The sequence below is a fragment of the Amblyomma mixtum genome, chromosome 6 (genome assembly GCF_055824585.1).
Source record: "Amblyomma mixtum isolate Tamu chromosome 6, ASM5582458v1, whole genome shotgun sequence".
Taxonomy (NCBI): Eukaryota; Metazoa; Arthropoda; class Arachnida; order Ixodida; family Ixodidae; genus Amblyomma; species Amblyomma mixtum.
In genome coordinates this window covers 86,439,721-86,511,809 of record NC_143017.1, presented here as the reverse complement: position 1 = coordinate 86,511,809, position 72,089 = coordinate 86,439,721, and the positions used below count along the sequence as shown (strand labels likewise).

Genomic DNA, 72,089 nt, shown 5'->3' with positions numbered 1-72,089 from the left:
TGCGTAGATGCTGCAACTGTGCCTGCTGTAAGCGGAGGTTCTGGCAGTGCTTCGAACATCAGAACGTCTCCTGGTGGAAATGGTTCGTCAACAGTTGCGTCTAGTGGCAGACGGCTTAGCGCATCGGCGTTTTGATGTTTACTCCCATTGCGGTAGACCAGAGCGTAGTCGTACGCTGAGAGTTTGATGCACCAACGTGTCATTCGCGGAGACAAAGTTGGTGGCATAGGCCTTTGTGGTCCCAGAATGCCCAATAGCGGTCGGTGATCGGTTATAAAGGTCACCTTTCGGCCGGCAATGTACTGGTGAAAATGTGTCGCCGCGTAGACGATGGCTAGCCCTTCCTTGTCAAGTTGCGCGTAGTTGCGTTCTGCTTGCGACAACGTACGTGAGGCGAAGGCGATGGGAGCTTCCCTTCCTTGCTCGTCAGTTTGCGATAGAACCGCGGCGACTCCGTACGGTGATGCGTCGCAAGCCAAAAGCAGAGGCTTCCTTTCATCGTAGTGGCGGAGGACTGTACATCTTCGAATCAGGTCTTTCAGGGCATCGAATGACTGCTGATGGCGTAGCGACCATGTCCATGTCACATCTTTCCGATGGAGTTGGTTTAAGTCGTTGGCCACGGTAGCTCTTTGTTCCAAGAACCGGTCGTAGAACGTCAAGAGTCCGAGAAAAGCCTGTAGCTCCTGCTTGTTTGTTGGAGCTCGTGCTTCTGTGATCGCTCGCACTTTGTCCTCGGTAGGGTGAATGCCTTCTGCATCAATTCTGTGTCCCAGAAATTGCACCTCTGGCACCGCAAAACAGCATTTCGCTTTGCTTATGCGCAAATTTGCGTTTGCTAGCCTTTCGAGAACGAGCTCTAGGCGCACTGCATGCTCTTCAGTGGAAGTGCCACTGATGATGACATCATCAAGGTAGACACAAACTCCTGGGAGGCCCTGAAGCACTGTCTCCATGAATTTTTGAAATATGGCCGAGGCTGCAGCTACGCCAAAAGGCAGTCGCTTGACTTTGTACAAGCCTTTCAGTGTATTAATTGCCAATAATTCAGCAGTTGACTCGCTCACCTTCAGCTGCTGATACGCCTGGGTGAGGTCCAATGTGCTGAAGACTCTTGCGCCACGCAGTACACTGAATACTTCTTCAGCTGTCGGTAGCGGGTAAGAGGACGCTTTAGTCGCAAGATTGACGGTGCTCCGGTAGTCTCCGCAGAGGCGTATGGTTCCGTTCTTCTTGCGAACTACGACAAGTGGTGTGGCCCATTCTGAATGCTGCGTCGGCTCGATGACACCTTGCTGCTCCAGTTTGTCCAACTCTTTTTCAACTGAATCTCGGAGAGCAAACGGCACCGGCCTGGCCTTCAGAAATTTGGGTTGCGCGTTGTCCAACAACTCCAGTGTGACCGGGGGCCCTTCGTTTCCTGGAATCTCTTCCGAGAATACTCTTTCGTATTTCTCCTGCAGTTGCTCAACCATGTTCTGGCTCGGCGTCTGGTGTATGCCGCATATCATCACGCCTAGTGGAGAAAACCAATTTCTCCCTAGAAGGCTTGATCCTGTGCCCTCCACAACAAGCAGAGGTAGCGTATGGGTCTGGCCGTTGTAGTTAACCTGCACGTTGGCAGAGCCCAATAGTGCCAGATTCTGTCCTGACCACGTTCGCAGGTGCGTGTCGTCTTGTTGCAGGGCTGGTGCGTCAGATGGCCATGGAGTTCGGAACGTGTCCTCACTGATCAGAGTACAGGCTGCGCCGGAGTCCACCTCGAACTTAATCAGCTGGTGATGTACGCTTACTTCTGTAAAAATCTTCGGTCGCGTGCCGAGATTCATGGTGTTCAGGTCGTACAACACAGATGGTGTTGCTGATGTTGTTCCATGGAGATCAGATAGCGGCGTATTCTCTGAGGCGTTGACGCTGTGATTAGGCTGGGAAGGTGACTTTATCTTGGCAAGTCTCCGTTTCGTAATGCATGCTTTCTCGATATGCCCTCGCTTGTGGTAAAAATTACACGTGGCTGACTGGAATCGACATCCCTGGGGGTTGTGTTGGTCGTCACACCGCCAGCAGCGTTGTGCCTTTTTGACCGATTTTACAACAACAGAAGGCTTGCGCACCTGGTTGCTTGTCTGGTGTACCGGCTCGGTGTTCCGGCGAATCCCTCTCTGCTGGCGACCGGCGCTCTCCGCTCGAACGGCGATGTCGTAAGCTTTGCTGAATGTGAGGTCCTTCTCAGCGAACAGGCGCTGCTGCAGTGACTCGTCACTCAGTCCGCACACAAATCTGTCGCGTAACATCACGTCCAAGGGAAGCATGGTGGTGTTAGCAGAAGAAGCTGCGTCTCCCTCCTGCCCGGTAGCTGTTGTCGACAGCGTTCCAAAATTGCAGTCGGCAGCGAGCTTCTTGAGCGCGGCTACGTAGGCGCTCGTTTCTCCTCCCAGTTGATCTCGTCGTTGGAAGCGAGCCCGGCTGTAGACCTCGGATGGCCTTGGGTCGTAGTGCTTTTGCAGTGCTGATACGATGTCGTCGTAAGACACTGCCGCTGGTGTGCTTGGCTGAATAAGGGCGCAGACAGTATCGTAGGTCTGCTCCCCGCACAGCGTCAGCAGGTTGGCCCTCTTCAAGGCTGGGTCTGTGATGTTGTTAGCTTCAAAGTAGAACTGAAGGCGTCCAACCCACGATGACCACGATGAGCCGTTGAATTCTGGTATCTGATTGGGAAACCCTCGCGTAGCCATGGCTTGTCAATAGCGTTGCGTAGCGCGGGTCGAATCCACTTTCTCGTCGCCACTGTCGTGTCCGGTCGCTGTGTTCAATGCAGCGAAAGACGCACACGGTACTTTAAGACTTTGTTTATTTAAAGCTGATGAGGGTGCGACCAGCGTCGACCGAGGCAGGAGCCGAACTGGCCGCCCGAAGAAAGGAGGGAGCGGAGAAGCGTCCACGGGAGGGAGTGGCTTCCCAAAACAGGAGGATGCGGGGGCGCACCATGGGGGGCATCTGGCGACAGCGTGCGACGAGGGGCAAGTGGTCGTTAGGACGGAGCACTGCACTGGTAACACACAAAAGGGGGGTGCGACGAGGGGCAAGTGGTCGTTAGGACGGAACACTGCAGGGGTAACACACACACAAAAGCAACAAGGGGACACAACACTTAACAAAGCCATGCACCAGCTGGCCCACCAAATTCTAAAGTACTACAGACTACTAAATATTTTTAGTGTGAAAGCACTACTGGCCCCATAACCCGAAAAATGCAGCGTTTGGTGCAGCCTCTGAAGTTCAGTGATGCGGTAAATGGCCAGAAATAAGCAAGACTTTGAATGAGGCTGATCTTGGCCAACCTGGAGAAATAAAATATTACTGCGACTGGGTTTCGAACCCGCGGCGGCGGGAACACATCCGCTTCACTGGCCACTCCACGACAGCACTATGCTATCACAGCAGCCGATCACCTTGTGTTAACTGCAACTACCGCGGCGAAACTGGTCTCCACCACTCGTTTTAACTTTCTATCTCCTACATTCCACGACTCCTTTCTCAACTTATGCCTCATGGTTAAGCTGCAACTCCCTTTGCGCATTGCACATCGTCGCCGTCTTCATCAACTACCATCTGTGCGCAAGTCACGAAAGGAGAGGAAACGCGCTTTCAGGTGCCTGGAATTGGTGCGCACATGCTTTCGCAAAATATTTCGTGGTATCAATTCTAAACCACCATCAATTTTTTGGTTGACTCTCCAAGATGCGGAAATGAGGGAAGTCGCCCCTAAGGTGCGACGACGCCGTGACCGCAGCAGAAGGTCGTCTAGCTGCGCGGTGGCCGTTATGAAGGACACTCCAGATGTTTCTGCACCTTGTACTCCCGCTCCACATGTCCCCGAAAAGAACTGGATCCTGAATAGTGCTGCAGCCGGAATCGCTACAGGAGACATGACATGACCATCCTATATTGAAGGCATGCACACCCGCAGCGAGCAAGCAGGAACCACGCTCCCAAGGGTCCGGGCTTATCGCTTGAGGGCAACGCTAATATCCGGTCCAAGGCGAGCAGCGTGACAATCACTACCGAGTGTTGTGGACTTACTTTCAACACGTGCCTCGGCGCATAGGCGCTAATTAACCGCCGTAGCCTGGCAAAGAGCGGGTAGACCGGTCTGGAAGTAACCCCCATTCCCTCCCCTTCTGTGGCCTGCGTCTCTCCGAGCCTGCGCGTCATCGCAGACGCTGGAGACCCAAGAGCAAGAAATGGAGAGAGAGAGAGAGCAGAGTTTTTTCCAGCTACAAGTTTGGGCCAATCAGCTACCGGGACGTTCCCAAAGATAGCGTTCGAAAAGACAGTCCTTCCTGATTGGACGAAAAGGGCGGAAATTTGTGCTCACGACTGTTCAGAGCTCCCGCCTCCTTTGTTCGCGGCATTCCCCATTTTGATGTCTCTTGGAATGTAGTGTGCATTTCGCTGCTGCACGATGTAAATGTGTGAATATATTGTTAAGAAGAAGACGAAGCTGGCAGTGGAGCGGGACGCAGCGCTCGCGCTAGGCCAGCGGCCATTAAATCATCTCTCATCCATCGTTCATCACGCCTCATTCTTCGGCTGGCCACCACGTTACATTTGGTGTGAGGTGCTGGGGTCCCTTCATCACCATCCTGGTCCCGGAGCTTCGGCGTCCTGCGCCTGCCGTTGACGTCGGCCTTGAGTGCCTGGTCCGCGCTGCCCGGCCGTGCGCCAGACCTCCCTACCTGAACCGACCTCGCCGCGCACTCCAGCCCCATCCCCCGCCCGGACCACAGGATACGATGCACTGACGACGTTGCAGCGACCTTAATAACCCAAGACCGACCCAAGATCCAAGACCCACATGTGAAGACACCGCCCCCATGCCCCTGCCGTCCGGTGCGTCCAAGGACCTCGGCCGTCAGCTCCTGGCACCCTCCGGCCCGGATGCTTCGTGGACCGGGACTCATCCTTCGATCATCTCATCCACTGTGGCAGCCAGCACTTCACCACTTTGCCACCTCTTTCTAACCTGGAAGCCCATCACCGTTTCGCCCATCCCTTTATTGACGTCTTCTATTTACGATCGGGACGATCGCTCGGCGGCCCCGGGTAATGCTAAGAAGAAGACGAAGCTGGCAGTGGCGCGGGACGCAGCGCTCGCTTTAGGCCAGCGGCCATTAAATCATCTCTTATCCATCGTTCATCACGCCTCATTCTTCGGCTGGCCGCCACGTTACAATATTTTCCTTGCTGTCTTTCCTTTAAACTCCCCGTCTCCTCGTTATTGCTCCTGCCAGTCGGCGACTGCGGACCCGCGTTCCAACAACCACAGCGGACCCGCGTCCCAACACGAGGCTGGTACCGCACTCCCAATTTCCTAAGCTTATTGCTGATCGAGCACAAGGCTGATCTGTGGTCCAATTGAGGCCAAGACTTGCAAGTTACTGAAGCACTTAGGACCCTTGTGAACACCATGCGAGCGCTACTCTCTAGCTCCCACGCTCCAAAATAACGAAATACACTGGATACTGGATTTGTTCAACCCAGTACTCCCTGTGCCACCTCTTCAATAGGAGCTACAGAGGCTCCCTCAGCCTCATAGTTCCAATAAGTCCGAGATGTGTCCAATTTTTGTAAGCCTTATACAGGATATTTCACCTTAAAATTTACACAATTTTTAAAAATACGCTTTTTGAGCTAGAAGACAGTTTTAGGCACCGCACCGCCACCGGTGTAGTAAATCAAAATACAGCTAAGGCATGCTAACTAGCAGGCAGGCTAACTAACATTAAATAGTTCACTTTTTAGCTATTACCGTTAGGCTCCGCGTAATTTTTGAGAGGCGAGTAGCTTATCGTAAATAATAGCCATATGAGACTTTAGAATTTCGAAAACGCGGTTACCCTCGGCGCTGTGGCCTAAAACATTTCGGCCATTTCGAAGAGTTACACCCACTGGAGAGGTTGCTTTCCTTGCAAGCTTCTTGAAAGCTCATGCATTTCCATGTAGCCAAAATTTGGCCACAGCGCGGAAGGTGACCTTGTTTTCTGAATTCTATAAAAATGATATGTGGACACCCGTGCGCCGCAAGGGATTGTGCGAAAAGCTTATAAATAGGTTGGTTGGTTTATGGGGTTTAACGTCCCAAAGCGACTAAGGCTATGAGAGACGCCGTAGCGGAGGGCTCCGGAAATTTCGACCACCTGGGGTTCTTTAACGTGCACTGACATCGCACAGTACACGGGCCTCTAGAATTTCTCCTCCAAAGAAATTCCAGCCGCCGCGGCCGGGATCGAACCCGCGTCCTTTGGGTCAGCAGCCGAGCACCATAGCCACTGAGCCACCGCGGCGGCAAAGCTTATAAATAGGTATTTTGGCCCGTCCTGCGCCGCCTGAACAGCGTCAACTACGAAGTTGTCCCCCACGGAACTGTGATCGTCGGCAATCAGAGTCAAAGGCCTGAAATCGTGTATGTAGTGCGCTTAAAGCCGCACTTTTCGCGTGACTGAGCGCTGTGTTCACGCTGTGTTTCGTACCTTTTCCCCCTTACCTCACGTGTGAACTTGACTCTCCCCGCATCTCATCTAGCGCGTACTGTATAGTTCACCTCACCCCTATTCTTGTTTTTACTCCTCCTCCTCTCCCTGTGCATATCTCATTCCACATCGAGACGATGTTTGCTTTCGCGGGGGGGAATTGCCACGCGCCTAACGCGCCGCGCGGCCTCCGCGCCGAGTCGAAAACGACGACGAAGCGGCGGTGGGCTCTCGAGGCGCGCTTGTTCTGTTCTGTGTCCTGGAACCTGGCTCTACGATTATAAGTAGGCTCCCAGTCTTGGGCTCTTCCCGACGCCTATCTACACGGCTCCTCTGGTCGTGACCATATTACGGTGGGCCACACGCCTCTCAATAGTTAGCGAGCATTCAATATTAGTTAACCAGCCTGCTAGTTAGCACGCCTTAGTTATATTCTGACCTACAACACCGCTGAGAATGCTGCGCTAAAAAATCGACCTTACAACTCAAAAAGCCCATCTTTAATAATTGCGCAAAGTCTAAGGTGAAACACCCTGTATACCGCGATGTGAAACTGCTTTGCAGTGCAGTCTGTTGGTCGGTGCCACGATGTGAATAGCAGACCAGTGCGAACGAGCAATCGAAAGAGTGGAGACTGAGGAGAAGAAGCAATCCGCTGAGGTACCGCGATCGGCTAAGTATTGGGTGGTTGGTCCTGTTTTTGTTTTCCCCCTGCGCCTTTGCGCCTTTTGTGTTGTGTGGATAAAGAACGCGGTGAGTTCGTAAATCCGAGGCAATGTCTACGCAGACCCCCAGCCAGGGGAGCTCCCCTTGGTCGGCTTCCCTAGTGTAGAGGGCGCTGGTTCAGCCCTATAAATGGAGACGCTGGCGACAATAAAGGGTATTTGGCTTCCGGTCTTGAGAGCGTTCATTGATGCGGCTCCGTCCGCTAGCATGGGTCCAGGCTAGGCCTAGTAGCCAGCCCAACTCTGCAACCCTGCGATCTCGGCAATCTCTACACCTACCTCCTCGTGACATGCCTCTGGAAGGTTTTGAACGCTCAGGCGTCCGCATTCCTGTGGCGCTGGTGACAAAGGACGGTGGTGCCATCAAAATGAACTCCAGACTGTTCGAGCTGCTCTCCAGGCAGCCACTTCCCTGTATGAGGAAATTTCTGAGATAAGGCAGTTTGGACGCGGCGGGATACTGTGCCGTTCACCAGACCTCTCCTGCGTAAAGGAACTCCTAAACTGCCCTCCTTTTGGGTCTCTTCCGGTAAGCAGCTTCATTCCTTCTCATATGGCCCACACAAAGGGACTAGTCTATGGTGTAGACTCTTGCTTGCCTCCAGTTGAGACCCTCGACCTTCTATCTGCGGCAGGGGCTGTTGCTGTATATCGATGTAGGCGGGAAGTGAACGATGTGCGGGTGCCAACGGAATCGGTTATTGCCCCTTTTGCGGATACTGCCTGCCCATCAGAAATAGAAGCATAGCCTTTATTCTTCCGTGTAGATCGCCTTCCGTCTAAACCACTGCAGTGCAACAATTTCTGGCACTATGGTCATAGTGCTGGTGGTTGCAAGTCCACCTTGAGGTGTTGAAAATGCGGCAATGACCATGCATCGACTTCATGCGCAGAACAGAACTACAAGTGCTGCCTTTGTGGAGGTGCTCATGCAGAAAATCCTTGGACTGCCCTTCTCGGGCACATGAATCTCAATTATTGAAGTAACCGACCGCAAACGCTGTTCACGGTGTGAGGCAATAACTGAAATTAAAGAAAGAGCAGATGGCTATGCAGGTGTCTCAGCCCGTTCAGTAGTTTCACTAGATGCATCTATTTCTCAGGCCATAGTGACTGCTGTGGAAGCCTCTAGGACTAAAACGGTTGAAAGGATTCAATACACTGTCAGAGCGCATCTCTAACGCTCTGGCCAACTCTAACACAGGCCATGCAAACTGTAATGACCTCTCACATGAGACGAATGCCTTCGTTACTGACTCAACCTTCCTTGTATGTACTGTCTCAGCCCCAGTAACAAATTACTGCTGCTTCTCCTATTCATAGGTGCGATAATTCAGATGACGTTCAAATCACTCATGACGCAGAGAGGGTGGATTCAGATATGCGAATCCTCAAACGCAAATGATCCCCCATGTCTAACTCGTCTTCCTCACATCCTCAGACGAAATAGAAGAAGCAACAGCTTGGCTCTAAGCAAAATCAAAATATTTTTGGGTAGGCAGTAGCTGTTGCCCGGATTACACACCATACGGGCGTTAACGGTGGAACTGTCCACCGAACAGTTCCACGGTGGAACTGTCGGTAACTTCTTTCAGTGTCAACAGATTTATTTTACCTTTCATCCCAACACAATCCAGGCAATTATTTCGCCGGAAACGTCTTACCGATTGCCACCCTTCACATATCCCCCGCTGCCACTTCCGAGGAGGCCGAAGAGGCCGCCATTGCCTTGGCCATCACACGCACGGAGGCTCGACATATACTGTCAGATTCCAAAACTGCCATACTAAATTTTGCTCGCGAGAGAGTTCACGTCCCTGCATTTCGCATACTGGACTCCCTCACCACGCACCCGCCCCGCCATGTGGAGCTGATATGGGTGCCTGCCCACTCCGGGAATCCCGGAAACGAGGGCGCCAACGCTTTAGCCCGAGCTTCTCTCAACCTGGCGCCGGCGGCCTCCGACCTGGGGTTCTCGCGGGAGCGCATGCATTCATTAAGTGAAATGACGCAGGCCTACAAAGCCGAGCGTCGGCTCTACCCCCCACCTCATCCTTCCCTCGACAATTACCATCAGACACTTTGGAGGCGGCTCCAAACACGCACTTTGCCCTCCCCTTATATACGCTCGCGATATCACCCAGTCCACACGAACCCTTCCTGTACCCTCTGCCACCACCCCAAAGCCACCCTCGACCATATTCTTTTCCTCTGCCCGGCGGATCCTCCCCCGCGGGGCCTGGAGCACCTTACCACTTGGGAGGCTTGGGAAATCCTACTGCGCTCCGAGGACCCGGCCAAGCAAGCCATCGCCACCGGCCGGGGTGCCAGCGTCATGAGTCTCCGGGACATGAACGTTTGAGTGCAGTGGGACCGTGCGGGGGCTCAAGGACCGACGTGTCCAAAGCTCCCTTGTTACAAATAAAGTTTTCATCATCATCATCATCTTACAGCTGAAAAACATTTCCATTTACAAATGAATTCTTTATTTCGACAGTCAAGAGGAGGACAGTTGCTCATAATAGTAGTTTCTTCAAAATTTTGTCACAGGGCTAAGGTAGCTTTTCAGTCCTCTACTCTAGACGGCAAGTTGTTGGCTTTAGAATGAAATTCCAGGGTATTATCCCTTTTCATTGGTGAATGTTTATTTCCCTTGCGGTGTGCAGGATACCACACTCTAAAAAAAAAGGTAGTTGAGGTTACTACATTTTGGGGTAGTAACGACTGTCACATATATGACTACCTAGGTAGTAACTGTACGTAGTAACTGCAAGGTAGTAACATTTACTACCTCTCAGTAACTGTACGTAGTAACTGCGAGGTAGTAACATTTACTACCTCTCGAGAGAAAATACCTTAAGAAATAATCTAATGACTTTTGACATTAGAATCTTATGCATATAAGATAGCAATAGTGCAAAATAAGAGCCAAAATAAAAAAAAACTAGAGCAAAAACAAAAAGAAAAATTTAAAAAAATGCCTGCTCTCAGGAGGATTCGAACCGCCGACCTTTGACTTTCTATCCTCAAGTTGTTTGTAACCTGTTTCTATACTTTCTATCCTACCACGCTAACCACTACGCCACGCCACCAGACGTTCACTTGTCAACTTATGTGCCGTGATATGTGAAGCCACAGTTGTTTCTTGTTCTTTTCATTGCGTGTAAATATAGCAGCAGCATCTACATTCTCGCACGGGACAACAATGTTGTTGAGAAGGACCTTTCAGTGGCTGATGACCAATGACATAAGGAAATCTTCTGTGTTAACGAAAAAGAGTCTCTGCTGAGTTTTTATTGTCGAAAGACATGAATACCTGACTTCGTGGTGACTTTCTAATGTGTCACAAGGAGTGCATGAACATGACATCAGAAACTCAACGCCCATTTTTGTGCATCTTGTAGTAAACCAGAAGGAAAAATGAGCACAAGTCAGGCATAATAGCTTGGGGTTGGTGAAAAAGTGCAATTAAGAAATCAAACTAAAGAATGGAACACATACGCGGTGCGTATATTGTATTGAAAACAAAAAAAACAGCACTGGCAATTTTGTTACATTTGCTGCCAATTAGGAAACCCTTTTCATTATATAAAAACATGGGGCATTGATTAGCAATGTCACCGGGAATGTTAGTATACGTACATGTGCATATTCCGATCATCCATTTCCAGATCAAGGTAGTAATGGATACTACCAGGGTTATAATGAGGTAGTACAAGTGTAGTAACTGCCAAAAAACGTAGTAACAGCAGAACTTACTACCTTGTTACTACTTAATTTTCTTTCGAGGTAGTAACAAGGTCGTAGCAACGTAGTAACGGTTAAAAAAAGGTTGTAACAGCAGCCGTTACTACGTTTTCACTACCTTTTTTTCTAAGAGTGCAGTCCGCAAGACCTCCTGCATACAAGTTAATGGTCAGAAGTCTAGTTCTCTTGGGCGGCGACTTCACTTCTCGTCCCGTGTCGTGGGGCTATGAGACAGATCCCTGCGGCAAACGCCTTTGGGATTGCGTTACAGATAACCTTTCGTGCATGAATTCGGGTACGAACATGATTTGCTAGATGAAACTGCTTTGGCTCTTTATTGTGTATACATTCTTAACGTGTGTTCTCTTTTACATTTAGCACTAAAGAGAAAGTGATGTCTACCTTACTGTCCCGTCGTCATGTATACTGTGCACATCTCGAATTGCATCACTCTTTGGTGACTGCTATAAGCTTTGTTCATTCTATTCTTACGCGAGTGTTTTCTCTATTTGGATTTGTGTCAGTTGTGGGAGTGTCACGTCATTCCAGTTTTACTTGCGGTGCGTATTTTCCGCCACATCTTCACTGAGCTTCCCCCTGCGCTCATATATTTTGCTTGGGGCTCGATCAAATTTTTGTGCATTTCTCTAAAATTTTGATCATATCATACAACTTGATGTGTATATTCTGCTTTAATGTATGTATATATGTTCAAAATATGTATTAGTGAACATTAAGTACACCTTTGTGATTCTATTACATGTGTATCTCTTGATTACGTATCATTTTGCACTAGACGAGCCTATAAAATATTGTTTTAACCACACAATTGTATTTATTAAGTGTATTTCATTGTTTGTATTTTATAGTGTGTACTTTTGTTCTCCTGTTGTGGTATCTTTCTTATGTTTATTTCCATCACCTTATATGTCGAAGCCACTGCTATCTAACGGTTTTCCGGGCCCAGTCAAGTTGCGAAAGCAGCTTTTTGCCTGGAAATCCTTCCAGTTGTTCTGGAGAAATAAATTCAATTCAATTCAATCACATGAGTCAGTCCCGAGAACCAGCTGCCAGGACCCGCATCGCAACGGGCCTTCTTCACCAGTGCTGCGACGCTGCAGCTAACGTCTCCGCAGCTCTACCGGCTCCGGCGACAGCAAGCACAGGCGAGTGTCGCTGGGCCTCGCCTGACGTTCCCAGCACGCCATGGTCTTGGGCCCACTCACACCACAACAGTCGGTATTGCTTTTGTAAAGTGAACTTGCGCCGCAGTCACAAAGTCGACGGACCTGCCTGTTACATATGGAACGATTGCTGTGTGTGTGTGAATTCCCCGTATTTAGCGATAATAATAATAATAATAAATACTTTATTCACACCAAAGAAACAATACAAGACGCGGACGCGCCAAAGCCTCAATTGGGCTTGTAGGGCGCCGTCCGGCAGCAGCAACAACCTGTGTTACCAAATCAATTCATTGTTTTGTGTACTACATTAAAACATATGCACTAGAGCTGTTCAAGCTCGGCAATAGCATCACGTAACTGTCTGCGAGTGTTCAAGTTGAAAACATTATCAGGCATCTCATTGAATATACATGGGATATAATATGACCTCATAGACATACCAAAATGAGTTCGCACTGCAGGGACAATATATCGAGAAACTTTTCTTAATGGGATTGGTTTAACGTTGTGGAACCGAAATTCAGAGTTCCAGAAATATCTGAGTACAGTGACTTGTTTGAACACAATGTCAAAGGAAGGCAGACCTGAAGAAAGGAATACACTTTGCTGTTTATGGGGTATTGAATAGATGACACTCTTAGCCATATTCTTGAGAATACGGTTTATCCTATTTTTCCATGTTGCAGAACAGTTGAAGAAACAGCACATGCCATATCTCAGCAGAGAATACCCCAAAGACTGTGCAATTAAACGTCTTATGGCAAATGGCAGGTAGGCCCTTAGAGCATAGAGCAAGCATGCGACGCCTCTAAGCTTCTTACTGAGGTGTGCCATGTGCGTGTTCCAGGATAAATCACTGTCAAAGTAAATGCCAAGGTATTTCACGGACGGAACACATGTAATGGGGTAGCAAGAACATGCAGTGCAACTGGAGCTGTGCAAAAAAACCGCAGCGTTTTTCGGGATTGGCTTGTGTGCATTTTTAAAGCACACTAGATGAGTTTTTTGGGGGTTTATATCAATCAGGTTACATTGAAACCAATCATATAGATTAGTAGCGTCCTGTTGAAGTTGACGGAGTGCGCAAGAAAAATCTGTATTAGATGAGATGAGGAGGGTGTCATCTGCATATTGATAAATCTGTGATGAAGTTATAATGCTGGGGAGGTCATTAACATAGAGATTAAATAAGAGGGGTGATAAGATGGATCCCTGGGGAACACCACTATATAAGTCTATAGTTCTGCTTTGCACAGGTCCAAGTTCCACCATTTGAGATCGCTGAGACACATAATTTCTTAGTAACATTTGAAAAAGGACCACGAAAACCATAGCAAAACAACTTTTCACAGAGAATATCATGGTGAACAGTATTAAATGCCTTCCTGACATCAAGAAAGAGACCAAATGCCACTTCATTTTGATCAAAACTAGAATGAACGGAATCCGACATCTTTTCTAATAACGTTTGGGTACCAGAACCAGCAACAAATCCGTATTGATGTGGGCTAAGCACGTTATGCCTCAGCAAAAATGCTGACATTGTACATAAGACGTGTTTTTCTAAAATTTGTGATATACACGACACGATAGATATTGGGCGATAATTCGTGATATCATTTCTTTTGCCACCCTTGTAAAGTGGTATAACACGCGCTTGTTTAAGAGAGCATGGTAAGAAGCCACTTTCAATCATATCATTTAGCATAAAAAGAAGGACACACTTCAAGCTTTGGAAGTTTCTGGAAAGGTCGCTGATAAATATTCCATCAATTCCAGCCGATTTGTTATGCCGTAGACTGGAGATTATGCTGAAAAGATCTGGCTCTGTTATGTGTGGAAGAAATGCTGAGTCAATCACAGAAGAAGGAAGTAACGGCGAACGTGATGTGGCACGGGCAATGCGCTGTTCTTTAGAAAAAAAGTTATTAAAATCATTTGCCAAAGAGGATGTCAAGTGACCAAAACTATGCTCTATTGCGTCCTTGACCGGTCTACGCTGACGCCCGCGCAGTTCGTTCACGATAGCCCAAGTTTTGGCCACGTCATGGTGGCAATGAAGACAAGATGAAGACAAGCACTCCCAGAAACCTGCCCGAAAATTCATCGCCTGTCGGCGCGCATCCCCCAGTCAATTATTAACAATTGGATCCAACGTGACGTCATAAGCTCCGACGTCAACCCCGTCATTGCATCGGTTCCTAAATCTGGATGACGCTTTGCTCCTTTTGACGAGACAGAAGCACATTCGGCACCGCACACATGCTCTCACCATCCGTGTGCGGTAACCCTCCCCGTGGACTCACCCATTCCGAGGAGGTTGCGTTTCGGAGGATCCGGGCGACGTTGCCATCCCTCCTGCAATAACTCGAAAGTGGCCTCAATTTCGAGACTTTTTTCCTCACCCCGGGTGTCCGGTCTGCAAACCCAGGAATACTGAGTCCGATATCCACCGTCTGCTTTGTGTTTGCCTTGTGCTGAAGCCGATGAAAACGCAGTAACCGGAGGTAACGGGTCTCTCGCCGAACAATCGAATAATCCTGATTCATATACCGCTTGGACGCAGGGACCACATCATCGTTCACTCTTCGACTTCATTAGATCAGCGAACCTTTCTTCAATTATTTAAGCATCCTTTTCTGGCAACCATCAATACATTCCCCTTTTATGACATGAGGCAATAAATATCACTCGCCAAAAAAAAAAAAAATTGATGCGCGCTCAGCTGTGCTCTGGACCACTTCGATCTTCACCCTCTGAATGTGCCCTTGGTCCTCACCCCATCTCTCCCTCTCCTCTTTCCCTTTTACGCCCCCTCTTACATTTGCCCCCGTACGAGGCACATCCCTTTGGTTAAACTCCCTGTGCTGTAACGAGTCGTTTTTCTCGCACTCCACCTCGATGTGGCAACACCAGACTCCACCCCATGCGCTTTCTCTCTCGCCCACGAGCTCCTCCTTTCTCTCTGTGACAGCTCCCTTGCCATATTTTACGCAGCACCGCGTTTGTATAGTCGTAAACTGCACATATAATGTCTGCATTTGCTCGTGCTTTGAGATCTGTATTCTGTCTTAAGAGTGGCCGCAGCCGAAGCATACAGAATAATTGCTACCTGCCACCTCTTTTTCTGTCTCTCTAATTTTTCTGAACGCAGTGACCTCCCAGACCAGTTTCCAGCAACACGGTCAATACGTCTGGATCAGCACATGGTGGTTTTGGACGAGGAGTTGCTGTTTATGGCTGATGCGAAGGTGATATGAAGTGCTATGCGAAGTGATATGAAATGACGAAGCAAATTTCTCCATGAACGCGCGGGTAAACCTTCACGACGCGCACTAGTGGCGTGCTAAAAACCATTACTGACACAGTGAAACTCGCAACCAGTATCAATGGTCTTTCAGCGTGTAGTGTGGGATTTATGATGGAAGCCTGATGGCACTGTGTTTTCTTACGGTGCGCTGTTATGGCAGCCATAATGTTACGGTGCACAGTCGCGAGGCGAAGAAGACGTTGTTTTGAAGCTGTGTAGTTGACGAGGACGCTGCAGGTAGTGCTTGAGGTGACTTGGTTTTGGAGTGCCTTCTGACTGCGGCCTGTCGCGCCTGCTCCCGAGTTTGGTGGAGGTCGTGCTGGGTATCACACCAGGACCCCGCCCTAAACCTCCGCAGCGGTCGTCAGCTTGGAGCCACCATTATGCCGCCCGACACACCTCCGGTCGCAGCGTCACCCCTAGAGCCGACCGCTGTCATGGCGCAGCCTCGTGACCCGGGCAGCTTTTGTGTCACCGATGACATCGAAGACTGGCTCACCATGTATGAGCGTGTCAGTAAGCACAACTGCTGGCACGCTACCCTCATGCTTGCTAACGTGATCTACTCGGCGGGCATGGCGCGTGTCTGCTTTGAGATGCATGAAGAAGACCTCACCTCTTGGTACGCCTGCAAACAGACGCTTCGGGATTTATATTGCAAGCCAATTGGACGCAATTGGGTGCTTGCGTCTCGTGCTCGGTCGTCTACAGAGTCCTACCTCTCCTACACCCAGGACGTCCTCGCTCTTTGCTGTAAAGCAGGCAGCTCCATGTCAGAGACCAAAAAGGTGGGCCACATCCTAAAGGGAATTGCTGATGACGCTTTCAACCTTCTCCTGTGCAAAGATTGTGCAACGGTTGACTCCGCCCTCCTGGTATGCCGGCAGTTTGAGCAAGTAAATCACCACCGTATTGCTCCTCGTTTCGACCACCTTCCGAACACGGCGGCGACATCCTCCTGCGAAGACCTGTCAACACTGCAACAGCCGTCCCATCCTGCCAATTTCACCCGAATTGTACGCAGACAACTTGAGGGTATGACTCCCGTCGCCTTCGCCCCTCAGCCCGCCGACGCTACTATTGCGCTGATCCAGGCCGTCGTTTCGCCAGGAGTTCGCGAACGTGGGCCTCAATTCTGGCCTGCCCTCTGCGTCGCCCTGTTCGCCCGGAGGTTAGAATTTCACTGAAACTCCTGATTATTTCACGCCTGTTATCTACATGGACACAACTACTGAGTCCACTGAAGAACATCGAAATTTTCTTCAGATGCTTACGAGGCGGCGTGCCAGCTTTTAAGTGTGGAAAGATCCAGCGGAGCCAAGGCCCCAAGGCAAAACCTTACGGCTGTTATTAAACCAATGAACCCCGTGGGAAGAATTATTCGTTTCAATCTGCTGGCGGTGATGTTCAGATTGGGTCTGTGGCTCCGAACGGCGTCCACCAGGTTCCAACTCGAGCGGCTGAACATTCCGGCAGCCGACTCTCGAACCGCGGACTGCTGAGCGCCTGTTGCAAAGAAGTATTGCTGGAATACCAAACCAGGTATGCGAACCTTGCTCCAGCAATTGAGGCATGAAAGTAATCAAGGGAATCTCCCCTAGGAGCTTGCCAAAGCTGATATACTCTCAGCTCCACTACACAGAGCTCCGGTAAAATACGTATGTCAACTTCACCTGAGTACGATATTATGGCAATGCTCTGTTCTCGTTGTGGTGGCGGCTGCGATCCAGGTGCTGTCCAATTGATGAACTTCATCGTCTAAGACGTGGAAAGCAGCACAAGAATTATTTACATAAAAACTTAAACAATACAGGCCATCAATTTACAAAAGTTGCTTTTGCCTCCTCTTCCTTTTTTAAGTCCTGAATGCTCCCGACGAGTTGTTATCGACGACGATGCATAAAACGCTCGATATGGCGCAGGCGTCTTCTCCTTTGAATGCCCACCGGCTCAGCAGCCGGCGTATACAGCAAGACACACCACCACATTCACACGCACTTCAAGCAAAAGCCTCGGTTCTTGAAACACAACAGACTCAACGCGCCTTACGCGCCAGAAATCCAGCCATGGGCGTGAAGTAGGCCTCAGAAGGTGCATCACAAAAAAGTAAGCAGCTGGAAGTGCACGATGACCTAGAAACGCACAAGTACGACATCACAAAGCAGTCTTGGGAGCATCATGACGTGCAGTCTCTGGTGGAATACACTCATTGTACAGGCTAATATGAGTCTGCAGGCGATCTTCCAGCGCGCTAATGAATATAAATTGAGCTCTGATGAGAAAGACCTCGCCCGCACCACTATAGGGTATCGCGGTTTCCTGCACCGTAGAGTGCATACAAAATGGATTAATTACTTTATTCTTTGGATATATACTGTGTTGGACTCCGAAATGAACGTGCTATTTTCTGCCGTCGTCGAATCGCTGGCTGTAGCCGCCACCATACGCCCTCTGCGGTTGCTGAGGACTGCTGCCGCGTCTCCCAAAGGCGCCCCATCCTTCATTCCCCCGCTTACTTCGGTGAGTCCCACTATGGTCCCTGGTGTGCTCTGTGTGGCAGCATCTTTGGTGCATGCGCCGACTGCGGCGACGGCCTCCTTCGAATTGATGCACTTATTCTCGAAACTTCGAGCCTCCTTCAACCGGACTTGACTTTTTGTCCACTCTGACCACTATTTTGTGCCGTTCTGGATCACCTCAGTAAAGTAATCGTGGTCCTTCTTTGACCCTAGGGTGTCCCGCCAGTGACTGACTGTGACCGGTTCCTCCCAGCACTATCGGAACCTTTCCAGTTTCGCCGGAGCAGCAGGCGAGGACGTCGATGAGTGGTTGACCCAATATCAAAGAGCTAGACGCTATAACCGGTGGGACGCCGCCGCTCAGCTTGCAAACGTGGCTTGTTTTTCTTTGACCCATACAGCTTTCGTCTGGTTTGAGAACCACGAGGACTCCCTGACCACCTGGGGCGGTTTCATTACCGAATTGCGACAGTGTTTTGGCGACTGCTTCGCGCACCACAAGCGGGCCGAACAAACGCTTGCACACAGGGCCCAGTTGCCTGGAGAAACTTGTACAACCTACATAGAGGAAGTCCTCAAGTTATGCAGAACAAAGAATGCTCATATGAGCAAGGACGATAAAGTAGGATTTCTTCTAAATGGCATTTCAGACGACATTTACAATTTTCTGATCGCGAACGATGACCTGAGAGCCGTCTAAGAAGTAATTCGGCCCATCCGCACATCCGAGACATCAAAGACTTGTCGTATTACATCCACATTTGGCCGGCTGGCCAACGTTCCAGCTGTGTCTAGCGTACAAGAGCGCTTTATGGGCCTCTCATCGATGATCCGACAGATCGTTCGCGAGGAATGTCTGCGATTCGAGCCTAATGCCCGATGTACACCATCCGTACCGTCTGAAGTTCCCGTTTGTCAAGGGTCTCCAACCGCAGTCCCCTCGATGCCCGGGTTAAGTTCAGTAAATACTGCACATATTGGCGCCTGCCCCAATGGCCTAACGTACAGGTTCGGTGGCCCTAGTCATCCCTCTCACTACTACACACGCTCGGCTAACTTCGAATTGCACTGCGATCCGGATTACAAACATCATTCACAACCACCTGCACGCTCAGTACGGCGCCCAGCCAGAAGGCTTGAAGACGTGCGTGGGTACTCAGTGCTTCCTGCCTCGTCGGAGACTTCTAGGGAACACGGTCTTCGTCGCACCACTCCCGAGTGCCACCACTGCGGCATCGAGAGACACATCGCTCGCTCCTCGATACGAGCGGCCAGTCCATCCTCCTCCGCCAGGTAACAGTTCTTACGACTCTCCTTGGCAATGGCCTTCGACCTCGAGCGACTATCCCCTGCGCGACGGACAATGCAGCCGCTCTCCCGCTTCCGACCTAAGTTTGTTGCGCCTTCCGCGCGCCGTTCTTCGTTACCCCGGCGACGTTCCCCGTCGTGTTCGAGCGGAAACTAAGCGCGGCCGCTGGAAGTGAGGCTGCTGGATACTGTGCGCTGCGTATAGAAATTACTCCCTTGGTTGTTATGTTGAAAAACACGATTCATGTGCTTGTGGATGGTGTGCCCACAATAGCCTTAGTGGATGCGGCTGCAACTAGCTCTTTCATGAGTATGTCGTTCAAGAACCTACTAGGCCGCAAAGTTATGTTTCTTTGGGACCGCAATGTGAACTTTCATGGCGCTGGCAGTGAGTTGTGCCCTCTGGGGATGTGAAGTGCTGTGATGTACGTCGGTAGAACGGTTTCACAGCGGAGTTTGCAGTGCTTCCGAGATGTACGTCGACTGTTTGTCTGGGGAACTCCGCGTTGATGGTTCCCTTCTACTCTTCTACCTTGCGTACGAAAGCACGGGATTAGAACGGGGATAAGGCGAACAGTCGATTTTGTGATCATTTGTATTGTGTGCAAGTGGGTGTGCGCCGACACCGACGAAGTGTGCCTGCGTGCGAGCCCGAGCGCGTGAGCGGTGGAATGTCCGCGCTGTGTTAACGCGACCGTGGTAGAGAGTTGCTTCACGCGGACACCTCTGTTTGAGACTAGGCGTTTTAAGGTCAGCTAGCCTGCACCAGCAGGGAAGCTAGGTCCGGCGTCTGGCTGATCGCTGCTGCGCCACGCCACCCTGATGGCTGCTGACATCCGCCTCCCGCTAACCAGGCCAGACCTCGCCACTCTGCCGCCAGCTCACACCCGCTGCCAGCAGACTAGGCCAGCTTGCCGCCAACGGACGCTTCGGCACCCGCAATCTATGTGATTCAAATGCGACGGACGCAAAAGCTCACTGCCACGTGGAGTAGGACGTTTGCTCGGTCACTGTATATATAGGTTGTAATTTCGTTTCCATTAGCGCGCATTTGTGTTCTCACGTCGTGTCCTTGTCGTGAAAAAAAAACGTGATGGATATGCGTGAGTGCTGCCGATATCTGCCCGGGCCGCGTGAACGGAATCGGGCCCCATAATACCATCTTATATGTCCTCTCGCTCGCGTCCGCCAGCGCACCACCGCATACGGACGGATGAGAGCTATGTGCGTTCGTGTGTGTTTTTGAGTAGGCGCGCGCGTGTAGTAAGCAAAGACTGCTCCAGAACTGTGTGCGAACTGGTCAGGCGGTCTGCAATACGGTTCCAGAAAGACAGCCAGCAGCGGGGGCGAAACCCCGGTTACAGCAAAGAGCACCGCCCCGAAGAGGATACTTGACAGTCTGCCACCATACCGAAGGAGGAATGCCTGGTCGTGGAGGACGCGTAACGGCTGCTGGATTTCAGGAAGAAATAAGGGCCGCGGCCCTCTTCGCATGGAAAGTATTCCAAAAAAGGAGTGTAAAATGACCACGACATAGAGCCCGCTGGCGAGGACTCTGGGGCAGAGAAGGCCTCGAGGGACGCGCGGCGGGTCCGACAAACAGAGAACCGACACAGGTGTCGCGCAGAAATCCGCACCATGACAATGGAGAACTTGTACCACAGTTGTAAATGGATGTGAATAAACTGCGTTCTGCAAATGATGTAGTACGGCTCAATCGGGAGAGGAAACAGTTGACGAGAAAGGAAACTGTTGAACAAATCCATCACCTGAAAATAACACTACTTTAAGACAGGCCTTCGGCTTTGGAAACTTGAGCGGCTGGCGCTCAAGGAAGACGACGACGACAACAGCTGAATGCTTCGACGCTCGTGCGTGCTCTGGCAAACTCCTACTAATCGCAGGACATTCTTTTAATTGTTCACGACGTATCGCCCCGTAAAACGTCCTTTACTACAAGTGGTGGAGGTGCCAGTGATCTCCTCAGGCACAGACGTCCGGGCTACCAGACCTGGACAGCCGTCGTCGAGAGCCTCAGCCTCCAGACCCGGACGCAACTCTGCCCTTCCTGTCCGACAGCATCTGAACACTGGCCGGCTCCGTCACCACCGCTGCTTACCCGGGCTACCTTAACTATATATATATATATATATTGTAAAGAGGAAGATGATTGAAAGTCGGAGCAGCAGAACCGACGCGCGGCGTGAGACGAGAAGACGATGATCGGCAGCTGAAGCAGCAGAGCCGACGCGCGACGCGAGGCGAGAGCATCAACTGTTCAGGGACCGGACCTCTGCCCTTGCCCGCTCTAACCAGTCTTCTCCTGTCAATAAAGGCCGTTACATCTTGGTGGAGGCTGCGGGATTCAGTCCTGGAGCTACGCAACCGGACCATCGCTACTCCATGCCTGACTACACCAACCAGCCAGCCGGCTCCTCGCCGGTACCCGTTGCTTGCCATGGTGCGCTCCGCCAGCGCGACCCTGCCGTCTTCAGCGGCACAGACGACCACGACGTGGAGGACTGGTTGTCATCTTACGACAGGGTGAGCGCTCATAACCGATGGGACGACAGTATGAAACTTATCTATGTCATCTTCTACCTAACCGGCGTTGCCCACCTTTGGTATCAAAATCACGAATCGGACTTCACCACTTGGACCGCATTTAAAACCAGCTTCTCCGATATCTGCGGCCGTCCGGCAGTACGCAAACTTCGCGCCGAGCAGCGTCTTCGCGTCCGCGCACAGCAGAGTGGTGAATCATACACCAGCTACATAGAAGATGTCGTCAATCTCTGCAAGCGCGTCAATGCGTCCATGGCGGAGGCCGATAAAGTTAAACACATCCTGAAAAGAATCGAGGACGACGCTTTCAACATGCTTGTGGAGAACGCCACCTCTGTCACCGATATATTCGATCACTGCCAAAGCTACGATGAGCTCCGCCGACAGCGCGTTTTCACTCAGCAGCCGTCTCCACAGACAGAGTTACTAGCCTCAGCATGACGACAGAGGACATCTCGCTACTGCTTCAGATCAAGCAGTTTGTCCGTGAGGAGGTTGCGTGACAGCTTTCGCTTTTTCCTACTGTTCCGAGTCCATCTAACCTAACTACAGCACATGATCCGGGAGCAAGTGTCCGAGGCCCTGCCATCGGTTCCTCCCCCCCTGCCATCGCTGTCTCCCGTCGCTGCGCCACTTAGCTACGCCGAAGCCGTCAGGCGTGCCCGCCCAGACACGTTCGTTTCGTACCAAAATCCACCGCAGTCGACCCCATTTCGTCCTGCCCGGCCACCACCGCAACGTTTCCGTCCATGGCGACGACACCGTAAAGCTCACCAGTGTCATATTTGATTTGAGCGACGTTGCCAATCTGTGGTTTCACAACCAAGAGGCTGACATCTCAAGCCGGAAGGCTCCCAAAACCAGCCTGACAGAGAGGTGTTTGGTCGTCCTGCTGTGCGTAAGGTTCGCGCCGAGCAACGCTTGCGAGTCATGCACAACAACAAACTGGCGAAAACTGTGAAGAAGTACACGCCTCGCAGAAGTACACGCCAAAAGAAGCGGCCCGCAAGGTTTAAAGACTATGTTCTATACTAGGCCATTGATTAGGACATTCACTAGAATTTTTTTTTAATTGCGGCGGAAATGTGATGAAGACGAAGTGTGGCAGGTGCGCTGCACGCACTCGCACGCACGAGGAATGAGGAGGAAGTAGAGAAAAATACGGATCCGCTCGACCGTATGCTCGTATACTGCTTCTTAATTTCTAATTAACCCTTGTTACGATACAACAAAACTTCACCAGCTACATAAAGGATGTCGTCGACCTCTGCAAGCGTAAAAACCTTTCAATGAGGGAGGCCGACAAGATCAGGAATATTATGAAAGGCATTGCCGATGATGCCTTCCAGATGCTCGTCGCCAAGAATCTCCAGACTGTCTCCGACGTCACCGGGTCCTGCCACACTTTCCAGCTTGGCTCTTTCCGCGAACGGTGCTGTGGACCACCAGCAACGACACGAAATGATAGTAATGTAAAAAATGGCCATCTGTGGTGGCGAAGCTGATATACAGCTCGGCTGCACGTTCGCAAGACTCGTGCTTCAATTCTCGCTCGTGCCCGCTATAGCATCATCTGCTCTAACAGACCGATTAGAAAGCTGCTCTCCCGTACACTCTCTATGATGCCCACCCACTCCACGTTGTCCGGCTACGCCAACAACGTCAGCACCCGTTGGTGAGCAACTTCAGCCATGCCAGGAAGCCCGATCTGGGCTGCGCAGCACATGGAATCCCTTGTGATCCAACAGCCCGAGTCCTTCTACCTCACGTCTCCTGCCGAGTGTAAGAAGTATAGGAAGTGGTTTGAGTGGCTAGAGCGCCTGTCTCTTCGTCAAGCCAACTTCGCGCTTTGAAACGTTCCAGCCATCCGTAAAGAACGCGCAGAGGTTACAAAAGTCGCGTTGAGGCAATCCGACAGCTACTGCATTTTGCGGCGAAACTTCATATTTCAGTAGGCTAGTTAAAGCAGGAAGACCTAGCAAGCAGCAATATCTACCAAATACGGAAAACTTCGTGACTGCGCTTCACACACTTTCCGAATTCTGTGAGTAATGCACGTTCCGAGAGAAACTGGATCGAAACAGGCTGGTCGTTGGGAATCAACATCAGAAACTGTCAGTAAGACGACACTGACGCTGTACTTGGCCGACTGTTCCCAGCATTCCTGGCGCGCTCCGACGGCTTACTTGCTCGTCGTCGTAAATGAAAGAGTTCGTTTGGAATTTCCAACAGCACTTGTTTGAAAGGTGAAAGGAGCTATGTTCATCTAGCTCAGTACTACGAACAGGAGTGCATGATCTAGCGAAACACGCTAGCTAACGAAGACCCTTCTTTTCGAATAGGAGCGGATATTCTTCACAGACATATTGGTAGCAAGTTTTCTGTCATCTTTCCTCCAGGCTCCTCTCCCGCAAGGAAAAGCACGAACAAATAGTGAAAGAAGCCTTTTTTTTATTTAGACCTGCGGGAAGTTCGATTACCTAGAAGGTAAGTCGTTTTAGCTGCAGACAGACCGCAAGCCGCTGTCATCTGTGTAATGTTGTAGGCCCATCACGCATGCAGGCATTCAAAGGAAGCGTAGCCAGTGTTAAGTCTTGATATGCATACATAAACGGACGCCGGGAGTGGCCTGTGTAGACTTCACCTTTGCCGACAGCATCTGCGCATGCGCCTGACGGAGGGCGCCTCTAATTTGTGCTTGTCCTCCTTTGTATGTGCGTGTCGGACTGTTGCTGTGTCGAGGCTGACTCATGGGCGCTATCGTATAATCACTGCACTGCACGCCAGAAATGTAACAGAACCTTTAATAGGAGATATAGTACATAACATAACTGCTGAAAGACAAGTTTTGCTGGGTACAAAGCCATCTTGGAATTGGTGGCAACGAAAGCGCTGACGCGTGCGCTGCTCAAGCTCGCCATAAGTCAGGACTGTGAATATACCCTATGCAGATTGCATAAAGTCAGCAAAAAATAAACAAAAAATGGCAGTCTACATGAAATAGTGAATAACAAAATTCCTGTAGTGGAAACCATTCTGGGAGAATGGCGATCATGGTAGCATCAGGAACGTTTTACAGAGGTAATTTTCTGCCCCATACACATCGGATACGCAGCGGACGAACTGTTATGCTCGCACTCCCATCCTGCATAAGTGGATGAGCGCGCAGACTCCCTCGACCGAGGTGACCACGGCGGTGGCGGCGAAGGCGACGGCATGTCTCATGTGCGGCCACTTGCACAGCGTGGAAACGCACAGCACTCAGGCAACGACCTGCAGACCCGGGGAACGCAAGCCCCATGCGCGGCCACCTGCATATCGTGGAAACGCCACTCGCGCTGCCTGCGCGACTTAGATGGCATTCCCCTCATCCTCAATCTTATCACATGACGGGGGAGAGTCCATTGGTGAGCGAGCATGTGATCAGTGTCGAAGTGAACTTTTCGGGACACGCTTTCTGCAGCAGGCGCGGCCCCCACCTAGGGATTTCAGGGAATGAAGAGCTTATAAAACTCGGCACACAGTGCTGCCATAAGACTCCCGTTGGCGAAGAAGCTCCCTTCCACTGAGCGGCACTCTCAGTAGCTGTTACTTGTAAATCATGTAAATAGTCTGTATAATACAAAGTTTTCTTTGTTTTCTCCTCGTAACCCCTGTCTCCGGCCTTCCTCGTCCCTCCTCCGGCCCGACCACGCTACCCGATACCAACTGCGTATACCTAACACATAACTTTCTACTGACCAATGAAGACAAACCTCTATGCGATAATTGTGGAGGTGAGCACACAGTAAATATTTTTTCGTGCACAGAACTGGAATGGCCAAGGAAAAATGTTTTTCTGTATTTTACAATGAACACATTCCCTTCCACTCCAGTTTTAGGAGATAATCCAGTAGTAGATGTTTCATGTTTTTAGTTTCTTGAAAGAAGCGGCGAACCAAACTATAATACCACAAAAACTGTAAACCCTAGAAACTCTTGCCATGTACTTTGACGCCTTTCGTGATGCACCTCATCCATTTTCTCAGGCTTGAGAAGAAGGCTGAGGTCATTATTTGATTTATTGGGCTCCTGGGAACCCTTATCAGAACAAGGACTGTCACCGAGGACACGCAATTTTTGAAAGAAATTAGACCATGTGTTTGGCGCATGATGGTCTGAGTTGCTTATACGCCATAAAACCCAATACAATAAAATACAATACGTGTTAAAGCGTTTTGTTACCTGTTACCTGTCAGTATAATCGTATGACCACTTCTTAGGCTAAATCACTCGTCTACTGGACACCTAATGCAATTATGACATCGAAATGATTACTAAAGACATTAATCAGGCAGAGGACCTGTAAGACAGCCGAATATCGCATCTCCTTTTCGACCATCCGGATATGAACAATTCCTATCTGGAGCAACTTGACATCCAAGCAAGGTTTTACTAGCAACGCAGTAACAATGTATAAGTTGCTATTGCTCTGAACCTGAATGGGCACACTACCTGTACTATAGGTGGCTATATCTCACCTACAGGTATATTTGACGTAACGTGGCTAAAAAGACTTCTAAACAGCATTTTAGAACCCCATATTATAGTGGCAGAGGACCGCCACGAACGCTCGAGGCGGAGTTCTTGGAAATTCCAGGCCTTGGTTGCCTCAGTGACAGCCCACTGACTCTTTACGCGGGGCTTCCGACAGCAGCTGCCTGGACCTGACATTTGTATCCAGGAGTTTCTTATCGTACGCAACTTGGTGCGTTGATATCGTGCGCAGCAACCACATACCAACATATGCGCAATATCGGTGGTTTGATAGTCTTCTATGTGCCAATATACGCTGCACCGATGGATTTCTTTTCGCAGCGTTTTAGAGATGACCTGTGAATACATTGCTACCCTGACTGATGTGGAGCAGTGAATGATTAGGGCAATACAAGACACAACGTACAGCATCTCGGCATTCAGTACCAAGGCACCAGTGGATGTGATCGCCACGCAGCTTCATTCGATTCGGCGACGTGCAGGAAAGAAATACTAAGGGACGAAAGATACCTCGGATTTCTGGTCCTCTCAATGTGCACAAAGACAAGCTGATCGCTACAAGGAAAAATTAGGGAGACAGCGGTGGCGGCCGTTTTGTAGCAGGCTGGATCCTTAAAAACAACCCTCGAAAATATGGTGCACCGCCAGAGCACTGCCGTCCCATCCCCAGCAGCTGCACCCTTTCAGCGCACTGGCGCTTTATCAACACCGGAGAGATGTAGAAGTAGTGAGGCATTCCCACTCGTGAATTGCCAGAAGTAATTCGGCAGCCACGCAGCGTCGGGCGCTCATCTGGGCGTTCCATCCACGCTCCAGGAGCTCGATTTCTGCTTGCACACACATCCTTCTACTCCAGGGCCCGATGCAATTACGTACAGTGCATTTTTCCATCTGGGCACACAAGCAGAAGCTTTCTTAACCTTTGCTATGTGTCGTGCGCAGGCAGAAGTATGTGGTGCGTTGACATCGCAGCGCCGCGTCTGCTGGCTAAGCCGCATGGCACGGGTGCAAGGGCAAGTGTGGTCCGCGAGAGAGGAAAAAGTGCAGTATGGCACCAAGAGTGGAACGTCGACCGACGTGTTGCGAATACGAAGTGTTGAGGAAGGCAACTCCCCAGGGTACGTGGCATTCAAAAGTGAGGGGTGGAAGCTGTTGGACGGCGGGCCCGTGCTGCTGTGGACCTCCCTTCGATCGCCGACGCCAGACCTCTTGCGTCCTCTGCTGCCGTGCCCTGCTCGTGTTCTCGGGTCGTTCTACGCCAAACCCCCAGCCGTCTACCTCCTGTGGTCATTGGTGTGCGACCTCCGGTATCTTCGGAGCCATCCAGTGGTACCCTGTATTCGACCTCCGCTCCGCCGGCCGCCGGGGTCCTACGTCGCCGGGCCAAGACGCTTGTGACGCTTCGTGCATCCGACCTGCGTCGCTCCCGGCCACAGCTGTAGCCCCGTTTTTCCAGGAACGCTCAATGAATTGGTGAACTCGTTCCATTTTTTTCGGGCTGCTGCTGCTGCCTCTGAAAGAATGGCGCATACCTACGGTGGGGGACTGGCCAATGTTTGCTGCAGATCCAAATAGGAGAAAAATTTATCCAGTGTTGAGGGCATGTTGTGGTTCAATTCTCTCTTCGTTTGTTATTTGGCTTGAATATATTGGTTTCTTTAATTATAATTCGGCTCCGGTGTTTTGTTTACACGCGACAGACTCCCACCGGCCGATATCGCGACAAGTGATGTCCACGCGACAGGACTGGGCCGCTTAATTTTCCTAGAGGGCCTGTCTTGCCAGGAAAAATTCAGATCTAAAAGCAACGAAAAGTTATATGCGCCAAGAACTGGCCTCGTGGATTTCGCGGAGGCATTCGCCAAACCTAGCTTTGATACCGTGTTAGAGGTGCCCACAGTCGACAGTGTGACCGAGAAAGCAGCATTCTGGTTAGGTAGTTTTCGTTCACAGAGTCTCTCCGCAAACCCTGCTACATCGGGCCCAGCAGGAAAAGACGTGGGAAAAGTTATCCAAGTACAAACAGGTAAGTCCGCCGTCGCTGGGAAGTATTATCTCACCGATGTATCCACTTCGAAGTTCTTGACCGAAGGAGCCATGCCGTCTAAAGATATGGAAGGTATTCAAGAGTGTGCAGAAAATTATCCTCGGCGGTGAGCTACTTAAACCTTCAGGAACGTTCCGTGGGGTGAACGCCACCAGGTTCTGAGTTTGCACTAGTTGAAGAGCTCAAATTGACAGGTTGGAATGACCAGCCCTTTAAAGTTGTCGAACGCACATAGGTAACTCTGGCGGAGTTCCACACTATTAGACGCGGATGGTCTGAGCGTCTTTAAGAAGCATGTTCATATAGAAGATCTAAATGAAGCAGCACTTAAGTCTGCAGAATGTGCTGACGCCTGGTACCATGAACGGGTTATTTATACTGCAAAAAATGCAGGTGATCAAGATCTCTCGCATTCACATGTAACGTTGCAATGGCCTGCAAAAACCTTCGAACTATCTGTCTTCCGGTATGTGCCACCGTGTAGGTACCTGTGAAAAAACTTCTGCCGCAATATACGGGCCGTTACTCTATTGTATGTCCTGTGAACGCGGTGACGTACGAGATCGCACCTTTGCATCCTTAGTCCCCGCGTGCTACATCCCGCACCGAGATCGGCCATGCCTCACGCCCCATTATTCGAACTGTAGGCTTGTCTGTGTAGTCAGCACCGGGACTGTGCTTCTGCCGAGGCGGGTTGTGCTACGTACGCTTTGAAGACGGCATAGTGTTCAGAACGACGACGACGCTCTGGTGCGCGCCTGTGAGCTGTTCTGCTGTCTCGGGCCATCGGCCCTTGGCTTCACAGAGTACCTCTTGTGTGCAAATAGCCGTCACGTAATATTATATATATATATATATATATATATATATATATATATATATATATATATATATATATATATATATATATATATATATATATATATATATGACGCAGCAAGGCACCTTCAACTGCTCGCCCGAAACCTGACTGTAACGTCGTGGTCTGCTCCTGGAGGTTGGACACCCGCTCGCACCACTTCAACCTTTTGCTTCAACATCATATACCATTCGGCCTCCCCCGCGGTGATACTACGCTGTTATGCCGCCTGCGGCTGGGAATGGCGTTCACAAACGCCTATTCCCATCTCATCGCAATGGCAGACCCTCCAGCGTGTGACCACTGCGGTTGTTATGAAACGATCGGACACCTCCTCTGTGACTGCCCTCATTTTGAGCGAGAGCGCGGTTTCCTAATTGCTACTCTGTACCGCTTGGACTCGCGTCCTTTAACAGAGTTCAACGTTCTGGGGCCTTGGACACAACCTTCCTCACAAAGGAAAGCGGTGAAAGCGCTCCTGAGATTCTTAAGGGACTCGGGGTTGTATTCCCGTCTATAATCTTTAAGTTTTCAGTGCGCCCTCTGTCCTCGTGACATGATGGTCGCTGGACACTTAGAAAACTCATTTCATTGCTGCTCTTTTTCCTTTTTCCCCTTTGTTCCCCTCCCCAAGTGTAGGGTAGCCAACTGGGCATCGCCTAGTTAACCTCCCTGCCTTTCCGTCTTTCTCTCTCTCTCTCTTTAAATATGCATTGATTTTTTGCATTTTTCTTACCTGTACTGTTAAAATATGTCTTTCTTTGGTGCATATAAAGCATATATTGACACAGGCAGCTTTATAAGCATGCATACGCGAGACGTGATTGACTGTATTCATAAAGTTTGAGCATAATCTGTTTCAATTCTACTAACCGTGCTCATGAACAGGGGTCAGCAAATCAGTGACCGGTAAAGAGATCAGTAACGCGAATTTGAAGCCGATATCGCTAACTTCGTGTACCGGCTCGGAAAGTTGGTAGAGGAAGTAATATCAAAGAAGTTAAACATTTAGATAAGTGTGGCCTGTTCCCAAACACGAGGGTCGGATTCAGACCACACCTTCTGCCTCAAGAGATATTCTGCCTCCAAGAAACCACACCTAGAAGCTATCAGACCAGGGCCATTCTAACCGACTTCAATGGTGCCTTTGATAATGTCAAACATGATATTGCAACAGATATTGTGATTGAAGACGAGGTGAAGGAAGTGTCTCGGTGGTGCGCGTGCTCTGGTCTTGGGAGCCCTGTGCTCTTTGGGCTCGGTGTTCCGGCGAATCCCTCTCTGCTGGTGACCGGCGCTCTCCGCTCGAACGGCGATGTCGTAAGCTTTGCTGAATGTGAGGTCCTTCTCAGCGAACAGGCGCTGCTGCAGTGACTCGTCACTCAGTCCGCACACAAATCTGTCGCGTAACATCACGTCCAAAGGAAGCATGGTGGTGTTAGCAGAAGAAGCTGCGTCTCCCTCCTGCCCGGTAGCTGTTGTCGACAGCGTTCCAAAATTGCAGTCGGCAGCGAGCTTCTTGAGCGCGGCTACGTAGGCGCTCACAGTTTCTCCTCCCAGTTGATCTCGTCGTTGGAAGCGAGCCCGGCTGTAGACCTCGGATGGCCTTGGGTCGTAGTGCTTTTGCAGCGCTTTTACGATGTCGTCGTAAGACACTGCCGCTGGTGTGCTTGGCTGAATAAGGGCGCAGACAGTATCGTAGGTCTGCTCCCCGCACAGCGTCAGCAGGTTGGCCCTCTTCAAGGCTGGGTCTGTGATGTTGTTAGCTTCAAAGTAGAACTGAAGGCGTCCAACCCACGATGACCACGATGAGCCGTTGAATTCTGGTATCTGATTGGGAAACCCTCGCGTAGCCATGGCTTGTCAATAGCGTTGCGTAGCGCGGGTCGAATCCACTTTCTCGTCGCCACTGTCGTGTCCGGTCGCTGTGTTCAATGCAGCGAAAGACGCACACGGTACTTTAAGACTTCGTTTATTTAAAGCTGATGAGGGTGCGACCAGCGTCGACCGAGGCAGGAGCCGAACTGGCCGCCCGAAGAAAGGAGGGAGTGGAGAAGCGTCCACGGGAGGGAGTGGCTTCCCAGAACAGGAGGAGGGTGCGGGGGCGCACCGTGGGGGGGCATCCGGCGACAGCGTGCGACGAGGGGCAAGCGGTCGTTAGGAGGAGGATGCGAGTGGTCGTTAGGAGGAGGATTGAGTGGTCGTTAGGAGGAGGACGCGGGGGCGCACACACACAAAAGCAATAAGGGGACACAACAGCTTCATTAGTGATAGCAGTGATATGGGTGGACCAAGAAAGATCATGCGATATGTTAATTCCCAGGTACTTACATGTTGATGTCGGAGAAATAACGGAACCGCAAAGTACGTAGCAAGGAGTTGGGTAAGTGCGTCGCCGATGAAAAGAAATTAACGAAGTTTTTTTCACATTCAAGGACATTAACCATGTTTTGCACCAAGTTTCTATGTGTGAAAGGTCAGTTTGGAGGGCATGAGCATCGGCTTGATGGTTAATAGGACGGTAAATAATGCAATCGTCGGCAAATAGGCGAATGGAAGATGAGATGTTTGAAGCAATGTCATTTATATATAATAGAAAGAGTAGAGGACCGAGGACAGTACCCTGAGGCACACCTGAAAGTACGGGAGACCTGGAAGAGGCGGTATTGTTAACATACACAAACTGCTGGCGGTTAGTTAAGAAATCACATATCCATTCATATATGCGCATATCAAGGTTAAGACACGAAAGTTTTAAAAATAGCCGTTTGTGAGGAACCTTGTCAAAAGCCTTTTCAAAGTCTAAAAATATGGCATCAACGGGAATGTTATTATCGAGGCTAGAACTAAGATCATCAATGAATAATGCTAGCTGAGTGTCACAAGAGCGACCCTTACGAAACCCATGTTGGTTGGGATGGAAGAAATTATTAGATAATAGAAAGTTTACGACATGCGAGTGAATTACATGTTCCATTAGTTTAGAACAAACGCAAGTGAGAGATATAGGACGATATAGCAGCCATCCTTGGCTGCGCAATGATGTCGAGGCTCCCAACAAATTGAATAAAGACCTCAGCCTTCTTCTCAGGACGAGAGTGTGGCTGAGGTGTGGTTCAAAAAATCTGCGTGTTGTAAAAAACTGACCGTTATTTATTACATCTACAATGTGTTTAAAACACCTGCTATGTTTAAAAACTTAAAAACCTGTGAAATGTCAACTAGTGCATGTTCACCTAAGAGCAAAGTTGGATGGAAGGGTATGTGTTCATTATAAAAAAAACTGCAAAATGCTTTTTCCACAGTCTTTATAGTTTTCTGCATGAAAATAAAGCATGATTTATTGTTAGCTCATCTTCGCATAATTCACATTGTGGCTTGTCTTGTTTTGTTAGTAGGAAATTATGTGTGAGGTGCGTGCGTCCTATACGAAGAAGGCAGATAATCACTTCTTTGAAGCGTTCCTGGTGGGTGCTGGGTGCAGGACTTCCACTCACCTAAAACTGGCTTTACTAAGTGTAGTTTGTTGTTTGCTTCACTGTTCCATACGGACTGCCATTTTTGTCTTATGTTACGATGAACTAAGTTAATGCAATCTTTAAACGGCAGATTTTCTTTTCTGATTTGCTTGTCATGAGCTTGAGTAGTGCAGAAGTCTGCTCTCTCGTTTCCTTTTATTGCGGCATGACTCAGGACCCAGCAGAGTTTTGTTTTGTCCTTGACCAGTGGCTATTAGTATGTTATGTATGATGTCACTAAGTAACGGAGTGATTGCATTTCTAGAGTGGAGAGCAGTATAACTTAGTGAGTCTGTGTAAATAATACTGTTTGTGAGCTTATCGTTTACTATTTGCTGAGTGGCTACACAGACAGCGTAACATTCGGCACTGAAAATTGATGCACATTAAGGAAGCCTTGATATTTCATTCTAATTCCCTTGTACTATTGACCACATTCTGGGCTCGTGTAAATACTGCGCATTTGTCGTTCATCGCCCTTCCAACGCTATCGAGGTGAACCTACCATCTCTAGCGGCAGCTGAGGAAATGTACGCAGATCCCCCTGGACTCAAACATGTCCCCATACAAATATATTACGCATCCGGGCCTGACACCCTCCGATGCATCGTCTACCACGTGGACAGCACTAGCCCTCCTGAGGAAGTGAGAGCAAATATCCGCTGTTCAACACACGCAGTACTCCAAGCCCGGCCTATGGGGCGCCGGGGCACGAACCTCCTCACCCTTCAAGGCCCATCCAATCTACATCACTAAATAACCTACTACGGCGCGATTGTCAAGCCAGAGCCCTTTCGTCCACGCCGTATCTTCTGTTGTCATTGTCATAAACAAAGGCCTATGTAATATTCGTGCCCCAATCCTGCAGCAATGGCCGATATGGCCGAGATAGCAGGCCTTTGTGTCCTTTGCCAATTGTCAGGTCACGATATTCGTCCTCCAGCTTGTCTGAAGAAGAAGGCAAAGAAGTTGAATAAACTGTCTGGGAGCACTGGTATCAGCGCAAGCATCGCTTCGCTGCTCTAGCGTGTGTTGAAGACGACTTCCCCGAACTTCCTACACCTGACTCCCTGCAAGAATTCGTTTTCACCGTGATCCGTGCCACTCAACGGCTATAAAGGTGCCAAACAATGCCCTTAAGGACAGCCAAGCCGTCCGCGGCAAGAAGACAACCCATGACTCAACTCAGCGGGTAGCAGCTGCCAAAAATCGGCGTGGCTCGGCTGCTATTGCCGCGGAAACCTTTTCTTGGAAATGAAGCGAAGGCTAGAGAGCCAAAGTACGCGTGTGCTACCGCTAAGGAGAGTAGTTCCACAGTGGCGTCCGTGTTTTGTGTGTGAGAAAAAAAAACTACATTGCTGTATTTTGCAGAGGAAGCTATTAGACTGGAGGCATAAAACCACATTGCTGCATTCTGTAGAGGAAGCCATTTGAAACGAGACGCAGCACACACCAGGGATTAGTATATTTGTTTTACTTTACCCTTTGTCATTTCGCGTACGCATTGTCTCGCATCTTTTACGTTGTTAAGATCGGCGAAGACGGACCTGGGAGGTATTCCTAGCAGACATGAGTCATCATGCAGCAAAAATATGTGGCGAGGACTGGCGGCGGCGGCGGCGTCAAGTGGTTGAGTCTACCCTCGAGTCGCCGGACGGAGGGATGCTGTGAGAGGTCGAGCTGCAGATGTTAACTGAAAGACTGCTGCAACATTGCCAGAGGTCCCGCGTTCAGAGGACATCAGGCGGAGGTGTACATGGTCGTTCATTCACCTGCCGGAAAACAGCGTGCAGTTCCTTTCCCACGGAGGCACCGAAGTTGTCACAGTGCTGAAGTTGACACTGTTGTGCGGCGCCCTCTTGGGTCGAGGGAACCTTTTAGCGCCACTTGGCTGATTTATAAATGTGATCAAATAACAATGACGTTGGGGCGTGGGACCTTGTGATTGGTTGTTCGTGTTTGCTGTATGAATAAAACCGTGGGGAACGCCCGCTTTTGTTCCGCTCGGAACTGAGAAGTGTTCTTCAGAGGCCCGTTCCGGTGCTCTGCCGCCGGGCCTCGCCAGGCCATCTTCTAAGGTGTTCACGCAACACCACAGACACGACAGCGTTCGATTACGAGTCTTTTCGAAAACCTTTCCACCGGCTGGGAAACGGCATGCCATTCCTTGCCCACTGTAAGGAGATAGCGCCACCCAGCGTCGGTTGTGAGGCAGAAGACGAAAAAGCACGAGGAGCGCGTGCGGACGGGTACAGCGGAACAGGTGGAAGAAGATTACGTGGCAGAGGAGAGAAGAGCGCGGTCGGCGACGGACGTGGACGAGTTCTGCTGGCTCCCCGAGTTCCAGGCTTGGGCCTCAGCCGCAGACGTCCGGGCCACCAGACCTGGACATCCGTCGTCGAGAGCCTCAGCCATCAGGCCCAGGCGCCACTCTTCTCCGTCCATCCGTCAGCTGCTCCACACAGGCCGCCTCTGGCGCCTACGTGGCGTACCCGGGCTACCTGACCAGGGAATCGTGCTGGGAGCCCACAGACGCTGACGCTGTGGCAGCGTAGAAGGCCAACGTGGGAAACGCCGGTAACTGTGCGTCGACTGCCTGACTGCCCGACACCCAGCCAATCCTCCCCGCTCGATGCTCGTGTAAAAGACAAGTAGTGTGCATTTCCTTTTTGACTTTTTGTTTCTGTATTTTTCGCGAGGATTTTGTTCTGTTCTCCCGTGTTTGCATTCAACACGCGTTATATGCAGATGACATTACAATTTGGACCACTGAGGGGAGCCTTGGGGACATGGAGGCCCGCCTTCAGCAGGCCGCTTCCATAGTCGATGCGTATGCTATTGACTGTGGCCTCCAATGTGCTCCAGCGAAATCAGAGCTTCTGCATGTCAGAAACCCAAAGGATAGGACAGCAATTCACATCTCTCTGTCAGGAGGTCCTATTAGAGAGGTGGAGGAGCTCCGTATACTGGGCCTTTTCATTCACCACAGACTCAGACCGGACTCCACCATTGTGAAACTCAAGAGAGTAGGCGAACAGGTAGGGCGCATGATCCGCCGCGTTTCCAACAAGCGGGGCGGTCTGCGGGTCGACTGACGCGCTTCGGCTCGTCTATGCTTTCGTGACTAGCCGGATCCCCGCACTACTAAGCAAGACGAGGCGTGAATAGACGCCATCATCCGCAAGGGAACTAAGCGAGCCCTGGATCTCCCGGTGGCTACCTCTAATGCCAAACTCAAGGCATTGGGGGTGCTAAACTCCTACCAGGAGCTGCGGGAGGCCCACCTCGTGAACCAATACACGCGGCTCATGCAGACGGCCCCTGGGCGCCGCCTGCTAAACCGCTTACACATCCAACACGACTGCACTCCAGAGGAGGCGGAGCGTATCCCAGTACTGTGGCGCCATATGCTCTGGGTCTCCCCGCTCCCCCGTAACATGGACACCGACATGCACGTAAACAGGTTACAAGCGCGGGCTCGGGCTCTTGAGAGACAATACGGCTCCCGACCCGGTGTATATTATTTTATTTATTTATTTATTTATTTATTTATTTATTTATTTATTTATTTATTTATTTATTTATTTATTTATTTATTGTACACCTCAAATGCCCCTGAATAGGGGTATTACATGAAGGGAAACAATGCAAAAAATGAATCTGAAATGAATGACATGGGGTTTAAAACAGAACATTTTCAATGGCTTTTTTTAAAATGGACGGGGCTGGTGTGGAGTGCAGCATCGGCAGGCAGGCCATTCCAGTCTACTGCAGTCTGGGAAAAGAAGGAATGAAGGTGCGCAGTGGTGCGTGCGCGGGGGGGATAAACGGCTTTACTGTGACTGGTGCGAGGAGACACGTGATGAGCTGGTTTTAGATCTGCAAGGGATGAATGATAAAACTTGTGGAAAAGGATTAGTCGGCAGATTTTGCGTCGCAGCTCCAGGTCAGGCAGGTTAGCTCTTGTCTTCATGGCAGTCACACTAGAATGATAAGAGTAGTCTGAATGGATGAATCTAGCTGCACGGTTTTGCACTGATTCAAGTGCTTTAGTTAGATAAGAAATGTGAGGGTCCCAAACTGCGCATGCATATTCCAGCTTGGGACGAACCAACGTTATGTAGGCGAGAGTTTTAATAGACGAAGAAGCTACTGACAAATTACGTCGTAAGTAAGACAGGACACGATTAGCTTCTGTCGTGTCCGGTCGCTGTGTTCAATGCAGCGAAAGACGCACACGGTACTTTAAGACTTCGTTTATTTAAAGCTGATGAGGGTGCGACCAGCGTCGACCGAGGCAGGAGCCGAACTGGCCGCCCGAAGAAAGGAGGGAGTGGAGAAGCGTCCACGGGAGGGAGTGGCTTCCCAGAACAGGAGGAGGGTGCGGGGGCGCACCGTGGGGGGGCATCCGGCGACAGCGTGCGACGAGGGGCAAGCGGTCGTTAGGAGGAGGATGCGAGTGGTCGTTAGGAGGAGGATTGAGTGGTCGTTAGGAGGAGGACGCGGGGGCGCACACACACAAAAGCAATAAGGGGACACAACACTTCCTTCCCCCTTAGAAAGTTGCCTGGTATCGTGCAGGGGGTCGGCGCTCACGCGTGGAGGCGCGCTGGCTTTGTGCGCTCGGGGGAGAAACACTTGTAGGCTGGCTGTTGTTCGCTGTGTCTCCTAGGTCTGTCCTGGGCGAAGTCTCTTCTTCCGGGAAGAGGTGCCAGGCTATGTGGGAAGATGGTGCACGTGTTCTCTCCGCTGGCGGACAGCTCTCAGACGGCGTCGTAAATCTACGCAGCTGGTTGAGATGTCGGCGTGCTACTGTGCCATGTATGTTGACGAGCCAAGAGCGCAGGCCTATGCGTCTGACAATTGTAGCTTCCTCCCAGCGTGGCTTTTTCAGAAACTGTCGGGCGAGGACGCGCTGCCCCTCATTAAGCGTGCCGCAGCGCGGAATTGCTTTTTCTTCCCGGAACGTCTCTGCCTTTGGCTCGGGGAGGATGGCTGTGAGCTGGGTTCGCATTTCACGCTCGAACATCATTTTCGAGGGGGTCTCGCCTGTTGTGCTCTGAACCGTCGTGTGCTGCTTGAAGAGAAAGCGCGCAAGGCGGCGCTGCAGCGAGCCTGTCTGATCTCTTTCAAGGGCGCGTTTTAGCTCGGCTACGTAGCGCTCGGCTTGTCCGTTTGTCGCTGGGTGGTAGGGGGCCGATGTAACTGATGAGATCCCGTTGTCGCGATAAAACTTGAGGATCTCCGCAGACACAAACGGTGTTCCGTTGTCCGACACTACCTTGCGCGGCAGGCCGAACGTTGCAAATAGTGATCGGAGGTTGTCAATGACTGCTGCCGAAGTCGTCTGTCCCATTTGCCTTATCTCAAGCCACTTTGTGTAGGCATCTACGACCACAAGGAAAGTGCAGCCCTCAATTGGTCCTGCAAAATCAATGTGCAGTGTGTGCCATGGTGTGTCTGGCTTTTCCAATTCTGGGACAGGAGCTTTCGGCGGGGCGCTCCGGCTGCTCTGGCAAGGCTTGCATTCTCGCACCACTGTTTCGATGTCGTTGTCAATGCCAGGCCACCACATGTAGCTTCTGGCACACTTTTTCATTGCAACGATGCCCCGATGTCCGGCGTGGATGAGAGACATAGCTTGTGCGCGTAGTTCTCTCGGCATCACAACTCGGGACCCAAATATGATGCAGCCGCGATGGGTGCTCAACTCTGTAGCTCGCCTGCGGTAAGCGTCGAAGTTGTCCCCTTTGAGTTTATGCACGTTGCCTTGTTGAACAGCTGTGTAAACTAGCCGGAGAGCTGCGCACTTCTGCGTAGATGCTGCAACTGTACCTGCTGTAAGCGGAGGTTCTGGCAGTGCTTCGAACATCAGAACGTCTCCTGGTGGAAATGGTTCGTCAACAGTTGCGTCTAGTGGCAGACGGCTTAGCGCATCGGCGTTTTGATGTTTACCAACCATGTTCTGGCTCGGCGTCTGGTGTATGCCGCATATCATCACGCCTAGTGGAGAAAACCAGTTTCTCCCTAGAAGGCTTGATCCTGTGCCCTTCACAACAAGCAGAGGTAGCGTATGGGTCTGGCCGTTGTAGTTAACCTGCACGTTGGCAGAGCCCAATAGTGGCAGATTCTGTCCTGACCACGTTCGCAGGTGCGTGTCGTCTTGTTGCAGGGCGGGTGCGTCAGATGGCCATGAAGTTCGGAACGTGTCCTCACTGATCAGAGTACAGGCTGCGCCGGAGTCCACCTCGAACTTAATCAGCTGGTGATGTACGCTTACTTCTGTAAAAATCTTCGGTCGCGTGCCGAGATTCATGGTGTTCAGGTCGTACAACACAGATGGTGTTGCTGATGTTGTTCCATGGAGATCAGATAGCGGCGTATTCTCTGAGGCGTTGACGCTGTGATTAGGCTGGGAAGGTGACTTTATCTTGGCAAGTCTCCGTTTCGTAATGCATGCTCTTTCGATATGCCCTCGCTTGTGGCAAAAATTACACGTGGCTGACTGGAATCGACATCCCTGGGGGTTGTGTTGGTCGTCACACCGCCAGCAGCGTTGTGCCTTTTTGACCGATTTTACAACAACAGAAGGCTTGCGCACCTGGTTGCTTGTCTGGTGTACCGGCTCGGTGTTCCGGCGAATCCCTCTCTGCTGGTGACCGGCGCTCTCCGCTCGAACGGCGATGTCGTAAGCTTTGCTGAATGTGAGGTCCTTCTCAGCGAACAGGCGCTGCTGCAGTGACTCGTCACTCAGTCCGCACACAAATCTGTCGCGTAACATCACGTCCAAAGGAAGCATGGTGGTGTTAGCAGAAGAAGCTGCGTCTCCCTCCTGCCCGGTGGCTGTTGTCGACAGCGTTCCAAAATTGCAGTCGGCAGCGAGCTTCTTGAGCGCGGCTACGTAGGCGCTCACAGTTTCTCCTCCCAGTTGATCTCGTCGTTGGAAGCGAGCCCGGCTGTAGACCTCGGATGGCCTTGGGTCGTAGTGCTTTTGCAGCGCTTTTACGATGTCGTCGTAAGACACTGCCGCTGGTGTGCTTGGCTGAATAAGGGCGCAGACAGTATCGTAGGTCTGCTCCCCGCACAGCGTCAGCAGGTTGGCCCTCTTCAAGGCTGGGTCTGTGATGTTGTTAGCTTCAAAGTAGAACTGAAGGCGTCCAACCCACGATGACCACGATGAGCCGTTGAATTCTGGTATCTGATTGGGAAACCCTCGCGTAGCCATGGCTTGTCAATAGCGTTGCGTAGCGCGGGTCGAATCCACTTTCTCGTCGCCACTGTCGTGTCCGGTCGCTGTGTTCAATGCAGCGAAAGACGCACACGGTACTTTAAGACTTCGTTTATTTAAAGCTGATGAGGGTGCGACCAGCGTCGACCGAGGCAGGAGCCGAACTGGCCGCCCGAAGAAAGGAGGGAGTGGAGAAGCGTCCACGGGAGGGAGTGGCTTCCCAGAACAGGAGGAGGGTGCGGGGGCGCACCGTGGGGGGGCATCCGGCGACAGCGTGCGACGAGGGGCAAGCGGTCGTTAGGAGGAGGATGCGAGTGGTCGTTAGGAGGAGGATTGAGTGGTCGTTAGGAGGAGGACGCGGGGGCGCACACACACAAAAGCAATAAGGGGACACAACAGCTTCATTAGTGATAGCAGTGATATGGGTGGACCAAGAAAGATCATGCGATATGTTAATTCCCAGGTACTTACATGTTGATGTCGGAGAAATAACGGAACCGCAAAGTACGTAGCAAGGAGTTGGGTAAGTGCGTCGCCGATGAAAAGAAATTAACGAAGTTTTTTTCACATTCAAGGACATTAACCATGTTTTGCACCAAGTTTCTATGTGTGAAAGGTCAGTTTGGAGGGCATGAGCATCGGCTTGATGGTTAATAGGACGGTAAATAATGCAATCGTCGGCAAATAGGCGAATGGAAGATGAGATGTTTGAAGCAATGTCATTTATATATAATAGAAAGAGTAGAGGACCGAGGACAGTACCCTGAGGCACACCTGAAAGTACGGGAGACCTGGAAGAGGCGGTATTGTTAACATACACAAACTGCTGGCGGTTAGTTAAGAAATCACATATCCATTCATATATGCGCATATCAAGGTTAAGACACGAAAGTTTTAAAAATAGCCGTTTGTGAGGAACCTTGTCAAAAGCCTTTTCAAAGTCTAAAAATATGGCATCAACGGGAATGTTATTATCGAGGCTAGAACTAAGATCATCAATGAATAATGCTAGCTGAGTGTCACAAGAGCGACCCTTACGAAACCCATGTTGGTTGGGATGGAAGAAATTATTAGATAATAGAAAGTTTACGACATGCGAGTGAATTACATGTTCCATTAGTTTAGAACAAACGCAAGTGAGAGATATAGGACGATATAGCAGCCATCCTTGGCTGCGCAATGATGTCGAGGCTCCCAACAAATTGAATAAAGACCTCAGCCTTCTTCTCAGGACGAGAGTGTGGCTGAGGTGTGGTTCAAAAAATCTGCGTGTTGTAAAAAACTGACCGTTATTTATTACATCTACAATGTGTTTAAAACACCTGCTATGTTTAAAAACTTAAAAACCTGTGAAATGTCAACTAGTGCATGTTCACCTAAGAGCAAAGTTGGATGGAAGGGTATGTGTTCATTATAAAAAAAACTGCAAAATGCTTTTTCCACAGTCTTTATAGTTTTCTGCATGAAAATAAAGCATGATTTATTGTTAGCTCATCTTCGCATAATTCACATTGTGGCTTGTCTTGTTTTGTTAGTAGGAAATTATGTGTGAGGTGCGTGCGTCCTATACGAAGAAGGCAGATAATCACTTCTTTGAAGCGTTCCTGGTGGGTGCTGGGTGCAGGACTTCCACTCACCTAAAACTGGCTTTACTAAGTGTAGTTTGTTGTTTGCTTCACTGTTCCATACGGACTGCCATTTTTGTCTTATGTTACGATGAACTAAGTTAATGCAATCTTTAAACGGCAGATTTTCTTTTCTGATTTGCTTGTCATGAGCTTGAGTAGTGCAGAAGTCTGCTCTCTCGTTTCCTTTTATTGCGGCATGACTCAGGACCCAGCAGAGTTTTGTTTTGTCCTTGACCAGTGGCTATTAGTATGTTATGTATGATGTCACTAAGTAACGGAGTGATTGCATTTCTAGAGTGGAGAGCAGTATAACTTAGTGAGTCTGTGTAAATAATACTGTTTGTGAGCTTATCGTTTACTATTTGCTGAGTGGCTACACAGACAGCGTAACATTCGGCACTGAAAATTGATGCACATTAAGGAAGCCTTGATATTTCATTCTAATTCCCTTGTACTATTGACCACATTCTGGGCTCGTGTAAATACTGCGCATTTGTCGTTCATCGCCCTTCCAACGCTATCGAGGTGAACCTACCATCTCTAGCGGCAGCTGAGGAAATGTACGCAGATCCCCCTGGACTCAAACATGTCCCCATACAAATATATTACGCATCCGGGCCTGACACCCTCCGATGCATCGTCTACCACGTGGACAGCACTAGCCCTCCTGAGGAAGTGAGAGCAAATATCCGCTGTTCAACACACGCAGTACTCCAAGCCCGGCCTATGGGGCGCCGGGGCACGAACCTCCTCACCCTTCAAGGCCCATCCAATCTACATCACTAAATAACCTACTACGGCGCGATTGTCAAGCCAGAGCCCTTTCGTCCACGCCGTATCTTCTGTTGTCATTGTCATAAACAAAGGCCTATGTAATATTCGTGCCCCAATCCTGCAGCAATGGCCGATATGGCCGAGATAGCAGGCCTTTGTGTCCTTTGCCAATTGTCAGGTCACGATATTCGTCCTCCAGCTTGTCCGAAGAAGAAGGCAAAGAAGTTGAATAAACTGTCTGGGAGCACTGGTATCAGCGCAAGCATCGCTTCGCTGCTCTAGCGTGTGTTGAAGACGACTTCCCCGAACTTCCTACACCTGACTCCCTGCAAGAATTCGTTTTCACCGTGATCCGTGCCACTCAACGGCTATAAAGGTGCCAAACAATGCCCTTAAGGACAGCCAAGCCGTCCGCGGCAAGAAGACAACCCATGACTCAACTCAGCGGGTAGCAGCTGCCAAAAATCGGCGTGGCTCGGCTGCTATTGCCGCGGAAACCTTTTCTTGGAAATGAAGCGAAGGCTAGAGAGCCAAAGTACGCGTGTGCTACCGCTAAGGAGAGTAGTTCCACAGTGGCGTCCGTGTTTTGTGTGTGAGAAAAAAAAACTACATTGCTGTATTTTGCAGAGGAAGCTATTAGACTGGAGGCATAAAACCACATTGCTGCATTCTGTAGAGGAAGCCATTTGAAACGAGACGCAGCACACACCAGGGATTAGTATATTTGTTTTACTTTACCCTTTGTCATTTCGCGTACGCATTGTCTCGCATCTTTTACGTTGTTAAGATCGGCGAAGACGGACCTGGGAGGTATTCCTAGCAGACATGAGTCATCATGCAGCAAAAATATGTGGCGAGGACTGGCGGCGGCGGCGGCGTCAAGTGGTTGAGTCTACCCTCGAGTCGCCGGACGGAGGGATGCTGTGAGAGGTCGAGCTGCAGATGTTAACTGAAAGACTGCTGCAACATTGCCAGAGGTCCCGCGTTCAGAGGACATCAGGCGGAGGTGTACATGGTCGTTCATTCACCTGCCGGAAAACAGCGTGCAGTTCCTTTCCCACGGAGGCACCGAAGTTGTCACAGTGCTGAAGTTGACACTGTTGTGCGGCGCCCTCTTGGGTCGAGGGAACCTTTTAGCGCCACTTGGCTGATTTATAAATGTGATCAAATAACAATGACGTTGGGGCGTGGGACCTTGTGATTGGTTGTTCGTGTTTGCTGTATGAATAAAACCGTGGGGAACGCCCGCTTTTGTTCCGCTCGGAACTGAGAAGTGTTCTTCAGAGGCCCGTTCCGGTGCTCTGCCGCCGGGCCTCGCCAGGCCATCTTCTAAGGTGTTCACGCAACACCACAGACACGACAGCGTTCGATTACGAGTCTTTTCGAAAACCTTTCCACCGGCTGGGAAACGGCATGCCATTCCTTGCCCACTGTAAGGAGATAGCGCCACCCAGCGTCGGTTGTGAGGCAGAAGACGAAAAAGCACGAGGAGCGCGTGCGGACGGGTACAGCGGAACAGGTGGAAGAAGATTACGTGGCAGAGGAGAGAAGAGCGCGGTCGGCGACGGACGTGGACGAGTTCTGCTGGCTCCCCGAGTTCCAGGCTTGGGCCTCAGCCGCAGACGTCCGGGCCACCAGACCTGGACATCCGTCGTCGAGAGCCTCAGCCATCAGGCCCAGGCGCCACTCTTCTCCGTCCATCCGTCAGCTGCTCCACACAGGCCGCCTCTGGCGCCTACGTGGCGTACCCGGGCTACCTGACCAGGGAATCGTGCTGGGAGCCCACAGACGCTGACGCTGTGGCAGCGTAGAAGGCCAACGTGGGAAACGCCGGTAACTGTGCGTCGACTGCCTGACTGCCCGACACCCAGCCAATCCTCCCCGCTCGATGCTCGTGTAAAAGACAAGTAGTGTGCATTTCCTTTTTGACTTTTTGTTTCTGTATTTTTCGCGAGGATTTTGTTCTGTTCTCCCGTGTTTGCATTCAACACGCGTTATATGCAGATGACATTACAATTTGGACCACTGAGGGGAGCCTTGGGGACATGGAGGCCCGCCTTCAGCAGGCCGCTTCCATAGTCGATGCGTATGCTATTGACTGTGGCCTCCAATGTGCTCCAGCGAAATCAGAGCTTCTGCATGTCAGAAACCCAAAGGATAGGACAGCAATTCACATCTCTCTGTCAGGAGGTCCTATTAGAGAGGTGGAGGAGCTCCGTATACTGGGCCTTTTCATTCACCACAGACTCAGACCGGACTCCACCATTGTGAAACTCAAGAGAGTAGGCGAACAGGTAGGGCGCATGATCCGCCGCGTTTCCAACAAGCGGGGCGGTCTGCGGGTCGACTGACGCGCTTCGGCTCGTCTATGCTTTCGTGACTAGCCGGATCCCCGCACTACTAAGCAAGACGAGGCGTGAATAGACGCCATCATCCGCAAGGGAACTAAGCGAGCCCTGGATCTCCCGGTGGCTACCTCTAATGCCAAACTCAAGGCATTGGGGGTGCTAAACTCCTACCAGGAGCTGCGGGAGGCCCACCTCGTGAACCAATACACGCGGCTCATGCAGACGGCCCCTGGGCGCCGCCTGCTAAACCGCTTACACATCCAACACGACTGCACTCCAGAGGAGGCGGAGCGTATCCCAGTACTGTGGCGCCATATGCTCTGGGTCTCCCCGCTCCCCCGTAACATGGACACCGACATGCACGTAAACAGGTTACAAGCGCGGGCTCGGGCTCTTGAGAGACAATACGGCTCCCGACCCGGTGTATATTATTTTATTTATTTATTTATTTATTTATTTATTTATTTATTTATTTATTTATTTATTTATTTATTTATTTATTTATTTATTTATTGTACACCTCAAATGCCCCTGAATAGGGGTATTACATGAAGGGAAACAATGCAAAAAATGAATCTGAAATGAATGACATGGGGTTTAAAACAGAACATTTTCAATGGCTTTTTTTAAAATGGACGGGGCTGGTGTGGAGTGCAGCATCGGCAGGCAGGCCATTCCAGTCTACTGCAGTCTGGGAAAAGAAGGAATGAAGGTGCGCAGTGGTGCGTGCGCGGGGGGGGATAAACGGCTTTACTGTGACTGGTGCGAGGAGACACGTGATGAGCTGGTTTTAGATCTGCAAGGGATGAATGATAAAACTTGTGGAAAAGGATTAGTCGGCAGATTTTGCGTCGCAGCTCCAGGTCAGGCAGGTTAGCTCTTGTCTTCATGGCAGTCACACTAGAATGATAAGAGTAGTCTGAATGGATGAATCTAGCTGCACGGTTTTGCACTGATTCAAGTGCTTTAGTTAGATAAGAAATGTGAGGGTCCCAAACTGCGCATGCATATTCCAGCTTGGGACGAACCAACGTTATGTAGGCGAGAGTTTTAATAGACGAAGAAGCTACTGACAAATTACGTCGTAAGTAAGACAGGACACGATTAGCTTCTGTCGTGTCCGGTCGCTGTGTTCAATGCAGCGAAAGACGCACACGGTACTTTAAGACTTCGTTTATTTAAAGCTGATGAGGGTGCGACCAGCGTCGACCGAGGCAGGAGCCGAACTGGCCGCCCGAAGAAAGGAGGGAGTGGAGAAGCGTCCACGGGAGGGAGTGGCTTCCCAGAACAGGAGGAGGGTGCGGGGGCGCACCGTGGGGGGGCATCCGGCGACAGCGTGCGACGAGGGGCAAGCGGTCGTTAGGAGGAGGATGCGAGTGGTCGTTAGGAGGAGGATTGAGTGGTCGTTAGGAGGAGGACGCGGGGGCGCACACACACAAAAGCAATAAGGGGACACAACACTTCCTTCCCCCTTAGAAAGTTGCCTGGTATCGTGCAGGGGGTCGGCGCTCACGCGTGGAGGCGCGCTGGCTTTGTGCGCTCGGGGGAGAAACACTTGTAGGCTGGCTGTTGTTCGCTGTGTCTCCTAGGTCTGTCCTGGGCGAAGTCTCTTCTTCCGGGAAGAGGTGCCAGGCTATGTGGGAAGATGGTGCACGTGTTCTCTCCGCTGGCGGACAGCTCTCAGACGGCGTCGTAAATCTACGCAGCTGGTTGAGATGTCGGCGTGCTACTGTGCCATGTATGTTGACGAGCCAAGAGCGCAGGCCTATGCGTCTGACAATTGTAGCTTCCTCCCAGCGTGGCTTTTTCAGAAACTGTCGGGCGAGGACGCGCTGCCCCTCATTAAGCGTGCCGCAGCGCGGAATTGCTTTTTCTTCCCGGAACGTCTCTGTCTTTGGCTCGGGGAGGATGGCTGTGAGCTGGGTTCGCATTTCACGCTCGAACATCATTTTCGAGGGGGTCTCGCCTGTTGTGCTCTGAACCGTCGTGTGCTGCTTGAAGAGAAAGCGCGCAAGGCGGCGCTGCAGCGAGCCTGTCTGATCTCTTTCAAGGGCGCGTTTTAGCTCGGCTACGTAGCGCTCGGCTTGTCCGTTTGTCGCTGGGTGGTAGGGGGCCGATGTAACTGATGAGATCCCGTTGTCGCGATAAAACTTGAGGATCTCCGCAGACACAAACGGTGTTCCGTTGTCCGACACTACCTTGCGCGGCAGGCCGAACGTTGCAAATAGTGATCGGAGGTTGTCAATGACTGCTGCCGAAGTCGTCTGTCCCATTTGCCTTATCTCAAGCCACTTTGTGTAGGCATCTACGACCACAAGGAAAGTGCAGCCCTCAATTGGTCCTGCAAAATCAATGTGCAGTGTGTGCCATGGTGTGTCTGGCTTTTCCCATTCTGGGACAGGAGCTTTCGGCGGGGCGCTCCGGCTGCTCTGGCAAGGCTTGCATTCTCGCACCACTGTTTCGATGTCGTTGTCAATGCCAGGCCACCACATGTAGCTTCTGGCACACTTTTTCATTGCAACGATGCCCCGATGTCCGGCGTGGATGAGAGACATAGCTTGTGCGCGTAGTTCTCTCGGCATCACAACTCGGGACCCAAATATGATGCAGCCGCGATGGGTGCTCAACTCTGTAGCTCGCCTGCGGTAAGCGTCGAAGTTGTCCCCTTTGAGTTTATGCACGTTGCCTTGTTGAACAGCTGTGTAAACTAGCCGGAGAGCTGCGCACTTCTGCGTAGATGCTGCAACTGTACCTGCTGTAAGCGGAGGTTCTGGCAGTGCTTCGAACATCAGAACGTCTCCTGGTGGAAATGGTTCGTCAACAGTTGCGTCTAGTGGCAGACGGCTTAGCGCATCGGCGTTTTGATGTTTACCAACCATGTTCTGGCTCGGCGTCTGGTGTATGCCGCATATCATCACGCCTAGTGGAGAAAACCAGTTTCTCCCTAGAAGGCTTGATCCTGTGCCCTTCACAACAAGCAGAGGTAGCGTATGGGTCTGGCCGTTGTAGTTAACCTGCACGTTGGCAGAGCCCAATAGTGGCAGATTCTGTCCTGACCACGTTCGCAGGTGCGTGTCGTCTTGTTGCAGGGCGGGTGCGTCAGATGGCCATGAAGTTCGGAACGTGTCCTCACTGATCAGAGTACAGGCTGCGCCGGAGTCCACCTCGAACTTAATCAGCTGGTGATGTACGCTTACTTCTGTAAAAATCTTCGGTCGCGTGCCGAGATTCATGGTGTTCAGGTCGTACAACACAGATGGTGTTGCTGATGTTGTTCCATGGAGATCAGATAGCGGCGTATTCTCTGAGGCGTTGACGCTGTGATTAGGCTGGGAAGGTGACTTTATCTTGGCAAGTCTCCGTTTCGTAATGCATGCTCTTTCGATATGCCCTCGCTTGTGGCAAAAATTACACGTGGCTGACTGGAATCGACATCCCTGGGGGTTGTGTTGGTCGTCACACCGCCAGCAGCGTTGTGCCTTTTTGACCGATTTTACAACAACAGAAGGCTTGCGCACCTGGTTGCTTGTCTGGTGTACCGGCTCGGTGTTCCGGCGAATCCCTCTCTGCTGGTGACCGGCGCTCTCCGCTCGAACGGCGATGTCGTAAGCTTTGCTGAATGTGAGGTCCTTCTCAGCGAACAGGCGCTGCTGCAGTGACTCGTCACTCAGTCCGCACACAAATCTGTCGCGTAACATCACGTCCAAAGGAAGCATGGTGGTGTTAGCAGAAGAAGCTGCGTCTCCCTCCTGCCCGGTAGCTGTTGTCGACAGCGTTCCAAAATTGCAGTCGGCAGCGAGCTTCTTGAGCGCGGCTACGTAGGCGCTCACAGTTTCTCCTCCCAGTTGATCTCGTCGTTGGAAGCGAGCCCGGCTGTAGACCTCGGATGGCCTTGGGTCGTAGTGCTTTTGCAGCGCTTTTACGATGTCGTCGTAAGACACTGCCGCTGGTGTGCTTGGCTGAATAAGGGCGCAGACAGTATCGTAGGTCTGCTCCCCGCACAGCGTCAGCAGGTTGGCCCTCTTCAAGGCTGGGTCTGTGATGTTGTTAGCTTCAAAGTAGAACTGAAGGCGTCCAACCCACGATGACCACGATGAGCCGTTGAATTCTGGTATCTGATTGGGAAACCCTCGCGTAGCCATGGCTTGTCAATAGCGTTGCGTAGCGCGGGTCGAATCCACTTTCTCGTCGCCACTGTCGTGTCCGGTCGCTGTGTTCAATGCAGCGAAAGACGCACACGGTACTTTAAGACTTCGTTTATTTAAAGCTGATGAGGGTGCGACCAGCGTCGACCGAGGCAGGAGCCGAACTGGCCGCCCGAAGAAAGGAGGGAGTGGAGAAGCGTCCACGGGAGGGAGTGGCTTCCCAGAACAGGAGGAGGGTGCGGGGGCGCACCGTGGGGGGGCATCCGGCGACAGCGTGCGACGAGGGGCAAGCGGTCGTTAGGAGGAGGATGCGAGTGGTCGTTAGGAGGAGGATTGAGTTGTCGTTAGGAGGAGGACGCGGGGGCGCACACACACAAAAGCAATAAGGGGACACAACAGCTTCATTAGTGATAGCAGTGATATGGGTGGACCAAGAAAGATCATGCGATATGTTAATTCCCAGGTACTTACATGTTGATGTCGGAGAAATAACGGAACCGCAAAGTACGTAGCAAGGAGTTGGGTAAGTGCGTCGCCGATGAAAAGAAATTAACGAAGTTTTTTTCACATTCAAGGACATTAACCATGTTTTGCACCAAGTTTCTATGTGTGAAAGGTCAGTTTGGAGGGCATGAGCATCGGCTTGATGGTTAATAGGACGGTAAATAATGCAATCGTCGGCAAATAGGCGAATGGAAGATGAGATGTTTGAAGCAATGTCATTTATATATAATAGAAAGAGTAGAGGACCGAGGACAGTACCCTGAGGCACACCTGAAAGTACGGGAGACCTGGAAGAGGCGGTATTGTTAACATACACAAACTGCTGGCGGTTAGTTAAGAAATCACATATCCATTCATATATGCGCATATCAAGGTTAAGACACGAAAGTTTTAAAAATAGCCGTTTGTGAGGAACCTTGTCAAAAGCCTTTTCAAAGTCTAAAAATATGGCATCAACGGGAATGTTATTATCGAGGCTAGAACTAAGATCATCAATGAATAATGCTAGCTGAGTGTCACAAGAGCGACCCTTACGAAACCCATGTTGGTTGGGATGGAAGAAATTATTAGATAATAGAAAGTTTACGACATGCGAGTGAATTACATGTTCCATTAGTTTAGAACAAACGCAAGTGAGAGATATAGGACGATAATTACTGGGTGACTGTGAAGGGCCTTTTTTCGGGACTGGAATGACCTTGCCTACCTTCCAATTCTGTGGAACAGTGCTTGAAGAAAGGGACTGTTGGAAGATATGAGCTAGAATGATACTTGAGATGTGCTTGGTATCATGTAGACGTAGCAGGGCCATCGCCCACGGGATTTTACACGGCCGCTGTCGTTCACCAGGAAATGCACGTTGATGGACTCTCTTTTCGAGCCCCGAATTCAATGCGAGCCGAGGAAGTAGCGATAGCGCTTGCTGCCGCCCACGCCAATTCGAGAAACATCATTACGGACTCCCGAAAAGCATGTGATCATTACTTGGCAGGGGAGATCTCCCCCTTAGCTGCTTGTATTCTAAGACGGACTGCCACTGATCCAACACCCAAAAGAATCATTTGTGCTCCTGGCCACCAGGGCTCACGAGGTAATGAGGCCGCTGACGCGGCTGCCCGAGCGCTTACTCACCGGGCTCCTCATCCCAGCTCTTCTGGCTCGGAGACTAACCAGCCGCTGCTGCGATTCAGGGAAATAATAACGCATTATACCGACAACCACCGCCTTTTCCCGGCCCCTGCAAAGGGGCTGAGTAAGACGGAGGAGCGAACTTTAAGGCGCCTGCAGACAGGTACTCTACTCTGTCCTGTAATCTTAAAGCATTACAATCCTACACGGATGGGCGATGTCCGCACTGTGGGGAGACCTGTGATATCTTCCACATGGTGTGGGCATGTACTCAAAATCTCCACCTCCCCCCTTCCCCTACCCCTTCCAGAGAGGCATGGGAGACTGTCCTCCTCAACTGCTCCTCGCTTGAGTCCCAAAGGGCTCTGGTGAAACGGGCGAGAGACGGGGCATTGTCATGCGGTGTCCCGGACTAGGTATGCCGACCATGTAGCGGGGCCACTCTGTGGCTCCCAAACTCTATTTCAGTAATTAAAAGTTTTCACCACCACCACCACGTATGTTTTTTCCTCTTGTTGCGTTGTTCTCTTGTCTCTTTCCTCTTTTCACGCCAATACCGAAATTAGTTTCCTTTCCCGTAAAAAGGCGCCTCGTTTATTTCTTATAGCTTTAGTGTATGTGTAAATTCAACCTGCAATCTTCCACTTCCTCACACCCACGGAGGCACACAACTTGCCGTAGTGGTGAATTCGACACGAAAGAGTTTGAGGACTGGCTTTTCCCCTTTCCATCGACCGAGCGGCGAGAGAGCTTCAGCACCGCCCGCTGTCGTGGGTGGTGCCACCAGAGCCCACAACTGCCCATGAGTGGACATCGTTTTCCGAACTTTATTTCCCAGTCAGGCATCTGGGGAATACCAAGGATATTTAACGTGATGTTGGTTTGTACCGAGAGTCCTATCTCGACTGCAAATATTGTGACGAAGATGAAGCTGGCAGTGGCACGGACGCTCGCGCTAAGCCAGCGGTCATTAAATAATCTCTTGTTCATCGCTCATCGCGCCTCATTCTTCGGCTGGCCGCCACGTAACATTAGGTGTGAGGTGCTTTGGAATCATCGGCATCCTGGTCCTGAAGCTTCGACGTCCTGTCAAAGCCGTGGTCGTCGGTCGTGAGTCCTCGGCCTGCGTCGCCCGGCTTGCCCCAGTCGTTCCCACCCGAGCCGACCTCGCCTTTGATCCCCCCGCCCCAACCAACCGACACGACGAACTGGACCCGATGCCATGATCGACTCAACCTACGGACCCCATCGACCCAAGACGCTGCACACACGTGAAGACACCGTTCCCTGCCCCTGCCGTTCGGCACGTCCTGGGACCTCGGCCGTCGGCTCCTGGTAACCTGTGGCCCGGAATCTTCATGGACCGGGACTCATTCTCTCATCTTTCTCATCGTGGCGGCCAGCACTGAACCATATCCTGCTTACTGTTCAACCTTCCTCTCAAGACCATCACCATTTCGCGCGTCTGTGTCAACGATCGTGCAACGGATAATCTCCGTAAAGACGACGTGGAGGAAGTGTTCGGTGTGTGCGCTCTATCCGCTCTGTGTTCGCTGTGATCTGTGCCCTGGGCTCCGTTCGTCCTTGTGCCTGCCTAGACTTCGGGCCACAAAACATCTTTGGTGGAAGTGCTGGGTAGACGATCTCCACGCCGCACAGCTCCGAAGCGGTCGTCAGGCTGGGTCTACAACCATCATGGCTCCACCCTGCGAGTCACGAACCCCTCCTGCTGCTCCCTTCGTGGCCATGGCTCCTCCCTGTGACCCCGGTACCTTTTCTGGGAACGACGGCACCGATGTCGACGACTGGCTCAGCCTATATGAACAAGTAAGCACCTATAACCGGTGGGATCCCACCGTGATGATGGCCAACGCTTTCTTCTATCGTAGTGGTACGGCCGGGCTCTGGTACGAAACTCACGAAGAAGAACTGACGAGCTAGGACACTTTTAAAGAAAATCTCCTGCACTTTCTTTGACAGACCCGATGAAGGGAAGCTCTCCGCGAGAAAGCAGCTCGCGTGGCGCGCCCAGTCATCAACAGAAAGCTATCTCGCATATATACAAGACATCTTGGCGCTTTGCCACAAAGTTGACGCCGCCATGACCGAATCCGACAAGGTGGGCCATGTGAAAGGGATTGCAGATGATGCTTTGAATTTACTTGTTTGCAAAGACTGTACTACCGTGGACACAATCATAAAAGAATGCCGTCGAGGTTAAAAGCCGCCGAATTCCACAGCAGTATACTCTCGGCTCCCTAATACGGCCGCCACCTCTTCGTGCGAGGAACAGCGATTACCGTCCCGCGCGTCCTCCGATGATTTCTCCGTCGCCGTTACTGTCACCGGGATCGTTCGCCGCGAACTGGAAGCCCTTGCGCCTGTGATGCCCCGTCCGCCCGCACCTGATAACTATCTACCCGCCATGTCGCTCATCGCTCCATCCGCCCGCACCTCATAACTCTCTACCCGCCATGTCGCTCATTTAGGCAGTCGTGCGGCAGAAACTCGCTAACCTGAACCTCCCTCAGGCTCTGTGCGCCGTAAGAAGCCCGAACACCCCCCCAGCCACCTCCCTCTGTTTTACGTCGCGACTATTATTCTCCGCCGCGTTATCGCAATTCCAATGAGCGGCGCACGGCAGACGACCGCCCCATCTGCTTCCAGTGCTCTCGCATTGGCCACATTGCCCGGCATTGCCGTAGTCCATGGTCTTCACCACCCCGCAACGTCTTCCCCTCCTTCTACAGCCCCGCCTCGTCCCGCACCCGTCCGAACCGTCTGAAGAAGCCGTTCACCCTCCACGCCGATTCTCCCGCTCTCCGCCGCCGCAGGGCCGCCGCTCTCATTCCCCGCAGTTGCCTTCCAACAGCCACTCCCATCTGGAACCCTAATGATGCAGCTCCCGGAGGTGACGCTGCATCAACGGCCCGGACCACGAATCCTCTCTCGCCCACTCGACCGAATTTCCTGGCTGTCACTATCGACCGTATTCCTGCGCGCGCTGACTGACACCGGTGCTCAAGTATCAGTCATGAGTGCTGCCCTCCGCCGTCGCCTCCGCAAAGTCCTCACGCCTGCAATGTCCCGTGTGCGTGTCGTTGATGGTGGCACGCCAGTTGTCGACGGTGTGTGTACCGCGCGTGTTACTACTGCCGGCCAGAGGATACTGGTTCAGCTCACATGCTGACCAGCTGTGCCCATGACATCCTCGGCTTGGATTTTTTGACTGAACATTCCGCCCTCATTGACTGCTCGGAGGGTGTCCGACACCTCGAACTTCCACTGCTCGAACTTCAGAACCAATCGATGTGTCACTGCGACTGTTCAGTACTGAATATGCTCGCCTGTCATCCCGAACCACCTTTATTTCTTTCCACTGACTCATCTCGCCCAGTATCCGATGGCGACTATCTCGTTACGCCCAATCTTGAACTGCTGACCCGTAACGTTGCCCTACCTCATACCATCGCCACCGTCCAAGCAAACGCCCTCTCTGCCTTTCCTCAACTTCGGCGTCTCTTCCCAAGTGCTCTCGTCCGGCATCTGCGTGGCTACGCTATCACCTCTCGCTCCTTGCCACGTCGCTAAGTTGGCCGCCACCCCTGTTCAAGACACCGCCGCCCCGCACCGACAGTCTCCACTGTCGACAGACACCTTCACGACCATGATTTGCCACCGACCTCAGTCACGACCAAACTGCCCAGCTTCGTGCTCTTCTCGAATCTTTTTCGGATATTTTTGATGTGAACAACACCGCGCTGGGCCAAACTCTCGCCGTCAGGCACTGCACTGAAATCGGCGATGCCCCTCCCATCCGCCGCCGCCCTTATCGAGTCTCTCACGCCGAGCGTCAGGTTATCAATGCGGAAGTTCCTAAAATGCTCGCGCAAAACAATCGAACCCTCACACAATCCCTGGGCCTCACCAGTCGTACTTGTCAAAAAAAAGGTTGGCTCCTGGCGTTTTTGCATTGATTATAGCTACTTGAATAAAATCACTAAAAAGGATGTGTACCCCCTGCCGCGTATCGATGACGCTTGACTGCCTCCGCGGTTCCAAATTATTCTCATCCATAGATCTTCTCTCCGGCTACTGGCAAAATGTTCTAGATGACCAGGACCGTGAGAAGACTGCCTTTTTGGCCGCTGAAGGGCTTTACCAGTTTAAAGTCATGCCTTTCGGATTATGCAAAGCGCCAGCCACATTCGAACGCATGATGGATGCCACGTGCCAGCCACTTTCGAACGCATGATGGATGCCCTTTTGCACGGCTTTAAGTGGTCCACCTGACTGTGCTACCTCGATGACGTCATTGTCTTTTCGCCCAAGCTCTCCTCTCACATCACTGACCTCTGCCAGATCCTTTCTCTCTCTCGTCATGCCGGCCTGCAGCTCAACTCGTCTAAGTGCCGTTTCGCGCGCCGTCAGCTCACCACCTTGTTTCATGTCGTCGACAACACGGGGTTGTACCCTGACCCTGATAAGATCCAAGCCGAGAAAGACTTTCCCCAGCCACGTTCTTGTAACGGCGTTCGAAGCTTCTGAGGGCTGTGCTCCTACTTTGGTCGATTCGTTGAAGGCTTCGCCGACATCGCCCGCCCCCTCACCGATCTCCTGAAAAAAGACGCCGCCTTCATCTGGGGACCTGACCAAGCACAAGCGTTTTCCAACCCGATATTGAAGCTTACTACCACGCCAGTTCTGGCACTTCGATGTGACCGCTCCCACTTCATGAAGTCCGCACTGACTCCAGTGGCTACGGCATCGGCGCTGTCCTCTCTCAGAGGCAATCCGGACAGCAGCGTGTGATCGCCTGCACCAACCACCTCCTCTCTGCCCCGGAGCAGAATTACTCAGTTACCGAACGTGAGTGAGTGCTTAGCCTTTGTCTGGGCTGTTGAGAAATTCCGTCCATATTTATACGGCCGCCCCTTCACAGTTGTCACTGGCCACTGCGCGTTGTGCTGGCTCTCTTCCTTGAAAGATCCTACAGGACGGCTTGGTCGTTGGGCATTCAGCCTGCAGCCTTCAGACGCAAAGTGCGTCAATACTTCCTGCGTAACGAGCTGCCTACGACGGCGAAAATTGCTAAGAATGTGTCTACCGATCCCCATCTGTGCGCAGACTGCTAACCGACATTGGCTTCACTTTCAGAACGAGGAAATGGAACTGTGCGCCCCTGGAAAGGCAGAACATTGTCGTGTAGCGCAGAAAGTACCTGCGGGCCATGCGGGAGATGCGGAAGCAAAGAAAGTATGCTCACCAAACGCTCGCTTATTACGCGTAGTATGTAATATGGCAGGGCTGAAGTAGCGTCTTAGAACGACAGCGCTCTGAGGCGCCTTTAATGCAACAACAGAAAGCTGGCGTGCGAAGCGCTAACCGGGAAGTCCGGCGTCCGATAACACGGTAACGCAAACACGGACTATAACTCTTGATTGCTTTGAATTGCCTGCTATTTACGTCTTGCGACGCTGCCAATTTTTAAAGACGAAAGCCTTAATTGGCTCATAAGTCGCGGAATGTGACCATCTGTTCGTCGGCGTCGATCACGCTGGTAGTACCAAAAATTGTAGAGGCTCAACTGTCCTTGAACCAAGTTCCACGAGCGTAAGCGTCTGGCCGCCGAAGCGACGCTGACGGAATAGCAACGGCCACCGCCACGTAACCTCAAAGAGCGACTGAGATGTCCACTGAGCCGGCCAGCCTGCAGTTATGCGCCCTTCCGTGGAAGATGTCAGACCCTCACCCCCGGGAATCATAATCATGAGCATGACTCAGCAAAAATGACAATGGGTGTCATATGTCTTTCGTCTTTGCGTTTCTTAGGGGAAAGCTAAGGACACCTGGGATCTTGTTTTTTTTTTTTGTGAGACTTTCGCTTACGTGTACTCTATAAAACGAACAGTAATATCAAATTTGCGTTCCATTTTCATTGCAGGTCTGTGTACTTCTTAGGTGAGACATGGGTAACCGCAGAACGCACAAAAAGAAAAGGTTTGGGAAGATACCTATGTTGTGGAGCGGGAAGATGCTTTCCGGCAAGGAACAGCGACGGGTCTTCGAGCAGCATCCGGAAAGGGCGGTCGCCTCATTGAATGAAGCGCGCCTCGTCTTTCTTGCAAAGAAGACTGCAGGCGACTGCCATTCAGAAATGGATGGCCACCGTTTTGAGAACTGGTTTACTGAACTGTTATTGCCTTAAACTGAACCGGCAAGTGTTAAACTTCATGGACAAGGCCAGTTATCACAGCGTTCAGCTCGAAAAGATGTCTTCACCAACCAGAAAAAGTAATATTCAGTCGCGGTTGCGAAGCAAGGGCATCCCTTTTTATACTGAGCAGCTAAAGGCTGAGCTGCTAGAGCTTGTGAATGAGCATAAACGAAAGTATGCCGGATACAAAATTGACACCCTCGCCAAAGCAGCTGGTCATGACGTTTTAAAGTTGCCGCCGTATCACTGCGAATTCAATTCTATAGAGCTAATTTCGAGCCCAGTGAATAGATACGTGCCCGCAAATAACACAAAATTTAAGCTCAACGAGGTAGAAAAGCTTTTGCATGCAGGCATCAACTTGATAACAGAAGAAAACTGGAGGCGGGACTGCGCCCATGTCCAAATATTAGAAAAGGAATCATGGGACAGAGATGGCGAAATGAGCGATAATATTCAGAGGCTGATAATCGAGCTTGGTTCAGACTCGCGGACAAGCTCCGAAGGTCGTGGATGTGAGACAGTGCCGGGGAAGAAATACCCTGGGTGTTCCTTTTCTTTTGTTTGTGTTCTATTCTGCAAAGGGCGCTCACATATAAACATACTTTTTTCTGATTTTCACAACAGCTGTTTTCGCGCTCTCACTTTTGTCGGTATTTGTTGTATTGTTCATTGTGCTTCTAGCTCCTATTCATGGTACCGTTTGTGTTTCGTAAAAATATGCTGCTTCCTGGAGGCGTCAAGAATAAAAAAGATTGCATTACGCTTCTGAAACATTACTGAGAAACTCTTAATTTGTCATCAGCCCATTCTAACGTCACGACATTATTTGACATAACACCAGTATATCAGCTGCATCTCAGACAAAACAGACACATACTTACAGAAACAACGCGAAACATAAAGCCGCGGCATGCGCCACGTAATCGTGAACACCTGTATGACATGAACACTCCTTGCTCTCAAATGTTCCTAAGTTAATTTACCCCACCTCGAAACCAGCAAAATGTCTAACGTCGTTGATTCCCTGTGAGAAATCCGTACTCAATTATCTTTGCCTTCAAGCATACACAGGCAATATGGAAGGTTCGAAAACAAACAAAAAACGAAACGGACGCCAAACCGTGCCTACAAAGCGGAGGAATACATGTGCACTGGCTCCGCCTCTGTAGCCTTCCTTCCACTGCTAAGAAAAGTTGTCCGCGAGTATAGACACCGCAGAGACATGGAGCCGGAGTCGGTCACCGGGTCGAGTTCTTCGACAGAGCGTTGGAGGCGCCGGGCTGCGTCTAGCGATCCCTGCGGCAGAGAGCGTCAGGAAGCCGCTTTGGCTAGAGATAAGTCGCGAAAGCGGGCTCGTCGAGTCGATGAAACCGATGAAGGACTGGAGGCATGTACGTCTGGAGAAGCAGCGGCGCAGGCAGCGAGAGCGGAAAAGGGCAGCGGATGCTGCCAACGTCTCCGCGCCGACATCGGCCACTGGTTCGGTTGCCTTTCGCTCCGTATAAGCTGGCTGAGCCGTAATGAGCCACAACCATTTTTTTTTCGCGACCATATTGGCTGGCGGCGAGTTCTTGTTCGCGCAGCGAACCGACCGCAGTGCCGCCTAGGCTAGCGCTGCAAAAAAAAAAAAAAATCGCCGACGATTACGTTACTTCTTAATTCGAAATTTGAGCGCAGCTCATCAGCTGTTTCAGCTTTTCGGTACACTGAGGCAAAGAATTCGAGCAAGGCGTATGTGCAATTACAGACAACTTGATATTTTCAGCTTTTCGGTACACTGAGGCAAAGAATTCGAGCAAGGCGTATGTGCAATTACAGACAACTTGATATTTTTCACATATATTCCTTCTTCAAGAAACACTCCACTAAGCGTTCTTGATTGTCATGAAGGAAACACTGTGGTCGGAGAAATAGATATATGCGCGACTTGCTGCACCAATGCCTGGATCTCAAAGACGAGGTCTATGCAAGTATTTCGCGAGGTTGTCACAGCCGTGGGAAGCGTTACGAGCGAGAGGAACGAGGTGTTCTCCCGCAAAGTGTCTTTAAGGAATTCTTGTTTGTCTTTATATCTACATTAACGTCTCTACCCACCCTGCACCCTGGCAGGTGGCAGCTGATGGTTGATCGCGAGAGTTCGCTCACCGTTGGTCAGCGCTAACGCATGCAGCCCATATATCTCTCTCACATCACCCTAAGTATACCCCATAGCGCGATTCAGGCGTCCGCTGATCCAGGGAGCCAGTTATGCGAACTTCCTTCCCTTCAAATAGTCAGATTCTTAAAACATTGTGAACGCCAACGCCCAATGAACGCAATGAACGCCGACAGCCTGTGGCCTCACTGCCGCGTCTCTACCACAACCTTGATCTTCGTGCCATGTGGTAGGACACCATATTTATACCACGGCTGCTTCTTGGTTTGACCTCTGGCTCACTTCAAGGTTATAGTCCTCCAGACCGCGACCTTTACTTTACATGGAGCAGTGAAGCTTTCGCTTAATACCCTCATGCATGATCAGCAGGATCGGGAGCGTTGCTTGAGCAGCCCAGCAGCGGACCGGCCTCGTTGCGCGAGCAGATAGTGGAGCACATTTACGGACAAATGGACAGTTTCAACAGACCGGAACCGTGGGCCCACTCCGCTCAGTCAAGTGCGCATTGCCGCCAGCTTGCTTGGCTGTGAGACAGCTGTGAGCTGAACGCCGCAGCCGTACCGTTCGCCTAGCGCAGCGGGACTAGCACGGGAACTAGTGACACTCACCATGCGCTCCTCGGCAACGGAGGAGGATGGCTGTCGTCAACGAAGAGAGGCGAACAGCGTCGCCTCGGTGCCCGGACAGACTCGTCGCACCAGAGGCCTAGAAAGCGGTTCAAGATAGACGGGTGCTTTATGCCCGGACAGACTCATCGCACCAGAGGCCTAGAAAGCGGTTCAAGATAGACGGGTACTTTATGCCCGGACAGACTCATCCCACCAGAGGCAGGTTCAAGATAGACGAGTGCTTTATGCCCGGACAGACGCATCGCACTAGAGGCCTAGAAAGCGGTTCAAGATAGACGGGTGCTTTATGCCCGGACAGACTCATCCCACCAGAGGCCAAGAAAGCGGTTCCAAAAAAAAAAATTGAAAACTTTGGGAGGACTTCCTAGGCATCGTGCAGCTGTAGTACATAACATAGCCGCGCATACTACTTGCGGCAGGAAGTTTGCAGCTGACAAAAGCCTTGTGAAGCATGAACGCGCCTGCCGGGATCAGAGTAACCGACTAAGCCACGCTTGTCCCAAGAAGAGGTGGCAAACAAAATGGGAAACTTGTGCTGATCAGAGGTATAAAATTCATTTCTTCTCGTGTGTGATGTCTAAACAGTTCTTATGGATTTCTGGGCTCCGAATTTCTAAATAGATTGTTTGAAGTGAATATTTCTGGCTCTCCTGCCATCACCTCTCCGCTCCTCGAGTTGAAGTACAATTTTCAACTAATGGTCCACGAACTAGTCCCAACACTCTAATGAATGCGGCGGAATTATGATGATATATTCTAACAGTGACAACTATTGCTCAAATAACGAGCAGTATTATAGCAAGCTGGTGATATTTTGGCCTCGAAAACAAAAATTCAGGGGGCACTTTGGCTCTCTAAAGTGCATGCAAGGCGAAAGCGTTTCCTGGCGCACTTCGCACTTTTTTAGTTTTTGTTTCTTTTCTTATTTCACTTTTATTGTTGTTTCTCTTATTATTTTTTCTTATATTTTATTTGTGAAACCTATGCATTCACTAGATGCGCCTTTATTCATGCTCAGAACTTGAGCTTTCGCAGCGGAGTGGTAGCGTCTCCACTTCAAATGCCAAACTCTCTGGTTCGATTCCCAGCCTCGACACTTTTTTTTTAGTGACGCCAAGGGCTCTGGTGACACCGAAACGCGGACACACTTGCTGACATTCCTTGGTCGCGACAGTATGAGGCATTAAAGGCTTTCGCCTTAATAGATAATTGAGCTATTGGCTGGCTAATTTCTACAGCGAGGCAGAGCCAACTTGGCAAAGACGCACACACATACGTATCGGTTTGGTTTAGTTGGTTTATTTTATGTCTTTGCACAATGCATTGTGCACCATAATGATACGTATGTTTGGCTTATTGGTTTATTGGGGTTTAACGTCCCAAAGCGACTGAGGCTATGAGAGACGCCGTAGTGAAGGGCTCCGGAAATTTCGACCACCCGTTAAAGAACCCCAGGTGGTTGAAATTTCCGGAGCCTTTCACTACGGCGTCTCTCATAGCCTTAGTCGCTTTGGGACGTTAAACCCCAATAAACCAATAAACCAAACATACGTATCATTATGGTGCACAATGCATTGCGCAAAGACATAATGAACCTAGATAGTTATGTATACAGAGTACTTCAAATTTAGTTTCACATTGGACGCCGTCAGCACTCACCACCGAGGGAAAACGGTCGAACGCGCAGCTCAACGTTTTATCGAAAGCACTCCGCTCGCACTTAGCGACTTACAGCGAGGAGTTAGCGCTGCATACATTTTCAGCATACACGAAATGCCGAGGCAAGGCGTTGGAGACAAAAGAACGCCAGCGTCCAACTTAAGTGTTCCATGGCATGTTTATAACCGGTAATATTACCGTCCGTGACGTGTAAACCTGAAGGCTACCCTTGAGTTGCAACATATTGAAAAATATCAGAAAGTGTACATTATTTGTCAAAAACCTGCTTCGAAGCACAAACACAGAGTGACTGCAATTAAGCAGCAAACTTTAATGTAGTTCAGAGCCGAAAAGACTTAGAGTTAAGGTAAAAACTAATAATCAGCGTGGGAAAAATAAATTTCGTGGAAGAAAAATAAAATGGGCAGCAGACAACAATGCTGTCATAATTTTGAAAAGCTTCACGAAACCGTATAGGAATTAAAACGGTAGTTATAAGCTCTCAGGAGGTTATAGACTAGTTTCGTGAGCTCTCTGGGTGTTATACACGTCTATTTTACAGTTTACAGCCGTTTACACCGCTCTCTGGGTGTTATACACGTCTTGAAGAAGCGTAGCTTGTTGGGCCAGTTGGTGCATGGTATGTAGAAAACCAGCGAAAAGGACGCATTCACAAGGAGGAGAAGTACACAGGACAACGCTGGAAACACAACTGAAAATTCTTTACTTCGCCAACATCAGAACAGGGCGCACATGCGCGAGAGCACCACAAATGCTATCAAAACAGCAAAACACAAAACTGATTAAGCGAGCGAAGAAACATGTGGCAACCTATGTCCCATTCATGAAAGTGTACTCTTTTGCCGTGAACCTGACAGAGCTGTCGCTGACGCATTCAGTCCCTAACTGCTTGATTTTAAAAGCTTCTAAGATTTCTCGTTCTATCTGTGTTTTGCCGCGGCCGATGATTTTGACATTATGGAACAGAGGGGTGCAGTCTTTGCAGTGGTTCCAGCGTTGTCCTGTGTACTTCTCCTCCTTGTGAATTGCGCCCTTTTCGCTGGTTTTCTACATACTTATACACGTCTATTTTATAGCTTACAGCCGTATACACGGACTTCAGTTGGAGCGGAAAAGTCAGTCGGTGGCATGCCTGGCATGGGCACATGGCACGTGCGGGGGCAGGCGCGCCGCATTAGCAGTATACCTCACGACCGCAACCAAACAAAATAATGAAACATAAAGGATAATAAACATAAATCAAAAGGATACCACGCCTTATTAATGGCGAAAGAAACTAGTACAGAAAGTACCTCCTGCGAAGCCTGTTCGCTCACTGGAACAGGAACCTGACTTAGGTGCAGACCTGCAGAAGCTTGACTGACACACGTTCCGTGCGAAGATATGAACAGGCTGCGGCACTAAAAATGGCTGAGGCTTAGCTTAGGTTAAGCCTAGTCAGATGCGAAGCATATTGTCGCCGAGTTGCATATCGAGCACGCCGCTTGGCTAGACGTTCTTCACGCTCTTCATCAGTCTCTGTAGCACGCCGCAACTTTTGCTTCTCATTCCAACGAGCAGCCCTGTCTCCAGGAGGCATCTCTATCCCGTGTACGCCTAGCAGAGGCAGGCGCACCCCCTTGTATACCGCCGCTCCAGCATCACGTGTTCACTACAGCGCACCTAGCGGCAGAAGCAGGAAACACATTGGTCGCGACTATTCTAGTTCACTATAGTCGCGACGCCTCGCGCGACGGCGCGAGCTGGGGCCCCGTTTCTCCTATGTCGTTACGTCACGCATCACGTGGTCCTCCTTGGTCGCGACGCCTCGCGCGACGGCGCGAGCTGGGCCAACACCACCTAGAAGACTCTAGGTGGTGTTGGCTGGGCCCCCGTTTTAGAGCGCAGCTCTTTGGCGTCCGTTCCTGGGTTTCGCGTCGTCGTCGGCGTCGGCCTCGTAACCAGCTCCGCCCCCAATGTCACGCTTTTCAATTGGTCGAAATGCTCGTGACGTCACAGTGTGCGAATTTCAAATGGGGCCAATTGTACTTTGGCTAGTAACCATGCAACCAATCAAAGGGATCGTATAGTGATGCTGCAACTAAGTTGGACTGAGTTTAGTTAATTGCTTAATTAATTAATTAGCCTAATTAATATAGAGGAGAATCAAGAGGTCAGAAAAAAGAAAAGAAAGACGCGCGCCGCAGCGACAACAGCGTCCGCGGAAGGAGACGCTGCTGAAAAAAAAAACATAAGTACGAAGCCGCGTTCCCTCCACCACCACGCACTTCCCCAGTCAGTAAGACGTTGCTCGTTTCATATACGTTGTGTCGAACATCCTAGACAGTTCCAACAATTGACAGGTTAATGACAGAACACGATGGATAGAAATACAATAATATAAATATGAAATAGCCTAATTAACCTTTCTAGTTAGACCGCATAAATCAATAAAACCGAGAACGAAATTGGTCGAGTTGGGGAATCGAACCAGGGTCTCCGGAGTGCGATACGAGCACGCTAGCCACTCCGTAATGCCAGCTGAATGGTTTGGAATGAACAAAGGCGCGTCTAGCTAATACGGCGTCTTCGTTCACTCCCATCTTCCTCCTTTCCCTTACGGCGAGGTGCAGGTGTCCAGCCAGATATGCGAGAGAGATACATTTCCTTTCCTCAAAAAATAAATTTACCGTCCAGCAAGGCGTACAGCCGAATTGGCGATGGCGTTCTGTGGACTCCTGGCAGCGTTGCAAGACGCTGTCGCGTTCCACTCTTACAGGCGAAGCTTAACATGTTAACCACACATCAGTAACACACGCAGACAGCCAATGGACGCGTCATTCGCTGGCACCACTTGATTCATCATTCACAACCACATTCTTAACGTACGCTCCCTTGCCGCACATGCCAAGGACGTACACCACGATCACATTCTGCGTCATTCCTCTGTACTTTGCTTTGCTGAAACCTGGATGGATCCCGAAGAGCCTCTCGAAATCATAGATTTCCTATACTGCTGTGGTGCTCGCAGAGACCACAACAGAGCGGCGGGAGTCGCTATCTACTTGCGCACAGGTCTCTCTGCAATACCAGTCGAAATGTTTGGCACGTCACATGAAGTTGGCGAACTGTGCGCCGCAAAGTTGCCCAACGGCTTGCTGGTAGTAGCTGCCTACTTCGCCCCTACCGCACTCACGAAAGACGTCGTGCACTTCCTGCAACTCGCATTAACCGTCCATCGATCCACACCGATGTTAGTAGTGGGGGACTTTAATGTTGACATAAAGACAAACAGCAATTTCCTAACACTTATGCGGGAGAACATCCCGTTCCTCTCGCTCGTAACGCGTCCCACGGCTGTGACAACCTCGCGAGGCACTTGTATAGATCTCGTCTTTGAGAATCAAGCATTGGTGTACCAAGTCGAACATATATCAGTCTATTTCTCCGACCACAAAGCTTCCTTCATGACTGTCAAGAACTGTTAGTGGAGTCTTTGTTAAAGGAGTACGTGTGAAAAATAAAAAAAAAAATTCTGTGATAGCGCATACATGTGCTGCTCGATTTCTTTGCCTCAATCTATCGAAAAGGTGAAACAGCTTATTTGCTGCGCTCAAATTTCGCATTAGGAAGTAACGTAATCGTCGGTAATTTTTTTTTCATCTGCTGTGACGTCACGCATCACGTGGTATGACATGGAGGTCACGAAAGGTCAATGGTAACGACACCGCCGCGCTCGAGGAGCTGGGTTGGGCTATTTTAGTATGCTTCGCATAAAAACGAACCCTGCATGCCGCCTGTCATCGCGTGCGTGAATTGTGCGCATCTAGAACGCGGTGTGGAGGCGAAACGACGCAAGCGGGAACACCCTACGTATCTAGAACAAGAAAAGGAGGCTAAGAGACCACGCAGTTAATACGCTGCACGAGACAGGTCGACGAAGCGACAGCGCGATGAAAACGCGAAAAGGGACGAGCGTCAACGAACAGGTGCCAACATATGACCCGCACCCGCATGAGTCTCGCGAAATGCGTTCTCACTGAGCGCATCAATAATCCGACATATACGCACAAAGCAAACACACTTCGATAACCATGATTTCAAAACACGCTTACTCATCAGTCGCGTCAGAGCACTTATTCAGAAGTTGAAGGACCCTTGTTTTTTTTTTTTCCCCCGGAAAGATTTGCAAAAACTCGACAAACGTGACGTTGGTTTAGAATAAACCGTTTTTGCGACGTGACAGTCGATCTCCTGATACGCTTAAACAGTTTAGTTTAGTTTATTGCGGTTTAACGTCCCAAAGCGACTGAGGCTATGAGAGACGCCGTAGTGAAGGGCTCCGGAAATTTCGACCACCTGGGGTTCTTTAACGTGCACTGACATCGCACAGTACACGGGCCTCTACAATTTCTCCTCCAAAGAAATTCTAGCCGCCGCGGCCGGGATCGAACCTGCGTCTTTTGGGCCAGCAGCCGAGCACCGCGGCGCTTAAACAGGAGACTGAGTGCAAAAATTCAGGGGGCACTTTGGCTCTCTAACGTGCTGCAAGGCGAAAGCGTTTCCTGGCCACTGTTTTTATTTACTTTTTAATTTTCATATTTTGTTTTTTATTTATTTTTTGCTCCTTTTCTTAATTTTATTCTTCTTTATTTTTATTTCCACATCTTATTTTTATTTTGTTTTTATTTTTGTTTATTTTCTTATTTTTATTTTCCTTTTCTTGACTTTACTCCTTTTATTTTATTTATGTAGCCCATGCATTCACTAGATGCGCCTTTATTCATGCTGGAACCTTGAGCCTTTTAAGCAGTGACGCCGAAAGGCGGACGAATCTGCCGACGCGTCTGTCGACACGGCTTCCGACGCTTCTGTCTACACTCTTGCCGACGCGTCTGTCGACACGGCTTCCGACGCGTCTGTCGACACTCCTGCCGACGCGTCTGTCGACACGCCTGCCGACGCGTCTGTCGACACTCCTGCCGACGCGTCTGTCGACACGGCTGCCGACGCGTCTGTCGACACGGCTGCCGACGCGTCTGCTAACGACAGTATGAGGCATTAAAGGCTTTCGCCTTAATATGCTGAAAGTTATCGAGGTAAAAAGGTCGAGCTCACTCACCAGCAGTGTCAGCAGCAGACCAACATGGATGCGGAGGAACACGAACCCAGGGAGGGACGCATTCGAAGGACGCGAGCCGAGGGCACGAGACGGGACGCGCGCAGCCCGCGGCTCCTCTCTTTAAGATAAAAATGTATAAGTAGATAAACCTGACGCTGATTTCGTACCAATCGCTTTCGCGAAGTGACAGTCGATTCATTAATACGCTTAACAGAACTGAGTAAAATATGCTACAAGTTATCGAGGTAAACAGATCGAGCTCAACTCACCGGCAGTAGTTGTCAGCGGGAGACCAACATGGCTGCGGACAAACACGAACATAATAGAGATGGGCGCATTCGAAGGACTCGAGTTGTGGGCAAAAGACGAGATGCGCGCGGGTGTAGCATGGCGTAGCGTATGGCTCCTCTACGGCGTGCAGACTGGCAGATGATGCAGAGCTCTTACATCTGAAGCCTGCGACCATGCCATGCCTCTGGCAACACCCTGTTGCCTCTCGCCACTTACCTCTGACGTCATGTCCAATCGCCGAGAGTTACGTCTCGCAGACGCTGTGCGGCGGTACGCGCAGACAAAAAAAAATACCGACGATTACGTTACTTCCTAATGCGAAATTTGAGCGCAGCAAATAAGCTGTTTCACCTTTTCGATAGATTGAGGCAAAGAAATCGAGCAACACATGTATGCGCTATCACAGAACGTAAAGTAACGTAATCGTCGGCGCTATCACAGAACGTAAAGTAACGTAATCGTCGGCGCGTCGACAACTGCGCGTCGGCGCTATCACAGAACGTAAAGTAACGTAATCGTCGGCGCGTCGACAACTGCGCGTCGGCAACCGGCGCGTCGGCATCTGAAGAGCACCCTATCCGCCACACAAGAACAGGGGGGGACGCTTTCCTCCTCTTTCTGCATGGCGGCGACGGTGTTCTATGCAGTCACGTTATCTTGACTCTCTAGCGGCGTCAGCGGCATCCAGCGGTATCAGTCGGTCGCTGCTAGCGCTGGGGGGATGAAAGGGGGGCGGAGCTGGTTACGAGGCCGACGACAACGCCGACGACGACGCGAAACCCAGGAACGGACGCCAAAGAGCTGCGCTCTAATAAGAAACGAAGAAATAAAAAATGCTAAGCGTTCCTACAGCGGTCAGCGTTCGTCGAATACGACGTGCTGTGCCGCGTCCACACGTACTTTTCGAACGGCGCGTTTCTCCAACGACCGCTCCTCACGACCGTGCAAAGCATTCGCGGGAAGCATTGTAATTAAAGAAAACAAATCCTGAACGCTCCTGTTATGAACGCCGAAGACGATCAGGTTAAGAGAAACGGCGATAAAACTTAACAGTACGCGTTGCTTTTGCTCAACACGCTCACAGGAAGCGTTCGCTAGAGCAAACGCTGAGAAAACATGGTGAACTGAATAGTAGGGTTCTAGTAGCCCAAAGCAACACATGGGTTACGATGGACGCCTTAGTGGAGGGCATGGAGGAAAAAAATACTGAGGAGGGAGCGTCCGGGGTCAACCTTGAAGCCTAGTCTCAACAAGTAAAGATATAGTAAAAAAAAAGAGTTTGGTCGTGCGAGTAATATGCTTCGCATAAAAGTCGTCGTGCTCGTGCCATGGAGAATTCCGCGTTTCGATGGAGGCGAAACGCACGGTGCTGTTTCTCGAGTACGTGCCGCGACCAAGGTCTCGCTCTGCCGACACTGACTGCTATGAGTACGGTTAAAAGGCGCCCGTGTCCCAGACCTTCCTCCTCTATATAGTGCGACGGTGCAGGCTGCCCTCGCAGGCAGGGCTCGCGAGGCGGCGGGATCTTGCTGCTTGCCGTACTAGGTACGTGGGCCAAGATTAAGATGCCGGCATTGTTGTTGTTGTTGTGGCTGAAGGAAGGATGAAAAGGAAATTGCTCGGGCCTGCCCACTGGCTCGAGCTGAGCCACAATCGCTGCCACGTGCAAACAGAGGAGACTTGAAAGATGTGACAGGAAAGTATGAAAGAAGTATGAAAGTACGAACCCCGCCCCCCTTCCGCCAGCATTCACTACCTGCGGCGGCTTAATAAAGCTTTGCTCTTTCTCTTTATAGCATCGCCTTCTCCCTTTCTTTCACTCCCACCTTTCTCCCTTCCCTTATGGCGCGGTTCGGGTGTCCCCCGAGATACGGGACACTTACTGCGCCATTTCCTTTCCTTTCCTAAAAAAAAAATCAATTTTCAATGTCGCTCGGCGTCCTCAAGTGTGCAGTCTGCAGAAAATTGGCTCCTGATGAAGGAAAGGGCGCTGTAACTAAAGTTTTTAGGGCTTTAGCCGGAGTACCCGGGTTCGAGTGAAGGCCGGTTCACATGCAAGCGACTGAGCGATTGAGCGACGCGTCGCAGCGAAAATTTCCAACTTGTTTAAACCTCGCCGCTCGTCGCAGCGACGACTCAAAACAGGTTTTTCCGCCGCGGCGACAGGATTCGCTAGCATTTTCGCTGTCATGTGAAACAGGCTTGAGGCGATTTGGTTTGCAGCCTTCGGGCTGCGGCCGTGTATCTGTTTTTTCAGCCAGCGTCCGTTCCGGCGGACGCGGTTGTTGCGACGCGCGTCTTTACTCTGTCCTCTTTATCTTTCAACTCTCCTCTATCTGCACGTGGCAGCAGTGGTGGCTCGGCTTGAGCCAGTTGGCAGGCCCGTGCACTTTTCCTTTTCAACCTTCTCTCAGTCGCAACCCGCCACCAACCTACTCGGGTTCGAACCCGACCGCCTCGGCCAAGGTTCGGTGGAGGCGAAACGAAAAAAAAATTGGCTGTGGCTTAGCTAAGGTTAAGCCTGGATATCTCGAAGCGAAAAGCTTCGGCGATGCTCGTGGTTTAGCTTAAGGTTATACTTACGGTTACACTTAAACGGTATAGCTTTGTGGCTTTTCCGAAACGTATTGTCTTAGGTCTACAAAGTTTGTACGGAGGCAAAATTCTAGAGGCCCGTGTAGTGCGATGTCAGTGCACGTTAAAGAACACTAGGTGGTCGAAATTTCCGGAGCCCTTCACTACGGCGGCTCTCATAGCCTGAGTCGCTTTGTGACGTTCAACCCCATAAACAACCGCAGGCAGAGGAGAAGACGCGCGTGTAGTGAATGCGGTGCTGTCTCAGAAAGTTGCTTTAGCGGACAAATGTCCCTGGTGCGACGAAAAACCTACTCTATATCACATCACATGGGCCTCCCAAAACATATATAGACGTGGTCCCCAAAATACAAAACCCGAGTGCGGGCGGAGCAGTGGGAGACTGCTGTCCAGCGACCGCTGTGAAGACCAACAAGGTCTGGTACAGCGAGCTCAACGGGCGGCAGTGGCCAGCGGAGCCCTGGACTGAGGGCAACCGACCATTGATTAGAGGCGGACGACTTCGACAGAGGAGGCTCCTGGGGGTAGAACCAAGACGTCTCTGAAGATGCCCCCAAACCGCAGGAAAAAGCATTAGTGAAAATAAAGTTTTCCCTTCCTTCCTTAGAGACATGTACTGTGGTGTGCATTCCTTTCGGGTGTACACCAAAATATGAGAGACAGGCATTTGCTTTCCTTAAAAGCACTTTTCATTTCATTTCATTTTCCTTAAGGCCCTTACGGCGCGGTTCGGGTATCCAACGAGATACGAGGAGCGCGCTTCCTTTCCTTAAAACCAATTTTCTTTTCATTATCCTTCCCTTACGGCGCGGTTCGGGTATCCATCGAGATGTTTTAAGCATGAAATGCTTTTAGCTCCCGTTGTCGGCAGTGTGGTGACGTCACGTCGAGACCGAGAGCCAACATCCGGGCACTGAATTCCACTCATCTGGGCACTGAATTCTACTCATCCGGGCACTGAAACGAGAGCATCCGGGCACCGTACGAGATTTAAAGAGACTCTCTAAGTAATCCTACAGTACTGGCATTCATGCGCCGGTAGCTTCGCGCCGAACGGGTGGTGGCGTTCCTCCCTTCCTGTACGGTGTGGTTCGGGTGTCCACCGAGATGAGAGAGAATTACTGCGCCATTTGCTTTCCTCAAAAAGTGTTGCGTTCAAAGGGCAAGGCATCGCGCCGAACGGGTGGTGGCGTTCCTCCCTTCCTTTGCGGTGCAGTTCGGGTGTCCACCGAGATGATAGAGAATTACTGCGCCATTTCCTTTCCTCAAAAACCCTTGCGTTCAAAGGGCAAGGCATCGCGCCGAACGGGTGGCGGCGTTCCGTGGACTGCCTGGCAGCACTACAATACGCTGTCGCGTTCCACTCCGAAAGGCGAAGCTTAAGCTTCATTAATTAGCAGTTAATTAGTATTTAGTCATTAATCAGTAGTCACTAATTAGTAACTTGTCATTAATTCGCCATCAATTATGTGTGACGTCATCCAGTGGTGACGTCACGAGTGTCACGTAGGCAAAGTGGTACAAATAACCGAGGAATGAAAACAACAATTACAAAGATGAGCAGTGCACAGTATGTGTGGTGTGTTGAACACTAGACCCATTTCAAGATTTTGACTAGTACCATCTACAACAAATGTGCTATGCCCGTAAACATGTCATGCTTACTCTACTCTTGGTTACGGGAGAGGTAGAGATTTTCTAGATCACGAGGCGGGTTGCAGCTGGACCTGCTTCCACCCCGACAACAACGAGAGGTCATCCTCCAAGCGACGTCCCAGCTTAAAGCGCGTACCCAAATCAGGGTACACCCGGTCAACAACACCTGCACCGTAAGCCCGCCCCTAAAGGATGACGCGCTTGCTCTGGTTCGGGTGAACACCATCACACACCAAGGCAAGGAATTCGCTGTCGCACCTTACATAGCCCCGCCGGACGGAGCAGTACGCGGAGTCATCTCCAATGCGTACTGGAATGAGACCCCGACAGAGCTCCTGCAAGACCTGATCACCGGCAACCCAGACGCCCTCATCGTGGACGCCCGCCAAATGGGCTCCACGCGTTCTATTTTGATCCCGTGCCCCCAGAAATCGACGCTAAATTAGCAGCACTCGAAGCAAAATTTGACCACAAACTAAAAGAGCTAGACGCCCGCCTCGAGGCCAGATTCAACCACCTTGCCGCCACCCTTACCGAAAAACTTGAGCAGCGCATGGACGCTATGCTTACCAAGATGATGGAGCTCTAGGAACATAGCCTTACCCATCACTTCGCCCAACTTCAAACACCCTCCACTCCCTCCATCCTACCTCCGCAAGCACAAACCACCTTTCCTGAGCAACACATACCAATTGACGCCCGTCTTACTACCCTCCTCAATCCCCCCCCCCCCCCCCTATCCAATATGGCAGGGGAGAGCACTAATTATCTCCCCATTTTCACTTGGAACTGCCGCGGCTTCCGGGCCAAGCGCGCACCTCTGCAACTTCTCCTTCCCACCATCACACCCACGCCGCACATACTTCTTCTCCAGGAGACTGCACACCGGGCAACCCTCCTCAGCTACACATCTACACACTCATATACCACTAACACACCCAGGGCGTCCACACTCATCCACCGCAGCCTCACCTACAAAACTCATCACATCACGTCTGAGACGCCCTGCGTGATCACAGAACTTATCCATCACACACATTCACTTCCTTCTATATTTATAGCAAACATATACCACCCCCCGTCCCTGCCGATGGCCCCGCTAGAATCACTTATGCGAAAGCTACACCATCTAGCAGGGAAACATCCCCTACTC

General features: G+C 50.7%; 1 protein-coding gene across 1 annotated transcript; it reads right to left on the bottom strand.

The window, feature by feature from the left end:
• Nucleotides 1–46,300: 46,300 nt before the first annotated feature.
• Nucleotides 46,301–67,327, bottom strand: LOC149339593 (uncharacterized). The gene is made up of 3 exons (XM_089548301.1): nucleotides 66,664–67,327; nucleotides 66,395–66,512; nucleotides 46,301–59,689 (listed from the first exon to the last, which is right to left on the bottom strand). The coding sequence occupies exon 3, from the start codon at nucleotides 48,972–48,974 to the stop codon at nucleotides 46,305–46,307; it is 2,670 nt and encodes an 889-aa protein (XP_089404427.1). The 5' UTR covers nucleotides 48,975–59,689; nucleotides 66,395–66,512; nucleotides 66,664–67,327; the 3' UTR covers nucleotides 46,301–46,304.
• Nucleotides 67,328–72,089: the final 4,762 nt, after the last annotated feature.

Excerpts from the sequence above, each read along its gene's own strand:
- LOC149339593 (XM_089548301.1), bottom strand. The coding sequence starts at position 48,974 with ATGGCTACGCGAGGGTTTCCCAATCAGATACCAGAATTCAACGGCTCA.